Here is a 54000-nt window from a genome sequence, read left to right on the forward strand (position 1 = left end):
AGGGCCTTCTATTTCCAGCTAAGGAACATGGCCTTTTTCCAGAAAGCAATGGGATGGTTTTAAGCATGGGTGTGGCCAACATGGGTTTCTCTGGCTATGGTGAGGAGAAGAAACTAGAGGGGAGTTACCTTCCCCAGGTGGGGAAACAGACTAGAAGGTCATTATGACCAGATGAGAGATAGCAAGGCCTGATCCAGGGAAGTCTACAGAAGGAAGGGGGATTGGATCTCCCACACAAAGACTAGAAATCAGTAATTGATCCCCTGTGGGAGCCAGGGAGAGAAAGAGAAGTTGAAAACAGAGTTCTGAGAGCTGCAGGGAAGAAAACTTGATAAGAACTAAGAGATGGGAAGTCCTAGGGTTGGCTGGGGTCCCTGGGGTAAAGATGTGGTCAGAGCTGAAATTGGCATCTGTAGTGGAGAAGTGAGAAGAGGAGAGGATGACCTTGGCAGGGGCCAGAGCCTGTAATGGGGCCTTTTTGGGAAGAAAGATGAACTGTTGGCATCTGGCCTAGTAGCAGCCCAGGTGCAGCTCCCAGCACCCAAGCACACATATTCACAACTTAGCAGTATCTAACTTGATCTGCGACCTTGGACAAATCACTGCTCTCTGAGTCTCAGCTTCCCAATCCATAAAATGGAAATAATGAGCGCCACTCACAAAAAGTGTATAAGGATCAAATGAAGTCATATGGGGAAAAGACCCTGTAAATGGTAAAGCCCTCCATGAAACCGAGGCCCAGAATCAGGACACAGCAGATAGATGGGCAGTTCCCACTGACATCACGCACCACATAAATCACCCCCAAGCACATTGCCATTGTCATGCACGTTATTAAGACAATGCTCCAGGCCCAGAAGCAGCCTCCAATACACATACCAAGTCTGACTGAATCCCTCTATCTGGGGAGCCTGGAGCAAGGTGTCTGGGAAGGGATAAGTCAGGCCAGGTGAAGAGGGGAACACTAGCTGCTATCACAAACAGACTCAAATGTTTATAACAGCTCAAAGATTATTCCTCACTCATGTAATAGTGCAAAACTAGTGTTCCTGGTTGATGGGTGGGTTCCCTTTGTGCCCTAATACAAAGACGCTGTCTCCTTCCTCCTATGGCCCCACAATCCCTTAATCTCCTTCATCCAGCCAGCTAAAGATGAACGAGACCAGGTGGAGGGCACATATTACATAAAAATCTTGGTCCAGAAATAGCACCCATTGTTTCATTCACATTTACTTGGTGGGACTAGTCACAAGGCCACACCTGACTGCAAGTGAGCCTGGGAAATTAAAGTTTAACCATGTACCCAGAGGAAGAGGACATGAACTTGTAGTGAAGAGTCAGCCAGTTATACCACCGAAAGGTTCAAGTCACAGCCCTAGATGGGAACAGTAGGATAGAGGGTAAAAAACCGAAGAGGGGCCCAGACCAGAGTGGTGGGTGACTTGAGGGTGCTAAGCCCATATACAAGGTAAAATGCAAGCTCTTTTGGTGGGTGCATGTCTGTATAAACAGAGACCAACTAAGGACTCTAGCTAAGGGCCCAGAGTTCAGCTCGCCTTGGGCCGGGGCTGGGAGGGCAGGGTGTCACTCTTCAGCTGATGGTGCTACACCAAGGTGGGATTTTTGTATGAGTGAGAATGAACACATAGGCGTCACACATGGAGGCCACTGATGCACGTGTCACCGGGAGGGCTGAGGACTTGCATGTCTATGGGCAGTTGTACCTGTCACATGCCCCTGTCCAGGGGACTAGATACACAAATACAGGGGTTTCTTTTTTTTTTAATACAGGGGTTTTTTATGAAGGGCGAGCCTCTGTGTTTATGACACGCATGCCTGAATGGTCTGTGTGTACATGACCGTGCACGCAAGGTGTCCATCTGTCTGTACACTTGGGCACATATCTGGGTGGTGCCTGGGGGTAGTCACTCCGCATGAGCACAAGTGCCTGGGGGGACACTGGGTGTGCCCATGCACAGCACACACACAGCAGGTGGGAGCTAAGCGTGTGTTGAGTAAGGTACATGTGTACATACTCAGTGCGCATGTTCACATGGTGACGTGAGCCCCCGCCAGGGTGCAAAAGGTGACTAAGTGTGTGAGCACACACTTCTGTGTGCCCAGACATGAACTTGGAGCTCCCTGGACTGGGCCAGACCAGGCCGAGCTCCTTCCTGGGTGCACAAAGGTCTCTGCGATGTGCTGGTAATAGTGTGGGGCACTGCCAAGGGTGCACTGGTGGCATGTGTGTGTGCCTGTGAACGTGTGTGTGCGTGCGTACGTGTGTGTGTGTGTGTGTGTGTGTAGGAAGAGGCATTCGCTCTCTTAGACCTTGCTTCTTTCTGTGGTTCGGTTTCTATAGAGACACTTCCTGTGGCAGAGAAAAGAGGTAGTGAGCTGGTGTTTCAGGATGTGAGGGCCCGCAGGAGCGGAGCCGGGCTTTCTCTGTTGCCTGCCTGCCACTGTGCAAGCTCTGGCCGGGGCTGCCCACAGTCCCCATGGTGGGCTCTCCTCACAGCAGGGACCCGTGAATAGCGGCGGCATGCCAGGGAAGCCCAAGCACCTGGGTGTCCCCAACGGGCGCATGGTGAGTGTGGGCTCCAGGCCAGGGGGAAGGGGTGGGCACACCCAGGGTGGAGCCCAGGAGGCACGCCAGGCAGGACTGGGCAAGAGCCTGCATGCTGCTCACGGGCGGGAGAAGTTGGGTAAAAACAGGAGCAGGCAATGGGACCTGGGACTCTCATCCTAGGACCTTCTAGAGGGCCCTGCTGGGGATCTGGGGCAATCTTGGAGAGGAAAGCAGAGTACAGTGGGTATAGGCTTCTGGTCCCCACTGCTTCCTCTCCGGCCACTTTGGTCCCATCCGGGGCAGGGAGACCTGGCATGCCCTTTGACCCCTGCCTACCCCCATAAGGGCCCAGACCCCTACATCTGACTTAGCCTCATGTCCTGTCCCCTCACCCCATGTCCTAATGTCCAAGGTCAGGTAAGGGGAACCCTCAGTGGGTCACTGCCCTTCAGCTGGACCTGCTCCAGAGGCTTCCTGCCAGAACAAGTAGTCTTCGGGCAGCCTGGGATGGCTCAGCCAGGCCGGGCCAGCTTGGTGCAGCTTGTCTTTTCTATCCTGGGCTACGAGGAAGGGTGGGAGCAGCTGGGTGCTCGGATACCCTGGCTACTGCTGCTGCCCCACCCCCTAAACCCTCTCCCTGGCTGCTTCACCTGTAAATCATAGCTGTGCTCAGACAGTCCAGCTTCTTTATACATTCAGCCGATGGGGCAGACTGTGCTGGGCCTTTCTTCTCTCCCTAGGATACCAGCCCACTTGGCAGAGCCCAGCCCCTCCTTGCAACCCCAGGAAGGCCAGCCAGTGTCTTAACCTCCAACCTAGCCCCAGCTTAGGACTATGGAACAAAAGCAATGGGTCTAGAAAGAACCGGGTTCCAGTCTTGGCTCCCTTGTCCCTTACTAGGGGTCCTCTTTGACCCTCAGTTTCTTCACTTGTAAAACAAGGAAATTAGAGCAGTTCTCAAAGGCTTGTTGAGATGATTAAGTGGAATGATGAATATGAGGCCCTTGACCCACTGCGGGGGCTCCATAAATGTCAGCCCAATGCTTTCTTTCGTGCTCAGCCCCTCTTCAAGGATCCCCTCCTTCATTCAGAAACTGAGGTTGTACTCACACTCCTACCTCCTAATTACCGAGACCCTACTCCACCTCTCCTTCTTCCAGTGTCTATTGCCCAGCCCCAGGCTAGTTGGGTGGGAAAGAAGCAAACCCCACCAAGCTGGCCCAGTCCCCCACCTCACTGTCTTTACTATCAACCTAACTTTGAAAGTTCAAGAACCTAAGGTCCTTGCACTCCAGCCCCAGAAGCACGATACTCAGGTGTGCTGGCCAAGGAAGATCATGTCCACTCTCACGCCCACCCCAGAGGGCAGCTGGGTTGGTGCTTCTGAGCAGTGCCCAGAACTGGGAGGCGACTGAGGGTACCTGGAGACAGACCCAGCCTCTGTCCCTCCCATGTCAGCCCATGCTTTCTCTACCCCAAAGTCATTCAGAGAAGGGAGGGCGCCCATGTTCTGCTCCCAGCCTTGGCAAGCTCACAGATGCCCTGGTTCCCAGAAGCAAACTTCACACACAGGTTATCTTAGCTCTTCCTGGGTCTGTTCTGAACTCTCCATGTCACCTCTTGAAACCCTGAGGGTCACAGCTCAGCTGCTTGTGGGTCATCGGTCAGCTTTCTGAAACCATGCTCAGCTGAGTGGTGAGGGGTGGACAGGCAGGGGTGCACACAGGGGCAGCACACAGAGGCACCCCTGGAGCCGGTGGCGGGCTCCTTCTATGGGTTACCCCCAGAGGGAGGCTCAGAGGAGCAAGTGACATGCTGAAGGCGGCCAGCAAGTAGAAGGGCCTGTATCTGAGCTCAGCCTCTCTGACTTAATGCCATTGCTCCCCCACCTCCCAGAACTGCCTGGCTCCGTCCTCCCCCACCTCCCCCTGCCACCACCCCCACCCACGGCTGCCATCATTCCCTGCTGAGGCAGCTTCATTTGTCAGCCTCGTCTTTCTGCCACTCAGCTTGTCAGGCAGTTGCAATGAAACCTGTCACTTAGAGAGGCTCCCAGCCCCCTCTCAGGGACATCTCCACCCAAACCCTGCTGCCACTTCATTTGTTCATGCGGTCATTCAGTCAACGGCTCCTCTGTGGGTCTGCTCTGTCCTGGCCCTGTCCCAGGCACTGGAGACCCAAACCCATTGCCCTGGCCCCTCTCCTCAAGCAGCTTCCAGTCTGGCAAGGCACAAAAGGCACGGGGACAAATATCAGAATACTATTCAGATTTGGGTAAGAGCCACGAGCCCGGGGTAGAGAAAGCTTGAGGGGGACCTGGGGAGGGAGACCTGACTTGTCGGAACATTTTGTGCATTTTGTGGGATGAAGTTCTTGAAAGGCTACACAATATGGAAGAGAGGATGGCATGGGAAGGGTCTGGATGTGGGGAGACACAGGGTGTGTGTGGAGGGACGTGGCCTGAGGGGAAGCTGAGCCTCAAGCCTGGAGAGAGGTGGTTATCATATCCTGCCACTCTCAGGAGCCCCCCTTAGTCTTCCCACCTGGAGAGACCCACAAGGCAGAGCCTCCCGGAACTCTGCCTGCTTTCTTGGCATCCAGCTCGGGGCTAGGGGTCAGCTCCTCAGGGTTGGCTCAGGCTGAAGGGGTTCTCTGCGCATATACCCAGAGAGGATCTGGGGACCTCAGTTTCCCCAAACTAGGGTGAAATGAGATAATGGTACAGAGTGTCCAGCACAGAAGATGCTAAGTCAATTGGCCTTCCCTTTGAGACCTGACCTCTCCAGAGGGCAGAGTTCAAGAGGACCCTGCTGGCTCTTTAGCTCTCATTGACTTAGCTCACCTGTGTCCGAAGAGCTGAGGCTCTGGGCCTCCCAGCTCCCCTTGTACATCTCCTGTCGGCCCAGGGAGGCAGCTTAGTGGAGGGAAAGACCTCAGGCTCCAGCTGAGCGCACCTGGCTTTTAACTTCAGCTCAGCCACTTCTCTACTGTATGACTTCTTTGGGTCTAAGTTTTCTCATCCGTAAAATGGGGCTAAGAACACCTGCCACACAGGATAAAGATCTGAGGAGAGAGCAAGAACAAGGGTGTGTGCTGTCAGAGAGAACCTGTCACTCACCCGGAGCTCAGCAGTGCTGGGCCACCCCACTCTAGCCTTGATATCCTTGGACACCAGTGGCCCTTCCAGGGCCTAAGAAAAAAGTATGGCACACTGAGGCCTGACCATGGTCAGGGGAGTCACCTTCCACCACACCCTTCCTCATCCTTTCTTCCCCTTTTCTCCCATTCACTCACCACTTCTCCTCAAGCAAGCCCGGGTGGCGCAAGGCTGGTCCTGCTCAGCACAACTTCCCCAGGCCTGGGAGACTAGGCAGGCGGGAGCCCTGGGCAGAGGCATCAGCATGAGGTCAGCAGAGCCCCTGACGGCTGCATGCTTGCTGCATGTCCACTCACTCTTCCTCGCAGTCGCAAGAAATTGGGGATGCTGAGCCCTGTTCTACCCAGGGGGGAAACTGAGGCCCAGGGGAGGAAGTTACTTGCCCTCGAATGGTGGAACTGAAATTGGACTCCATCCTCACTCCCTCCCACCTCCGGATCTCTGTCCCTACCCCACCTCAGCCCCAACTCTGTGGATCAACTATCAGGGGGGCCAGAGGGACAGGCAGAGGTGAATTGCAGGCCACAGAGATAGGGCATTCAGAGGAGACGAATCCCTGGGAAGAAGGGTGCCAGGACCTCATGCGAGAGCAGAGGAGGACTGCTGGGACCCTGATGGCTGCTCATTAGCACCAGATCCAGGAGAGTGCTTCATGGGAGGGAGTGCAGGTTGGGTCCCTGTACAAACCAGGGTTACCCTCTGGGAGCTACCAAACTAGAAGGACAGAGAGGCCTAGACACGGGTGGGCATAAGTGTGGTGGGCAGGAGGGTTCAGGGCAACTGGTCATTGGAGGGGACTGATGTCAATGAGTAGAGATTGGAGAGCAGTAAGTTCAGTGAGGGGAGTGGGAGCAGATATTCCACAAGAAAAATCAGCAAAAGCAGGAAACAGGAGTGTGAAGGGGTGTTGGGGAACCTAGAAAATTTGATAAAATGTAGGGTGGAGTAAGGGGGAGGGAAATGGGGGAGGCTGATGGGGTTCATAAGTCAGGCCCAGGCTGAGCTTCAGCTGTGACCCAGCAACAGCTCCACCTCCCCAGGGCAGGGAGCTTGGCCATTCCCACGACCTGGGAGCCAGCCTAAAGACACGGACAGTCAAGTCAACGTAATGTCAAGAATGAAAGAAAACAGGAGTGTGGGCTGGCTTGGGCCGCAAGCTCCTGTGCCCTGCCAGTGGCTCCAGTCCTGCCCCAGCAGCCATGGGGACTCTGAGCTAAGGAGAGGCTGAGGGCAGGGATACAGGGCAGGTGGGAGAGAGGCCAGTATGGGGTGGGGGGCAGAGGACCAGGTGGCCACCACGGAGGGGGAGGCAGGATGGTTCCCGGAGCCTGGGGCAGAGGATGGTGTCAGCAGCCCTAAGGTTAGCAAAGATGCAGAGCAGGCAAGATAGGCAGGTGTGGCAGGAGCAGAGCTGCCAGGAACAGAAGGAGCAGGCTGGAAGGGACCTTGAGCTTCAATTCTCGTGCACCCCAGGAGTTGGGACTTTCTCTGGCAGCCAGCCACTGGAGCTGACTCGGAAGAAGGAAAGAAGCCATCAGATGGGGGGTGCAGAGGCAGGGGGGCAAAGGTTCCAGTGGTGGGAGTGGGGCACCTGCGGGTGGGCTCCACGCCCAGCCACATTCTGTGCAAACTTTCTTTCCTCTTCAGCAAACTCTTACCTCCACACTCCCAGTGGGAGATGAGGCTCAAGGAAGAGCCAGAGGGTGTGAATGGAAAAGGGCAGAGCTGGGATATGTCTCTGGGTCTGGCAGTCCCCAACACCTGTGTTCTTTCCTCTACAACAGAGCTAGCAAACTCGAAAGTGGAGCAGGGTCAGACCCCAATACTAATGCAGCAACAGCAATGAGAGTGACCTTCATGCCGGATCATGCAGATCATGTTCTGGGTTCCTTATCTATATATTTAACTTATTTAATCACAGCAGCCCTTTGAAGTCAGGGGAAGCATTTGCCCTATTTCTATAGAGAAAGAAATTGAGGCACAGAGAGGTATAGTGCCTTGTCCAAGATCACACAGCACAAATGGGGACTCAAGCAGTCTGGGACAGCACCTGTTTCCATAAGTAACATAAATGGCATCAAATTGGCCCCAGAGACCTCTGAAGAGAACGTGCGCCCCTTCCAGGGAAGCTAGTTGCTGCTCAGGGCCAGTCAAGGTTGTCATGCTGGGAAGAAGCTCCAGCTAGCTGAGGCATCACAGGAGTTTACGTGAAACTCCTGGTTTTTAAATGTGGGAAACACCTTTAAACTTACAATGAAAAAAAAAAAAAAGTCTTGGTCCTCTTGGGTGGCTCAATCAGGTAAGTCCACTTAAACAAAAATGAGGCCCAAGATATTAATAATGTCCTACATATTTCCAGGCCAGCTCTGGCCCACAGATGTGGGACCTGAGGTTCCTAGGGGAGTGTGGGGAGCAAGGAGGGAGATTCTAGCTAGGAGGGCTGGGAGACATGTTTGCAGACCTCTTTCCAGCGAGGATGTAACAAAGGGACAGATGGGAGCAACCACCGTGACAGCCTTAGTGAGAATATAGGATTCGAGAGAGGGGAAGGAATTGGGGATGACTGAACCCAGGTAGTGGGAAGAAAGACAGGAAGGATGTAGGGAAACTGTTCCATGTCCTGCTTTGGTGGTGGCAGCGGTGGCTCCCTTTGGGACCGGCTGAGTTGGAAGGGCCTGTGGGACATCTGGGCAGAGATGGTAGCAGGAAGTTGGCTATGTGGATTTGGAATTGGAGAGATGTGGGAGGAGGAAAGGGCCCAGGACAGAGTCAGGGAGGGGTAGAGGCCACCTTGCGTGGGTAGGAGATGAAGAGGAAGCTGGAGGAGCTGCTAGGAAGGTAGGAAGACCAAGGGAAACCACTGCAAGAGTCATTTTGAAAAGAGGGGTTTTTTTTTTTTTTTTTTTCTATTTCACTAATGGTTGGGATTCCCACAGAAGTCGGAGCTGTGCGTGGGGGAGGGGGAGGATGGAGTTGGTCTCTACAGCAATGCTATTCACAGTGGTCTACGGACTAGCGCATCAGCATTGCCTGAGAGCCTGTTAGAGACGGAGAGTCTCTGGACCCATCTGGACCTATTGAGTCTGAATCTCTGGACCTGGGCTCCTACAACTCATTTCAATGCACACGAGAGTCTGAGAATGACTGTTCTCAACTATAAAATAGCATCCTGGCACCAGCCTAAGGTTGGGGGGGGGCGGGCAGGGTCTCTCAGTCTCTCCCTCTCCAAGAGGACATAGTTGCAACAAAGAGATCACTGGCTATAGAGACACCAGCAAACACTGATACAGCACTTACCACATGCTGGCCACTGTTTCAGCTGCTGGAAATGTCTTAAACTGATCTGATCCTCACAATAGTCCGAGGAAGTAAGTTACTATTATTATCATCATCCCCTATTTGCAGAGGAAGACGAACAAATAACGAGTCACACAGCTAGTAAATGGCAGAGACAAGATTCAGAGTCTCTGCTGATAGCACCATGCTGCACACCTGGGCTTAGCCAGCAGGTGCTTCGGGAGGAGGGAACCAGGGGCAAATGGAAAGTAAGCTGGAATACTTCCCAGCCCACAGTGGTCCACACATGATGGAAGGGGAGCCAGGAAGAGCCTGAGCAAAATGCAGAGTAAGCAGTGACCAGGCTGGGAATGCCCAGCATGGTCCTCCAGGGAAAGGAGAACACAGCTCTAGTCCTGAGGCCTGAACCCAAAACTGTCCCTTGAGAGTCCACCCTGAGCTGTGCTCTGACTGCCTACCTTGGGTCTCTTGTAGGTTCTGGCTGTCTCAGATGGAGGTAAGTGACAGAGGGTATAGAGGAGGTTTGCCTGGGGTGGGGGAGGGTATGTGGAAACAGGGTGGGGACACCCCTGCCACTTGCTATCTTTCCAGGGAAAATATCTGCAGATGGGGTTGGGTCAGGGGCTGGGAAAGGCCACAGGGTTCACCACCACTTGTCCATCCACCTACAGAGCTGAGCAGCACGGCGGGGCCTCAGGGCCAGGGCGAGGGCCGAGGAAGCTCCCTCAGTATCCACAGCCTCCCTAGTGGCCCCAGCAGCCCCTTCCCCACCGAGGAGCAGCCTGTGGCCAGCTGGGGCCTGTCCTTCGAGCGGCTGCTGCAGGACCCGCTGGGGCTGGCTTATTTCACTGTAAGCCTTGGGGTAGGATTGGGAGGGCAGATGGCAGTGGTCACTATAGTGTGTGTGGGGGGGAGGGGGTTGGGCATGGGAGAGGACATGGATGGAGCTTCAGACTGGCCAGAGTGGGATTCCTCTGTCAGCTGTGTCCTTGAGCCTTTCTTTGGCACCTTCTTCCTGTTCTCTCAGCAGGGAACTTTCCTTGTCTCTGCCTCTCATTTTCTTTCTGTGCTTTCCAGTCTGGCCTCATCTGTCTGTCTGGCCCTATCTTCCTGACTTGGTCTCTTGGCCCTACCTCTATCCCAGGCTCTCTGACTGCACCCCCTGGCCGGGTCTCTTTGTCCCTAACTTCCTTCTCCTTCTCTGGGCTAGGAGTTCCTGAAAAAGGAGTTCAGCGCTGAGAATGTAACTTTCTGGAAGGCCTGCGAGCGCTTCCAGCAGATCCCAGCCAGCGACACCCAGCAGGTGGGGGAAAGGGGGGCTGGGACAGAGTGGTGGAACCAGAGCCTGGGCCATGTGCCTGAACTTCTCTGTCCCTCCTGCAACAGCTTGCTCAGGAAGCCCGCCATATCTACCAGGAATTCCTGTCCAGCCAGGCGCTGAGCCCAGTGAACATAGACCGGCAGGCCTGGCTAGGCGAGGAGGTGCTGGCAGAACCGCGACCGGACATGTTCCGCGCACAGCAGCTCCAGGTGAGCTGTTCCAAGGGTCTCTTGGGATTAGGGGGCGTGGCCTTGGAAGAAAGTGCAAGAGGCGGAGCCAGATCCAGGGGCGGGGGCCGATTGTAGCGGGTGGGATGTGGGTGGAGTGGGGTACGAAAAAGGGCAAATTTAGATGCCAGAGCCAAAGTAAAATGCAGTGTCAGGTTGTGGGTCAGAGGGCGGTACCAGAGGCTGCAGCGAACAGGGGCTAGAGGCGGAGCCTAGCTGAGGTAGAGGCGGAGCCAAGGGGGGCGGGGCTGGACCAAGGAGTTGGGTGGGAGGGGCTAGGGTCTTGCCAGCCAGGTCCGGGAGCAGCCCTCTCCCGCTCACCGCCCCGGAGCGGGTCCCGCAGATCTTCAACCTGATGAAGTTCGACAGCTACGCGCGCTTCGTCAAGTCTCCGCTATACCGCGAGTGTCTCCTGGCGGAGGCCGAGGGACGCCCCCTGCGGGAACCTGTCTCCTCCAGCCCGAGCAGCCCTGACTCCACGAGGAAGGTGCGGACGGGAGGCTGTGGGCAGCAGGGGGCCGGGTGCCGCTCTGTAGAGGTGTGCCCCTGGTCTGCACACGGGCTGGAACCCAGCCCGGTGCCAGCGCCTTTCCTGTACCCGCAGAAGCCGAAGCTGAAGCCCGGGAAGTCGCTCCCGCTGGGCGTGGAGGAGTTGGGGCACCTGCCGGCTACTGAGGGCTCTGGGGGTCGCCCCCTCCGCAAGTCTTTCCGCAGGGGTGAGGGTTGGAGGCCCCAGAGAAAAGTCTGGGTGGGAGTTTGGGCAAGCTTTGAGAACCCCCACTTCCTCCTACTTGTCTTCTAGTCTGTAAATCTGTGAAAACCGAAAGAGAGGTCCCGGTGACCACCACGTTTCCCCGCTGATTTGGTTTCTAGATTAGAGCAGAAGTTTGGGAAACCCCCTCAGTAGCAACACTTCCATGGTCCCAAGACGCCTTAGACCCCGCAGGAGAGCTCCAGCGGGGTCCCCCTGGTTGTGGAGAAGGGGGTGTAAGGAGCAGGGGCTGTTTTGTTCACTGCTCCCTCTCCCCTAGAACTGGCAGGCGGAGCCCCAAACTCAGCCTTACGCAGAGAGTCCCAGGGCTCCCTCAACTCCTCCGCCAGTCTGGACCTTGGTTTCCTTGCCTTTGTCAACAGCAAATCTGAGGTGAGCGGACTTCTGGGGGAGATGAGGCCTGGGCTAAAACCGCTACTCATGCACCTTTGGGGGGCCGCCATCACTCATAGTCACAGTCCTCGTCCCCAATTCCATCTCCTGTTGCCAACCCCTCATACTCCTTACTTTCTTCCTGTTCTCACCGCGCCTTGGACCCCTGCGTGCCATGGGTGTACATTCTCCTCGTGTGTGTGCACGTGTGGGTGCCCAGGTGTCCCCAGCAGGTGTATGTGGGTCAGCGGGAGGACCTGTCTCTAGGCGCCACTACATCTGGGTGAGCATATCTATGTTGTTGTAGGAGGAGTGCCTTTGCCTGCCTAGAAGTATGCCCTTAGGCGTGTGCAGGTGTGTGTGTGCCCCAGTGACCTTACCTGTCTGTGTACCTCCCTGCATGTCCCTGAATGTGTATACATGACCTTCCCTCTGCTCCTGCCCGGAAGCAGAGCCACCGGAAGAGCCTTGGGAGCACAGAAGGTGAGAGTGAGAGTCGGCCAGGGAAGTACTGCTGCGTGTACCTGCCTGATGGCACAGCATCCTTGGCCCTGGCACGACCTGGCCTCACCATCCGTGCCATGCTGGCGGGCATCTGTGAGAAACGAGGCCTCTCTCTACCTGACATCAAGGTCTATCTAGTCGGCAATGAGCAGGTGTGAATCTGGTCTGGTCCCCAGCTCTCACTCTCTTCCTGATCCTGACCCCAACCCCATTCCTATCTCTATTCAGCTAGGCCCTCCACCCCAGTTCTGTTCCTATCCTCACCCCCTTCCTAATACCAATCCCCAAAACAACCCTGCCCCTCCCCCTATGTCCAACTCCAAAGCAGCCTAGCACCAACTCCTCAAACTCAGGCCTCCACCCCCATCCTATGAGAGTCCCATCCTTACTCCCCTTCCAGCTTCCAGCTTCACCCATCATCTTCACCGGGGGGAGAAGCATGGCCAGAACTGTGTTTCCCCCCATGACTCCCAGAGTTCCTACTGGCCATCCTTGAAATGGCCATCAGGGACACCCAAATGCACTGAGCCCATGAAAAACTTTTCTTGAGCTGCAAATGAGCATTAAGTTTTAAAGAGGAGTCTAAGGAAAAACTCACTTTGGACTAAACCATCCCATAAGGGGGATCTAAAGAAAGAATGCTGCCTTCCAGGGAAACCCTGCAGGATTTCCTTCACTCAGGCAGGACCTAAGGCACTACCAGGTGGGTAGGCAGAGGGACCCGGGCCTGAGTTCTGACCTCCAGGTCCACAGGATGGAGGTGAGCCTGGCAGGATGTGATCAGGGAAGAGAAGCTGAAGCTTCAGAGAATTTCTGGGGAAAGGCAGGCTTTTCTGGGTGCTGCCAGGAAGCCTTCATGGAAGAGGCAGCTGTTGATGAGGAGAGAATAAGGATGGGGAGGAGTCTGCCTGGTAGAGCTGTCAGGAGAGGATATTCTAGGCAGATGGAGCAGCGTAAGAGAAGTCCTGGATGTGGGTAAGAAGTGCAGGGCAAGTTCCAGGGCCGGGAGAGTGGGACTGGGAGGGCAGTCGTGGGAGGAGCTCTGCCCACTCAGGCCACCCGTGCAGCCTCTGAAGCCCAGATGGGTATTCACGACTGCCAAATATAACTCCCCACCCACACTCCACCTGTCCCTGCAGCATAGCAGGGACCTATCCCTGGAAGAGGCTCCCTCCCTGCCCCGGGCTAGTGCAGACAGTGGGGACTAGAGGGGCAGTAGTCACTACACCTACTGTTTATATACCTACTGTGTGCCCGGCACTGTGCAGACACTATGTCCTTCTGGCCTCACCGCAGTCGTGGGGGCAGAGAGCTTGTTGCAGTGAGGAGACAGGAAGTGTCTTTGGTAGGTGGGGATGGAGAGAAGTAGACAAGTGTCAAAAAGGGGACAAGGCCTGGGTAGCTGATCAAAGGTGGGTGGTGAGGAAGGAAATGCATCCAGCTGGTCTAGCTGGGTTTCACATGCCTGAGAGACAAGGGGGCAGCTATCCAGGAGGCAGGGCCTGGCCTGGCCTGGCCTGGGAAGAGGCGGCCCCATGATCCAGGACCTAGGCCTGCTCCTTATCTAAGCAGCCTCATTGCCATTCTGTGCTTACCCCACTCCCATGATTCCTGTAACTCCACTTGGTTTCCGAAGCTGTCCAACCTTCTTGTCCCCTTCTCCCTGGCCTTGGCTGTATTAGGCTCCCAATCTGGCCAGGTGGCTTACTCCATCTACATCACTACACCTCACCAGCCCATTGGCCCTTGCCTCTGACCCTCAGGGGACCCCAGTGGGTGCCATCAGAGAAGTGAGGTGGTTCCCTCAGACCCTGGGGATGGTTGGGGCTGAGGAGAGAGGACTCTGAGACGTCCCTCTGGCATCTGCAGAAGGCCCTGGTCCTGGACCAGGACTGCTCGGTGCTGGCGGACCAGGAAGTGCGGCTGGAGAACAGGATCACCTTCGAGTGAGTGCCCCTCCTCCCAGGCCTGGGGCCTGGTCCCAACCCTTGTTTGGGTCCCAGTTCAGGTTCTCCCTCTCCTGTCCCAGCCTCTGGCTAACTGTGTCACCGGAACTAAGGGCCCACCCCCAACTTACCCCAACCCCCAGTTCAGGCTCCGCCCCCTCTTAGACCGGTTCCTGGTGGGTTGGGGGAGAGGCGGGGCCCGCTCTCCGCCCTGCAGCCCTGCCGCAGCGCGAGGGTCCCGTGCAGGGTCGAGTTGGTGGCTCTGGAGCGCGTGGTGCGGATCTCCGCCAAGCCCACCAAGCGGCTGCAGGAGGCGCTGCAGCCCATTCTGGCGAAGCACGGTCTAAGCCCGCAACAGGTGGTGCTGTGCCTGGTGAGCCGGGGCGGGGGCGGGGGGGGGGGGGGCGGACGGACAGCCGGGCGGGTCAGGGGCGGCCGGGAGCGGGCTGCCTGGCTCGCAGGCTGCTGACCTGTCCCCACAGCCAGGCGAGAAGCAGCCGCTGGATCTGGGGAAGCTAGTGAGCTCGGTGGCGGCCCAGAGACTGGTTTTGGACACTCACCCAGGTAGAGAAGCAAGGCTCTGGGGCTTGGTCCCTGGAGATGGCTTGGGCCCAGAAGGAAAGGGGGCCAGGTGGGAGGCAAACACTAACAGTGGTGCTCTCTGTCATAGGTGTGAAGATTTCCGGAGCTGGAGATATAGCCCAGTACTGCAGTCAGGTGAGAGAGGGAAAGGGGTCCCCGCTCTACCCACAGTGCCTCCCCTCCCAGTTGTGGCTCTGACTCCACATTCTTACAGGGTGGCCAGCCTAGAGCCCAGAACAAGGCTACCCATCCCCCTCCACTGTCCCTCAACTCGCTGGCCGAGGCGCCCAGTAGTATCCCTGGGAAGCGGCAGACCTGTGACATTGAAGGTACTTTGGGGATGGTGGGAGCTAGGGACTAGCAGCACTGGGACCATCGAAGGTGGGTGGTATCCAAGAGGCTTAAACTGAGGCATGGGAACTGCATGTCTGGAAGAGTGTCCACTGGGGCTAGGGGAACAGAGCGGCTGAGGATGGGAGGGCGTTGGGGAGGCTGTGGTCATAGGAAGGGCAGCGGGATGATGGTGGGCTAGCATAGGCAGGTCTGCACCAATGGGCCTCTTGACTCTATGTGCCGCCGCCCCCCAACCCCCACCTGCCCAGGCTTGGTGGAGCTGCTGAATCGAGTGCAGAGCAGTGGGGCCCATGACCAGAGGGGCCTTCTGCGCAAAGAGGACCTGGTGCTTCCAGAATTTCTGCAGCTGCCAACCCAAGGGCCCCATTCCCAGGAGGCCCCACCACAGACTGTATCAGAGGTCCAGCCCAAGGGGGACCCCTCGGACTCCACGGCCCACGCGGCCCTCTGACAGCCGCCCAGCAGTCCAGGCCAGCTGCACGGCACCTGGCGGGCCAAGCATGCTGTGGGCCCGCTCTGCATGCTCTGTCTGTGCCATGAGTGTCCTTGGCCCCTTCCTGCCACGGGCAGGCCCGCAGGAAGAGCTGGAAGGCAGTGGAGAGCGGGCTCAGAGGAGCCACACCCCACAGCTGCCACCACTTGCTCCCTCATCGGTTCACTCCCCCAACCCTTGCTGCCAGGCCACTGAGGGGAGGTGGGGCTGGCCTCCCCAGTACAGGCAGGCCCAGCACAGAGGGGCAGCGTTGGAGTGCGAGCCTCCCCACCCCGGGTAGAGCCTCGGCAGGGAGCAGGACGAGGGGCTGGCCCCTCGGCAGGGAGCTGGTATGAATAAGTCCTGGGGGTGCGGGTGGGCAGCCCCTCACTACTCACACAGGCGCTGCTGGACATATGGATTTTGAAGTTGGCCTGGGGCAGCTGGGTTTGTCCTGGATGTATGATATTGTTATTATAATAGTAATTATTATTCTCCCATGAAGTGTGTTCCTTGTGTGCCTGTCTACCCTGGGTACCCCCCCCCCCCCGAAACTGTATTGCCTCCGTCACCAAGGTTAATACCAGGAAGCCCTTGGGGACCTCAGGATGTGCCCCCTGACTTCCTGTTGTCAGAACTTCTCTTCCTGACTGCACAGAGTATTGAGGTGTGACTATGAGAGATAAGACAGAGACAGGAGGGACGGAGGAAAGGGAAGGAGGGGAAGACCCTTCGGGGGAGCCGTGCCTGTGTCCCCTGTCACCATGCTGTTCCTCAGTCTCTGGATCTGAGCAGAGTACAGTATCTGGATGTCGTCCTCTGCTTCTAGTGGGGCTCAAGTGTCTGCAGACATGGCTGTGGGCTCCTTTGGATGCATTAAGGGCCTTTTGGAAATACTGGTTGTTGCACTGGGGGCAGGTTTTGTCTCCTGTCTGCTTGGGCTGGGTGGTCATCCCTGTCTTTAGGCAGCCCACACATTGAGGGGGAGCAGGGAGGATCTCCCAGAAGGAGGGCCCAGTGTATGGGCAGAGAAGCCAGACTCAGGCCCCGTGCTGCTGAGCTAGAGGAAACCAGGGGACATGAGGACCTCGAGGGGACACCTGAGGAGTGAGGGGCCCTCCTGACCCTGAGGTGGTCAAGCTCTCATCCCCATTCCAGTTCTTTGTGCTTGTTGTCCCCTCTGCCAGGAATTGGTGCCCCCCCCCATCATGGCACCTCTTCCTTGAAATTCCTGAGATGGATCAGTTGGGTTTTCTGGCCCATCAGGCCTTTCTCCAGAAGTTGAACCCAAGCTTTTCTTGGGGGCTCTCAGCCTTTTGCTCCCTCTACCCATTTTGCTTGCTGGGTTGACCAGAACCCTTAGCTGCTGGGGGTGGAGGTGGGCTCATGACTCAGGCCTGGCCGATCAGAGTTTGGTGCAGGAACAATTCTCTGACCTCAGTTGTGGTCATCTACCATATCCCAGGGCTTTGAGCAGATTATGCAGGGAGAGAACCTGCATGTCAGTGAAGCCAACACAGGAGAGCTGGACTGAGAGATAGAAGGAGATTCCTGACCAAAGCTACCTGAACACCTAAATTCACCCAGGCTTGAAGTCACCCACCCCTAGACATCCTCATTTAGGCAAGGCAATACATTCTTTCTGCGTGCATGTGCCCGTAGCTCTGAGTAGGTTTTCTCAGACCAGCAACTGCAAAAGTCCTACTTCATTGTTCAGCTTGAACACCTCAGTGGAGCCTTCCCCGGTCACAGATGATGTGGTCTAAATACTTGTGTCCACCAGCACCCCCCAAATTCACATGTTGAAATCCTAGTCCCAAGGTGATGGTATTAAGAGGTGGAGACTTTGGGATGTGCTTGGTCATGAGGGTGGAGCCCTCGTGAGTGAGGTTAGTGCCCTTATAAAATAGAATCTCCACCTCTTCTACCCTGTGAGGACGGAGCAAAAAGTTGGCTGTCTACAACCTGGAAAAGGGCTGTCACAGACACCAGATGTGCTGACACCCTGATCTTGGACTTCCAGCATCTAGAACTGTGAGAAATAAATTTTGTTGTTTATACATCTCCCGGTCTCTGATATTTTTGTTACAGCAGTCCAAATGGACAGATACCAGATATGACATTCCCCATAACTTTGTTCTCTACCATGCTGTCCGGTTTCCTTCCGTCACAGTGCTCATCCCACTCTGTAGTGACCTTGTTTACTTTACACTTGTTCGCTGACAACACGATAAACATGCCCTGATGGCAGTGACCTTGTCCATCGTAGTCAGTGCTGTATCCCTTTGGCCTAGTGGGAAATGATTCTGCAGCCTCAGATAGACTCAGTGAAGGACACAGGGACAGCAAGGCAGTGGAGGTCCTGGGCAGGGGACTGCATAGCACCAGGATCATAGTCTGTGGCCAGAAGAAGGTGGAGAGACAAACCCCTGTCCCTTCTCCAATCAGCTGCAGAACCTCCTTATACTTCCTGGGCCCTGGGGGTTCTCCCTTGGGGGCAGAGACACTTTCCACGTGTGAAGATAAAGAGGTGGGGACACCAGCTGAAAGATGGGACCTTCCCAAAGTTGGCAGATCCTGAGGCAAGCGCACCCTTCACCCATCAGTAATAGCAGTGATGCCTACGACTCTAAAGGACCAACAGATGCGACTGCCCCATAACAGAGGAGGTCATGGGTCAGATAAAAGGGCCTCTAGAGATGTGAGCTCCTGCAGGGGGAGGAAAATTCACATCAGCTCAGGCCCCCAAGTTAGGCATGTCCCATCCTTTATCTCATCTTTGTCCTCAAGACAAAATAGCCTGATGGGGATGAAACCAAGGCTACAGGAGGGGAAGTGACGAGTCCAGGATCCTGCAAGGAATTTGTTGCTGGACACAATCAGACAACACATAGGCTGTCTGACTCAGGAACACACAACAGGGAGCAGGGAGGAAACCCTGATGGGAAGCTAGCACCCTCTCGGGTGAGGATACATTGATATGGCTGCTCTGGGGAGCAGCTTGGGAATTTCTGCTGAAAATTAAAAACACACAGCATGTGATCCCAGAAGTACCACCAGAGAATCACTCACTCCCAGGCACAGGGAGCCCCATCCCTGCTGGGCTGTGTATGACCCAAAAACTGGCAAACAGACAAATGTGTGTGGGGGTGGGGGGTGGGGAGTGGGATAACAAAAAGGTGGTGGTGTGTCTATGCCCTGCAATACCACACAGCAGATGAAGAATTAGGTAGAACATGTTCTGCTGTGGAAAGTTCTCCAAGATGTATTATTGTTCAGTAAAAGAAAGTAGAGCAATATGCATGACATGATACCTTTATATAAACCACAAACACAGAGACACACTTAAAAGGATACAGAAAGAACAGAGAATGTTCTAGAAGGATACATGTCAAATAGACAGGAAAATAGAGAGGGGACCAGGACTGGAGGTAGTAGTCAAAGGACACTTTAACTTTAGCTTTAATGCTTTTTAAATGATGCAATTAAAATAATTATAATAACAAAGAACTTCTCAAGGCCACTTCTTTGTCACTCTGACCCACCATCCCTTTCTCGAGAAGGATAATAAACTCTTCCTTTGTGGGGCTTCAGCCCACAGCCCACCTTGGCCCGCTTTGGCTGGCTGCTGTGTCCCTTGTCCTCAATTCCCCAATATGTCCCCTGAAGCTGTCCCAGGCTGAGGGAGACCTAGTTCCCTCCTCCCAGCTCTGCACACTCAGAATCCCTCAAGGTCCTGGGCCCTCACTGCAGCGATGGGGGTCCAGGCCCACAGACAGAAGGCACCAGCTGGCCAACCCCCAGGCCCTTTTCAAAGCCCCTGCATTGCACAGAGCTGGACTCCTGCGTGGTTGGGAAAAGTCATGAAAGCTGCTTCCCCTCACCCCACCAGATGGGAAGCCTGGAGGGGAGTCAGCCTATCCACCAAGCACCCAGTGTGAAGGAGGGGAGAGGACACATATTTGCTGACAGCTCTGCAGTCCCCAGCACCCCCATCTTGCGGAGGACACAGGCGGAGAGAGTGGGTGGGACTGCCATGAGAACGGCCATAGGACCCAAGCCTCTGAGAAAGAAACCTGCTGCCTATCTCTGGTCCCCTCACCCCTCTTGACAGTCATGGTGACAGTCAAGCAGATGGCATGGGGTGGCCACAGGGCAAGTGCAGAGCACACAGTGACCTTGGCTTTGGCGACCCCTCCAGGGTGGGGGCAGGCAGAGCCCCCAGCTGCTACCTGCCTGACAGGAAGTGCTGACACAGCCATGGACAGATGCTCCCTGGGGCAGCCATCCCTACCCCCAGGAGCGAGCACAAGGTGCACCCTGCAGGGGGCCTGGCCTGGTGGTCAGGTGACTCCAGTGTCTGGGGGATCAGTCGCTGGCACTCAGCTTTCGCAGGGAAAGAATAGCCGGATGGGGGAAACACACATAGTTGGTTATGTTGAATCAGATGCCACCTAGGCCCATTCACAAAAAGCAGGGGGCACCATTCCTGTCCCTGGTGGTCCTGGCAGGTCCAAGAAAAGCTGAAACATGAATACATGTGTGTCCTGGGACTCCTGCCTCGACTAGGCAAGGGGTGCTCTGTGACCATCTTAGCTCCTCTCTCCAGGAACTGGTCTGGGGGTTGAACAGAGTCAGAAAGCCAAGGAGAAGCGCCAAAGAAGCACCATCCCACTTCCAGGCCAGCCCAGCCCAGGATGCTGGTGGCCAGAATGAAGTCTCAGCCAGCTAAGAGGGGTGGGCACCAAAACCCCACTAGCCAAGTAGGCCATCATCTTCCAGCCTTATTGTTGAGGGGCTGGAGGAACCCAGAAGCCAGACCCAAAACCTGGAGCATACAGTATGCCTCTGGAACTTAGAGCCTGGAACCCAGACCAGAACCCAGACCAGAACCAAAACTGGACTCTGGGGGTGTCTGGGTGGCTTGGTTTTTAAGCATCTGCCCCTGGCTCAGGTCATGATCCCAGGGATCATGGGATCCCTGGAATGGAGCCCTGCATCAGGCTCCCTGCTCAGCAGGGAGCCAGCTTCTCCTTCTCCCACTCCCCCTATTTGTGTTCCCTCTCCCACTGTGTCTCTATCGAATAAATTAATTAAATCTTTAAAAAAATAAATAATAAAAATAAAAACTGGGGGCACCTGGGTGGCTCAGTGGGTTAAAGCCTCTGCCTTCGGCTCAGGTCATGATCCCAGGGTCCTGGGATCGAGCCCCACATCAGGTTCTCTGCTCAGCGGAGAGCCTGCTTCCTCCTCTCTCTCTGCCTGCCTCTCTGCCTACTTGTGATCTCTGTCTGTCAAAATAAATTAAAAAAAAAAAAAAAAGAATGTTTAAAAAAAATAAATAAAAATTAAAAAAAAAATAAAAATAAAAACTGGAGTCTGGAGGGGCACCTGTCTGGCTCAGTTGGTAAAGGATGAGACTCTTGATCTCGGGGTTGTAAGTTTGAGCCCCATATGGAGTCTGGGATCTGGGATTAGAGGTTGCAGCCCAGAATCTAGAGCCCAATGCCTAGAAGCAGAGCCCTTACTCGGCTGGACATCAGAAGCCTGAAATTGGAACCAGGGACTAGAGCTCAGATCCTGGAGCCCGGGACCCAGGGCTTGCCCCTGAGAATTTACGTATGGGGCCTAGAGCTCCAGGCCCAGAACATGGAGCTCAGGACCTGAAGCCTACAGCCAGAGCTCAGAGCTTCTGGTCTGGAACCTGGAGCATGGGACTGCCATGCTCACCCTTAGGTCTGGTCCCTGAGGCCGGCATGAAGGCAGAGAGCTGGAACCACACTAGGAAGGGAGCTGCAGGGGAAGAGATGATTTCTGAGAAAAGCCCAAAGCAAGCTCAGCTCTTTTGGCCACAGACTTTGGCCTTCTCCATCAATGAGTGACCGATGCCTGGGCTGTCAGGATTAAACATTACTCAGGGCACTTATCCCCCAAACAAGGATGGGGCATCCTCAGGTCAGCAGCCCCTGCCCTGGATCCATGGATCTAACATAGCCTGCAGCACCCAATCTGGAAAACGGGGCTCGGAGGGGAGAACACCACAGGACCCTGCCTGCTCTGTGCCAGGCAGCTCAGATGGAAGTCCAGATTGTCCAGGAGAGGACAAAGTCAAGGGGGCCAGGGGAGGAACTGCTCTGGTCCCTAAGGGGAGGTGGGAGGCGGCCCCTGCTATGTCACCCAGCCCATTGGTGAGAATGGCTGCTTCAGCCACAGATAAAGGACGCCCCCATGCGTGTACAATGCACACCCACGTTGCGTCTGTGTACCGGGGTGGAATGTTCATGGCTGTGTCCACCACATGCTGACTCACGGTGAGGCTTATTTGTTGGTTGGAGAAATAAACGCATTGTTTCAAGGAGACAGGAGAAGCCCTGTCGTGGGATGACACTGGTCATTAGTCAGTTCTCCCCCCAAAAAATCCAGTTCATGGAGGGACTGTCTGGCATGTTAATTTTTCTTCCCCTGATGGTCCTCCAACTTTAGGTCCTGCAGAAAACGTACAGGCAGCAAACTGTGTGTATTTAAAGGAGCCGCGGATTACAGAAACAGCTGGTTGTGCCAGCTTCCCCAGCTCGCTCTGTTCCTGGCCCAAGCTCTCGTTCTTGGGATCGTTCTCTACTCAGCTCAGCAGTCCTGCTGCTCCCGCGGAAACTGTTTTCATTGGCGTGACCAGATTCCTGATCTGTCAGTCTGTCACACTCGCGTTGGCCATGCTGTCTCGGCTCCCACCTCCTGCTCCTTCCCAACAAGCCCTCACAAGCTGCCCCCACCCCCAGGACCGCCCCAGGACAGCTTGCCTGGGTCACTAAATCTGCTCTGTCCTCACATTCCCCGACAGCTCTGTGGCATCTGACCTGGCTGATCAGGTTGTCTCTCTCAAGACAGGGGTGAACTTGGCTTCTGCGACATCTGTTTTTCTGCTCTTCCCAATCCTGTCATACCTGTCGGCTTCCCTCTTTTTTTTTTTTTTTTTCTTTTTTGCCCTCCCCCAAACATGGGTGCTCCTCCAGGCTCAGCCCCAGGCCTTCTCTCTATTCAATGTGCACATTCTCCCTTGGGGGAAGGGGAGGCATCTTCACAGGCTACACCTGAGGCCTTGAGGCAGGAGGGATGCCAAGTCACTCTGGGCACCAAGGCTGGGACAGGATGCTGGTCTTTGTACTGGCAGGGCCAGGTTTGAAAAGAGAGGGGTGACAGAGTCAGAATTACATTTTGAAAAGCTGGCCGGCTGCTATTTTGGAGACTGGATCGGGAGGCACAAGGCCAGAAGCAGGGAGAGCCTTCAGTGAGAGATGGTGGACCAGACCCGGGAGGTGGCGAAAGGCTGAGGGAGCTCCCGCTGATGGGAAACGGGGAGTGCTGGGTGACGGAGGAGAGATAAGGAGGTGGGAGAGAAGGACAGTCCAAGGAGCCTGCTCTGTTTCTGGCTCAGATCAGAGGACCACGCACTGCTCCCTGAGGCTGGGAACGTGCGGGAAGTGAGGAGCACGTTGTGTGCTTCAGACCCACAGAGCCAACTGCTCACACCAGAGGCCCCTCAGACACAGTCTGTCCAGACGGATCTTGGCATCTTCCCTTCCAAACTGCTCTTCCTCCCGGGTGTCATTTCTCAGGTGAGATACCGCCAACCCCCAGGCTCCAGGCTGAGAGGTCTAGGGGAAGCTGTGGCCAGAGTGCTGGTGAGCAGACAGGGCAGGAGTCAGTATTCGGGGGACACGCAGAGACTGTCACGGGCTGGGAGGAGGCAGCACGTGAGTGGAAGGAATTCCAGTGAACCAAGGGGCAAAGACATGGTCGCCTTCTCCATGCTCGCGGGAGTCCGGAAAACAGCTCCGGTCGGCTCCCTGGGGCTCCTGTGGCCACCCTCCCAAATTCCTTTGGTCATGGTCACTGCCGGTAGCATTTTATAATGATGTCTCTTGCAGGGCCTATGATGGAGAACTGCGTCCTTCCTTAAACCCAGAGCTCCGTGAAACCAGGGAAGGTAGACGGCAAAATTATCAAAGATCCTAACCTTATTAAAAAGAAGCACCCCAGGGGCGCCTGGGTGGCTCAGTGGGTTAAAGCCTCTGCCTCCGGTTCAGGTCATGATCCCAGGGTCCTGGGATCGAGCCCCGCCTTGGGCTTTCTGCTCATCGGGGAGCCTGCTTCCCTCTCTCTCTCTCTCTCTCTCTCTCTGCCTGCCTCTCTGCCTATTCATGATCTCTGTCTGTCAAATAAATAAATAAAATCTTAAAAAAAAAAAAAGAAAGAAAGAAAGAAGAAGAAGCAGCAGCACACCAGGGCGCCTGGGTGGCTCAGTGGGTTAAGCCTCTGCCTTCAGCTCAGGTCATGATATCAGGGTCCTGGGATCGAGTCCCACATCCAGCTCTCTGCTTGGCACGGAGCCTGCTTCCCTCTCTCTCTCTGCCTACTTGTGATCTTTCTCTCTCTCTCTCTCTCTCTCTGTCAAATAAATACATAAAATCTTAAAAAAAAAAAAAAGAAGCACCCCTAAGTTCATAAAGAGCACCTCAGAAAAGAGCACCTCAGATACAGTGGCTTCTGCTCTGGGTCTGACCAGAGCAGGGCAGGAGAGAGGAACATGGCCTGTGGTCGAGGTCCCTGGACCCAATGGGGATGGGAGCGCCAGGCACCCCTAGACAGCCTCTGAGCCCAGTATGACTTCACCAGCACTTGTGAGCCCGAGGACGATTCTGACACGAGAACTCAGCAATGACTACCTGCCCCTGGCTCAGCAACACCCCTCCCACCCATGCACCCCAATCTTTGCCAAATCACTCTGTCCAGTCTAGAGAGTTTCCGGGACACCCGAGGGATCGCTACATAATTAAGTTTCAGAACAGAACATGATGCAACCATTAAAAACAACATTGGTCCTGAGTGTAAATACACAGGGAAGGTAATATGCAATGGTAGGTGGAAAAGAGCAAGACGCAGTCTTTCATAAACAAAAAAATCCAAATAGGTGAGAGAGGTACAGAGAAAAGGCTGAGAGGCGGTGTTCTGTGACAACAACGGGTTGAAGAAGCAGGATTGTTTTAATTTTCTTTTTTCTGTGAATGGAAACCTTTCTAGGATGCCCCACGTGGCTGATTGCCTGCCTCAGTTCTTCAGAATCTCCCAGAACAGGTCATAAGGCTCTATGGCTGATTTTCCAAACCAGGGCATTTTTTAAGTGAAAGGGAACTGTGGGCCAACAGTCATCAGCCAGGACTTAGCCAGGCAAACCAGGACTTATGGTCACTCTACCCAAAACCGATCCAGTTGCCCCTCTGCCCACCCCTCCCTGGTCCCCTGGGGCTTCTGTGGCCTAAACTGACACAGCCACAATGTGGAGGGGCTGGGATCCAAACCCAGGCTGGCCTTGTTGTCTGCTCTTAGCCACTCCGACAGAAACTCCATTATGAACACTAGCCAGCGGACAACCCCACAGTGTCCTGCAAATTAAGTACAAACTAGCTGACTTTTGTCACGTTAGAGGGGAGCTGTGCAGAAACATCCATCCACCTTGATGAGAAAGGCTGGATTTGTGTCACCCCAAAATATGTGTAATATAATAAGCTGCAGCCCAGGGGGACCCTGAGCAATCAAAGGGCAACCGGTGAGCCCAGGCAAGTTGTTGACCTGAAATAGGGTTGCGAATCTAGAGGAAGTGGAGCCGTTCCCTTGGTGGGGACACTGCAGCCATCCCCGGGACAGTAAGAGGGGCACACAAGCGTGAAGAGAACGCACATGCTGAGAGACTCTTCTAGTCACTGAGATGGGTCAGCTAGCTCATTGAATTCAACCACTGCAAAAGAACTGCCGATTGCCATTTTATTATTATTTTTTTAAAGATCTATTTATTTGAGAGAGAGAGAGAATGAATGAGCAGGAGGTGCTGAGGGAAAGAGAATCCCAAGCAGATTCCCCACTAAGTGTAGAACCCGATGAGAGGCTCGATCTCACATCTCACAACCCTGAGATCATGACCTGAGCTGAAATCAAGAGTGAGACACTTAACCAACTGAGCCACCCAGGTGACCCTCTGATTGCCATCTTATACTCGAAGTGACTTGCCTCAGCACCCCAGGCTAACCCAGGGATTAGACAGGAGAGAGCTGACCTAGCCAATCTTGACTCAGCACAGAGTAGGAACTCAACTATTGTTCTTGGGAATGGAGGGACAGACACATGACTGGCTGGCTAGGTAGCTGGGGGTGGTGGTGGTAGATGGATGGGTGGGTGGTTGGACAGGTTACTCAGGCAGTTGTCCAAGCTAGATTTTGAGTGGAACCCACCCCTGCTGGATCTGTTGAATCTTTCTCCCTCAGAAGGGAATATCTCTTCTCATCTCTCTTGTACAGCTGGGCCCTAATTCAAGCTCCAGAGTCCTGTGAAAGGGAAACAAGCTTCCCAAAGCCTCCCTAAGAGTCCTCTCTGGGTTTCGGGAGTTTTGCAACAGACCCCATATCATCATCAGCATCTCAATCCAGCAACCCAACTGTCATATAGTTCATCTGTCTGCCATGCTCCCCTCCCCCATTCCACTACCCAAGTATCCCTGGGATGGATCTTCTCATCCCTCCTGTCCCACTTGATTCAGACCCCATCATCTCTTCTCTAGACCATCTCATCAGCCTCTTAGCTGGTCCCTATGCTTCCAGACTTTCCCCTTTGACGGACAACCTCCCACTAAAGAGACCATTCTAAAATGCAGACCAGGCCCTTCCTGAACCAGGCCCTTCCTGGAACCAGGGGTTCCACATTCTCTCAGACGAATCCTGGATCTGTGGTTGCAGGCTAGAGACTCTCCCTGACTCAGCACTATGCAGCCTTTCCGGGTTTCTCTCCTGTTACTTCTTCCATCGCATGCTCCCTTTCCTCTAAATGCCCCCCAAGACCCACAGACAGACCCACAGACATCCAGATACATGGCAAGGCTATTCCACGGGGAGTCGTGTTAGGCCAAGAATGAGGGGAAGGGGCTGGAGCCATGAAATTTCCTTGAGGACTATGGGAATAAGGTGCCTAAGTAGCATCAGGATCTCTGCTTGGGGGCAGAAGAGGTACCCTAGCTGGGTTTGGGTCTCTGTCAGGCTGAGTTTCTGTGTGGGGAAAGGGAAAGTTTGATCATGGACTCCCCCAGCAGAGCTGACGATTAGTAATTAACTGGGAGGAATCTCAGGGGGGGAGGTTAATCGGGGAACAGAGGGAGGGCAGCTAGGGTTTTAGGACTTTGCCCTTGACCCAAGGGTATAAAGAGGAGGGTCCCAGCCCTTCCTCAGGCCCCTGGGGCTTCCTTAAGCAGCTGAGCAGGAGCTGAAACACAGAACCCCAAGGTAAGCCCAGGGCTCCCCTCTCCCAAACCCATCCCCAAGTCTTAGTAGGCAATAGCCTATCGCCCCTGCTTCCTCTCCTCTGCCCTAATTCTGCTTCCCCTTCCTGCTCGGGCCCAGTCTAGTCTGGCTTACCCCCCACCCCAAAGGAACGAGGACTCATGCTCTTCCAACACTTGGAATTTAGCTCAGCACCCCCACTCCTCCAAACAGCCAAGGGCCCCTGGGACAATATAGGGGTGTGGGATTATGGGTAGCTGATAGAGTCTGGGGTACTCCCACCCCAACAACCAAGAACTCCTGGGACAGTTCAAGGGGCCCTGAAGCAAACCAACAGCTTCTCAGATTGGAGATAATACAGGGAAACCTCCTTATCTAAACCAGCCTTGGTCTGAAACTCATTCATGGGAGAAAGGCCATCAGTGTTTGTTTATTGCTAGGAGGCAGGGAGGCAAATGGGGAAGGAAATTCAGTTGTGAGGGTAACCCAGGAACTCAGGATTCTGGCCAGTAGACCCTTTCCTGAGTGCATGTCCAGCTGGTCCCAAGAGCCAACAGGTGTCCATGTCTCCTCATGGCTCTCAGAACGGTCAGAACTCCTCCTGCATGTGCAGCCTTGGCCCATATCCGCAAGCTCGGCTAACACACGTTCCCCAGCCCCCGCCGGCTGCAGGGCGCTCCCAGCTCCTTCCCCTCCAGGGGCCCCTGCACCCGCGCCCTTGTCCCTTGCCATCTGGCCCCTCCTACTCATGTTCATCTCAGCTTGATCATCTCTCCCCTCCACCCCCTGCCATGGGGCACACTGGTAGCACTTGTATCTGTCATTAGAACCCTTGGCCCTATTGCCACAAGGGATTATTTCATTGACATCTGTCTCCCCGTGAGACTTGGAGCTTTCTGGGGGCAGGAGCTGTCCTTGTATTTAGCCATTGCTCTACCCCAGCGTCTAGTCCAGTGCCTAGGCTACAGCAGATTCTTCATAAATACTCATTGCCTGATGAGTACAAGCATCTGGCCCGAGTACCTGAGCATCTCTGCTATTATGGGGTAGAGGGTATACTTCCACGGGTATGTGTGCATGTGAGTATGGGGGTATGGATGTGGACAGTGGGTGTGTGGGTATGTGTAAGTTTTCAGGACAGTAGCTGTCCCTCAGTGTTGCTGCCACCCCACAGTGTGTGCCCAGGATGATGTCCTATGGAGAGAGGCTGGGGGGCCCGGCTGTCTCCCCACTACCAGTCCGAGGGGGCCACATGATGCATGGGACAGCCTTTGCCTACGTGCCCAGCCCTCAGGGTGAGTGCTCCTCCCATCCGTGGACCCTGAATGCCCACAGTCGCTCACATCCCAGTGAGGTGTCCACCCCTCTGAGCCTATCCCGGGGCTTCTGGGAACTCCTAACCAGCCTCCCTCCCCAGTCCTGCACAGGATCCCAGGGACCTCCGCCTACGCCTTCCCCAGCCTGGGCCCTGTGGCCCTTACCGAGCACAGCTGCCCCTACGGGGAGGTTCTGGAGTGCCATGACCCCTTGCCTGCCAAGCTGGCCCTGGAGGAGGAGCAGAAGCCAGGTGGGTCCGGGCTGGGGGTGGACAGCAGGGGTGGCAACATTCAGTACCCTAGCCCCTGGCCCCAGTGCTCATGCCCAGCCCATCTCCAGAGTCTGGGCTGGCCCAGAAGCTTCGCCGGGCTGGCATGACCCTCGTCAAGGTGCCCTTGATGCTCGCCTTTCTCTACCTCTTCGTCTGCTCCCTGGACGTGCTCAGCTCTGCTTTCCAGCTGGCTGGAGGTAGGGCCAGGGGGAGGGGATTGGGACAGGGTTCCTGAAGGGCATCACGCAATGCTGGCTCTTGTTCCTCAGGGAAGGTGGCTGGTGATATCTTCAAGGACAACGCCATCCTGTCCAACCCAGTCGCGGGGCTGGTGGTGGGGATCCTAGTGACCGTGCTGGTCCAGAGCTCCAGCACCTCCACGTCCATCATCGTCAGCATGGTCTCCTCTGGCTGTAAGTAGGCCCGCTGCGGCTAGTGAAAGGGCGTGGGGGGCTGCGTGCCCTGGAGGGGGCTGATGCAGCATGTCAGGGCTGGGGCCAGGGGGAGAAGGGGGCCAGGGAGTTAAGAGCAAAGGGCAGGACTCCAGCTTCTCGCACTCCATTTTCCAAGCTGTGTCCAGGAATAGTCTCAGCCAGGAGGGGTGTCTGAAGATCTGGAAAGGGTGGCAGGTGGGGAGTCCTGCCCCAGGAAGGTTCAGCACCTTATCACCCATAGTCACTTATTCCACTGGCCAGGGAAACAGAACCTGCTGGAGCTATACATATGATTTACTGCAAGGAATTGGTTTACATGATTGTGGGGCTGGCTGAGGAAATCCAAAATCCATAGGGCAGGTTGTTAGGAAGGGTAGGCTGGAACTCTCGGGGGGAAGCCAATGCTGGATGGCCTCCATTTTGCTCTTAAGGCCTTTTATCTCGCTGGATGAGGCCCACTGAGATCACCAAGGGTGATCCCCTTCACTTAAAGTCAGCCGGTTGTAGAGGTGAATCACACCTGTGGAATACCTTCCAGCAGCAGCTAGATGAGCATCGGACTGAATGACTGAGTCTTGTAGCCTGGCTAAGCTGACTCATGAAACTAACCACCACGCTCGTGTACCGTGCACACATGGGTACAGATCTGTCTCCACGTGCCGGACATGGGCCCTCGGATCCACACGTGCACGCACAGTGCATGTGTCCACCGTGCTTGGTCACACACGTGTCCCTGGGACACCAAGACTGGGCAGTATCGTGGCAGGACTGCCCGGGGGGGTGGGGTGGGATGTGGGCAGGTGTTTCCGGGGCAGGAGCTGGTGGCCCTCACACAGTCAGTGAAGGGGTCTCCTCTTCTGCTAGTGCTGGAGGTGAGCTCTGCCATCCCCATCATCATGGGCTCCAACATCGGCACATCTGTCACCAACACCATCGTGGCCCTGATGCAGGCAGGGGACAGGACTGACTTCCGGCGGTGAGGGGGTAGAGTGGTGAGGGGCCTGTGTGTGTTGGGGGAGGGTGGTCCCCAGGGCCAGGAGCCGCCAGCCGAAGTGCATCCTGACCCCGGCCCGCCCTGTAATGCGGCCTCCCTGCTCAGGGCCTTTGCAGGGGCCACGGTGCACGACTGCTTTAACTGGCTGTCGGTTCTGGTCCTGCTGCCCCTGGAGGCCGCCACCGGGTACCTGTACCATGTCACTCGACTGGTGGTTGCCTCCTTCAACATCCATGGTGGCCGCGATGCCCCTGACCTGCTCAAGATCATCACAGAGCCCTTCACCAAGCTCATCATCCAGGTGGGGCAAGGCTGGCGTGGAGGGTGATGTGGGATAGTAAGGACCCCTCTCTCACACCCCCCACCCACATCTTGTGCACAGCTGGACAAATCTGTGATTACCAGCATTGCCACTGGCGACGAGTCCCTGAGAAACCACAGTCTGATACGGATCTGGTGCCACCCAGACCCCACAGGGGTAAGTCTCAGGTCTGGCCACAAGGAATATTGTACCAATCCCTTCCAGTCCCCCAGCGGCTTTGGGGAGTTATTACCAATCAACTTGAGTTGGCATGTCATTGATCTAGCCCAGTGGTTCTCAAACTGTGGACCAGAGGCACTTGTGCCACCTGGGAACCTATTAAAGCTACAAGATATTCAGCCTTTCCCTAGACCTAAGTAGGTCTAGGAAAAACTATCAGAAAAAACTTGAGGGGATGGGACAGAGCAGCCTATGTTTCAACAAGTCTTCTCAGTCAGCTCTGCGCTCAAGTTTGAGAACCACTAATCTGGCTCTACCTTCTGGCTTCACAGGGAGAGTATAGGTTCTGAAAGGCTGAGACACTTGCCCGAGCTTGTCCTACCATTTCAGGGCCCTGAGGACAGATCTAGCAGTTTAGGGCTCTCTTCTCCCCGCCAAGATGCCAGGGGCTCGTGACTCAGCTGTGCCACGTTTAGGGGCCCAGGTAACGTGGCAAGGGGGTGAAGGGGTTATGAGGGTGCCTGGGAAAGCTGGACAAACAGGAACAAGAAAAGGGGGCTGTGTGGAGACCTCCCTGGAGACACAACAGCGACTAGTACTCTTGTCGGGGCTCTTTCCCCTGGAGACTGCCACAGGCATGCATCCATGTGTCCTTCTGCACCATTTCTACTGCCCAGAATGGAGACCTGTTTGGATCAGTGGGACGCTTGTGCACCTGCCATGACACCAGGCTCACAAGAAAGCAGGCAATCGGCGCACTTTCTCACTCAGCCACGGAAAGGGAAGTGCTTCATCAAAATCCTGATCCACGGTATTTGCTTTACCTCAGTTGCCACTTCCAAGAAGCGACTCCATTCAGAACAGAGCGAAGGCAACCCAAAGCCCAGGGCTCAGCAGGCCCGGCCCCCTCCTCCTTCCTACTTGCTACTTGATATCACTGGCCCTTGATCCCAGCGTGAACACAGAGCAGCCTTTCAACCCGCCTTCTGCAGTGCCTTCCTTCACATCAGAGCCGTGCGCAGCTCTGGTCTGGCACTTCTGAGTGTTTCAGGCAGTCGGACATCAAAAAGCCCATGCGGGCAGCTCTCAGGCTGGCTTTGTGACCCCTCCAACATGGTGCTGCCTTCTCACCTGCCCCCTGGGCACTCTCTGAATTGCCCAAAACCTCTTCACTCCATAGCAGAATGGGGGCGACACAGACATCACACCGCTGGATCTTCACAGGAAACAAGCCACAGGAGGGAGCTCCTGGGCTGCGGAGTCCCTCCCTGGTGCCTGCCTGCAGCTGTGCTCAGCTGGCCTTCCTCCCTTCTGCTATGGAGTGAAGAGGTTTTGGGCAATTCAGAGAGTGCCCAGGGGGCAGGTGAGAAGGCAGCACCATGTTGGAGGGGTCACAAAGCCATGCAACAGGTGCACCAGACGCTGCCTGCCCCTGCTGGAATCCTCACAATGTAGGGCAAGGTGGACACGGACAACCCATCTTCCGCAGGAGAAACCCGGGCCTGCTTGCGTGAAGTCAGCCACCCGAGTTTACCTGCCCAGGGCGCTGTCCCCACTGCTCCCTACATCACTTCCCTGAGTGCTGGTCTCGCAGCCCGCTGTCCCAGAAGAATGGGTCCGCCGCAACAGTATCCATACGGGATTTCCCTGGCTTGAAGAGTAGCAGACAGGTGGCATTCGAGCTCCCTTTTCTCATCCTCTCTTGAGGTCAGTCCATGTGGAACATGGCTCCACAGCCCCGTGCCTGCTCTGGCCATGTGTGCTGGGGGCTCTTCCTGCACCAGACTCGAACTTTTCCTGTGACCACCATGTCTCCCTTCCAACCTGTCCTGGTGGCCTCCATTCCCCGCCCCCCAACTGGACCCAACCTCACCCAAGCCAGTCTCCAAGAAACCCAGTCACCAAAATCAGCATTGGGAATCTGAAGGTTTCCAGATGGTGGAAGAAAACCCAGAGGCAATTTTAACGTTCCAACACCTCTTGACACTCCAGGGGCCTACCCTTGTCCTGGGAATTACCTTCTGATGTACTCACACTATGGACTGCCAACCCTACTTGCCTGGTTTAAACAAGCATTCCTCAAGGACTTGCAGCCAGGGACACAGGATTTATCTCTGGTCCTTTTTTTTTTTTTTTTTTAAGATTTTATTTATTTATTTATTTGACAGAGTGAGATCACAAGTAGACAGACAGGCAGGCAGAGAGAGAGAGGAAAGCAGGCTCCCTGCTGAGCAGAGAGCCCGATGTGGGACTCGATTCCAGGACCCTGAGATCATGACCTGAGCCCAAGGCAGCCGCCCAACCCACTGAGCCACCCAGGTGCCCTATCTCTGGTCCATTTTATAGGCTCAGAGAGGCTTGCCCAAAACCATACCATGGAGATAAGATGAAAATCCTGGTGGAATCTGGAGCCCATGCTTCTGAATCTCCATCTCGCTGCCTCTTCCAGAAGTCAGTCTGGTGTCCTATCATGTGTGTCCATTTGCTACTCTGCCCATCCCGCCTGAATGCCACAGCTGACCACAGCCAGAGACTTCTCCAGCAGCAGTAGGTGCGGCTCTAAGGAGTTCTCCACTTTGCCACCAGATGGCGCAGCTGGCACGGTGATTTCTGCTTCCAGAAAAACAAAGACACTGAGCTCCCGTTCTGCTTCAGGCTGAACTACGGCTCGCATCCTGTGTCTTTCTCCCAGGGAGAGGATTCTTGGAGCCTCACAGTCTTTTGCGAGCTTAATCGTGTCCTGCACCTCCTACTGGCACTTAAATCCTAACTCTCTTCCAAGAATCCTCAAAACAAGCCCCTGGGAAGCGGTGGGCAGCGTTATAGACCTCATGCTGCAAGGCAAGGAAACTGGGGCCCAGAGAGGTTCGGTGTTTGGTCCAGTATCACAGAGCTGGGAGTGGCTCAGATGGAGTTGCAGCTTAGGACTCTTGGGGCTCATTTATTCTGTTCTTCCCACAGAACTCACCCCTCCTACCCAGGTCCAGGAAGGATAGGCACACCTAGGGGTATGTCCCAGACCCTGGGCTGCCCAGTTCTTTGTCAGGGCTAGAGGAGCTCCCCACCTTCTTGACAAGGAAGCCCTGGGCCTGCTCCCTTCCCTCACTCAGTACCCACTCCCAGCCTGACCATACAGCCTACACATTCTCTGGCATCCCCACTCCTACTCCTCTCTAGCCCTTTACAGTCTCTGCATTCTACCCCTCCCCCCACCACCACCACCAGCTCAGCCAGAGCCACATAACCCACACCAGAGGCACAAAACCCTGGCAGGAAGGTCAAGGGTCAAAACCCTAGACCTTAGCCCTCAGGTTTGCCCTGCCCACACACAGCCAGCCCTGAGTCAGATGATACCCCCTGAGTCAGATGATACCCCCCTCCCATGAAGTTCCTCCCCTAAGAGACCCTGGGCCCAGACAGGTCAGTGGGGCACAGGCTGATCAGGTACCCATTTGTCTCAGGGATCATCTGCCCAGGGCTCCAAGCTAGTCCATCACAGTGTTCCCCAACAGGGCCAGGACCCTGAGACACTGTCAGGAGCTATTGATCCTAACCTAGGACATCAATCTCACACAAACACATAAGCACATGCTCTTCCCACCATGTGGTCCTAGATGGGCCCGGCAATGGAGGGGGTCTAATCCTGATTAGGAGGCATGATGTCTTACTGAAGACTTAACATAAGTCTGCAGAGAGCACTTGGCACACATTTCCTCCCGTAACCTTTACAGCAGCTCTCTCTTTCTCTCTCTCTCTCTCTCTTTTGTTTTTAAAGATTTATTTATTTGAGAGAGAGAGAATAGGCAGGGGGAGCAGCAGGCAGAGGAAGAGGGAGGAAGCTCCCCGCTGAGCAAGGAGCCCAACGTGGGGCTCGATCTCAGGGCACCGGGACCATGATCTGAGCCGAAGGCAGATGCTTAACCGACAAGCCACCAAGGCACCCCTTTATAACAGCTCTTATGTCATCTGCTTTAAACAGGCTGAGAGGTGGCATGATTTGTCCCAGGTCGTTGGCACAAGAAACAGGACTTGCTCACATCCACTGGACAGCTGACACACGGCTTTCCCCCTTACACCCAGCTCTCGCCTACCCACACAGCAGTTACCATGGCCTCCCCAGCCTGCTTTTCCGGCGGAGCCCACCAGAGACTACTCTCTCCTAGTTTCTCAGCTTGCAGCGGCGGCCTGGGTTTTGAGGGTGCCCCAGGGCCCTTGTCTGGCCAGCTAGAACACATATGAGTATACTGCCTCACTCACAGCAGCTCAGGCCACTAAGAGAAACCAGACTTCAAGCCAGGTGCCAGAAATAGTTCCCATTTCTAGCATACATTTTATAAATGACATGATTTGGAATAAACCCTAAAGGAGCCATGACATTGAAGGGCCACGACCCCACCTGAGACATGACCCTCCACACAGGAAAGGTCTGGGGCTGTGCTGTGGAGGGCAGAACTCCTGGGACCAGTGCCCATATCAGCTCCCAGAGGTGGCAGAGGGTGAATAAGAAAAAGGCGTAGCTCTGGCGTTTTCTTGGGGCCCTAGGCATTCTTGTCCCTTTCTGGGGCTCAGTTCTTCCTTTGGGCTGGGATCCTGAGGGCAAGGAAAGGCTCCCCAATTACATTCAAGAAAAAATAATTCCTCAGTCCAACGAGGCTGCAAAGTAGTGGTCCAGACCAATGTGGCCCTCACATAATTGTAAAGAATGGGATTTCTCTTGCAGACTCGGGCCATTTGGCCATGCAGGGCTTCATCCCTGGATGGCGACAGTGGCCTGGAGCTGAGTGGCTGCTGCCCCTATAGGACCCAAACGCAGTCCTCCACCTCCTCCACGCTCAGCCTGAGCCCCTCAGTTAGGCTACCTGCCTGGCCCTGGGCCCTCTGAATTGGGGGGGGGGGTCTCTCCCCACTGAGTAGGTGGGTAAGAAGTAGGTGGGGACTGGACTTCTGCCCCCTGGTGGTCCTCCTTCCCCATACCCCAACCTTCCCCATAAAGATTTGAGCAAGAGGACAGTGAGCTTGGACTAATGGTGCCTCTGGCGAGAGGATGGGGGCACAGATGCTGGGGAAGGGGGCAGGGCAACACCAGGAGAGGGTTGGTAGTAAAGAATGGGGAAGGGAGAATTTTCATAAGGAGGGCCATGGTCAGAAGCACCCAAGGCCAAGGAGAGGTTGAGGAGAACAAGGACAAGAAGCCACAGGATTGGGGCGTCTGGGCGGCTCAGTTGGTTAAGCGACTGCCTTAGGCTCAGGTCATGATCCTGGAGTCTCGGGATAGAGTCCCACATTGCTTCCCAGCTCAGCAGGGAGTTTGCTTCTCCCTCTGACTCACCCCTCTCTCTTCGTGCTCTCTCTTTCTCAAATAAATAAATAAAATCCCTGTGGGCCCCAGTGAGAGCCAGATGGGTAGATAGGATAGAATGAATATTCAGAGGGCTGACCGTGGCCAGATTCTTGTGTGGCAGGTATTTCCACCCTCAACTCTCCAGCAGAAGAGACAGGCCAACTGTCCAAGGGCATGTAGTCAGGAGGACCACCTCCATCCCCCACCCCCACCCCCCGCCTCTCCCTAACCTTCCCCCTTATCTCCAACCCCAGGCTACATTTTCCTAAATTCTAAGTCAATCTCCTCTTAATCCAGGTTCCCACCCCCCTGCCCAGGGCAGAGGCCAACACCAGCTGGACTCTTGGAAATGTCACCATGGAGAAATGTGAGTGTCTGCATCACAGATGTCTGGCATGGCAGGGGCACAGCTGGGCAGAGGAAGGGCTGCACCCACCCCTGCCCCCTGCCACTGCTGCTATCAGTCCCAGGAAAACCAGCTATCAACCAGCTCAGGTCTGGGGCTTGGGCTAATCCCTGCTGTTGAGGCTAAAGGAGCCTGGGGTGGGACTTTAGGCTCCAATCCTAAGAAGGCATCAAAAGTGGGGGGCTGGGAACCAGCTGTGGGGGTTCAGCTCTCAGCTGCTTGACACTTCCCCCCCGCCAGGCAACCACATCTTTGTGGACACAGGGCTGCCTGACTTGGCCGTGGGGCTCATTCTGCTGGCCGGCTCCCTGGTGCTCCTGTGCACCTGCCTCATTCTCCTTGTCAAGATGCTCAACTCTCTGTTGAAGGGCCAGGTGGCTAAGGTCATTCAGAAGGTTATCAACACAGGTGAGTCCCCAAGAACTGCATGTGTGCACCCCAGGACGGGACCTTTCACATCTTACTAAGTCCCACTGCTGCTTTGCTGTGTGATCTGGGCAAAGCCCTGCCGTCTTGAGCCTGTTTGTCCCTGTGAACAAAGAGGGGGCAGAGTCAGGTGATTTCTGAGGCTCCCGAGGTGCTGGCAGCTGGTCATCTGTGGCTGCCCCTGACTGTGGTTCCATTCCAGTAGGTGGCTCGAAACAGATTCTCAGTGGCCACGGACGCATTCAACAAATACTCCCTACACCCTTGGCACTCCCTACACTCTGGTGCCAAGGGTCCAGAGCTGAGCCCCAGAGACGGTCCCACCCTCAGGGAATTCCCAACCCAGAGGAGGAGACAGATGTGTAATGAAAAATAAATGATCGAGGGGGGATACATTCATATTGGGGGTGATTCCCAAGGAGAAAGCAAAAATGACAGAGTATGGAAAAAGTTGCTTTCAGTGGGCAGTCAGCAGCCTATGTGAAGAGGCCAAAATGAGGAATAGCAGTCAGATGTGGCTGAAGAGTGTTCTGCGCAGAGGGAACAGTCAGTGCAAAGGCAAAGAGGCGGGAACAGGCTGGGCAGAAAGATGGCCAGCAGTGTGGGGGGAACTCAGTGATCGAGGTGGGGAGAGGTCAACAAGATCACAGGGAGGGAGCCCACCCTGGGGGCCCCCACAGGCTGTGATCAGAGCCTGGACTTTAGTAAGGGTAACGTGGGCCCTTGAAGGGTTGGGGTAGGGGGGTGACATGGTCTGATTTTCATCGGAAGCTTCATTTCAGGCTCTGGGGACGGTGCCTGGCACTGGCAGAGGTTGCATAATGAATGCTGGGGTCAGGTGCATTCGTGGATCTCTGGGAGCTTAGGGATGGGAGATACAAAGTCTGCCAGAGGGCCAAAGGTCAGGGAGGGCTTTTCCGCAGCCTTGTATCTACACGAAGCCCTGAGGAGGAACATGAAGTAAGAATGATATTCGGGCAGAGGGGACAGTCTGATGCAACCAGGCTGAGAAGGGCCTTTAATCCAAGACCAGGGAGGGCGAGTAGAAGCCCCCGCAGTTGAGCAGGGGACTGGACAGACAAGGCCCTACCTGAAAGCTGGTACCCAATACCTCCTCCCTAAGGTAGGTCCTGGCTCCTCTGCCCATGCATGCCCTCCTCCTGACCCTGCTGGGACGGGGGTGTCCTCGTAGACTTCCCCGCCCCCTTCACCTGGGCCACAGGCTACTTTGCCATGGTGGTGGGCGCCGGCATGACCTTCGTTGTTCAAAGCAGTTCTGTGTTCACCTCAGCCATCACCCCACTCATCGGTGAGTGTCCCTGGCATGGTGGGGCAGGGGGAGGGGCAGGCTGGCAGGGAAAGGGCCAAAGGAGGTGCCTGGAGGTGAACCTAGCCTCTCTGTCTACCCCCAGGCCTGGGTGTGATCAGCATTGAGAGAGCCTACCCCCTCACGCTGGGCTCCAACATTGGCACTACCACCACAGCCATCCTGGCTGCACTGGCCAGCCCCCGGGAGAAGCTGTCCAGCTCCTTCCAGGTACTCTGGGAGGGTGCCTGCCGGGGGTGAGACAGGGCTGGGACTGAGGTGTGGCACCTGACACAGGGTAGGACACCACATATGAAAGTTTCTGACTGCCTACTAAGGCCCACCCACTATCCCAGGCTCTGTGGAAACCGAACGGGGCAAAGTCGGCCTGGTGCCAGCCCCAAGACCTTAGCATCTACCAGGCAGGATTTACCTAGATAATCAAGCAAACAGCAGCTAGTGGGATCTGAGCTCTGAGGAAGGGGTGCAGCAGGACGGGGGGGCTGGGCCATTCTCGGGGATCAAGAACAAGTAGGGGGGCAGATGGCAAAGGGTTTGCTGTCCTAGGAGCAAAGGAGTGAGGACAAGCCTAGGGCTGGGGCCAAGGAGCCATGGAGCCAGAAACTAGTATGCATCTCTTTGCTGCTGGGTTCAGGAGGATCTGCTGGGGAATTTGCAAGAGGGGTCAGTGGGAGGAAATGTGTAGTGTTAGGGCAGAAGTGTCTCAGTATTTTCCTAGGAGCACATCAGCCCTGATTTTGCTGCTGCCCAGGCTGGGCCAGACTCCCGTTATCCAGCCGTACAGGCAGGACAGGGAGCGGGGGCCCACGCGTATCTCAGCCCTCTGCCTTCTCCTCTACAGATCGCCCTCTGCCACTTCTTCTTTAACATCTCGGGCATCCTGCTCTGGTACCCGGTGCCCTGCACGCGCCTGCCCATCCGCATGGCCAAGGCGCTGGGCAAACGCACGGCCAAGTACCGCTGGTTTGCCGTCCTCTACCTCCTCCTGTGCTTCCTGCTGCTACCCTCGCTGGTGTTCGGCGTCTCCATGGCTGGCTGGCAGGCCATGGTGGGTGTGGGAGCACCCTTCGGGGCCCTGCTGGCCTTCGTGGTGCTCGTCAGCGTCTTGCAGAACCGCAGCCCTGGACACCTGCCCAAGTGGCTGCAGACGTGGGACTTTCTGCCCCGCTGGATGCACTCGCTGCAGCCCCTGGACCGCCTCATCACCCGTGCCACGCTGTGCTGCACCAGGCCTGAGCCCCGTTCCCCACCGCTGCCTGCCAGGGTCTTCCTGGAGGAGCTGCCCCCTGCCACCCCCTCCCCCCGCCTGGCACAACCTACTCGACACAACGCCACCCGCCTCTAGCCTGAAGTGCTGCCGGGGGGGCAGAGAAGGGCCTGCACTGGGTGTCCGCTGTGGACGGGTGGAAGGGTGTTTCCGAGCATACTGGGCATGGGCCTGTCCTTGGGTGGGTCCACAGAGGTCTGGGCTTGTGGGACTGAGAGTCTGTGACATCCTGCATGTGTGGACTGATGCACCCGTGGGGGGCTGTGAGCAGGCTGCAGGGTACCTGGCTATGACTGTGAGTCCTTGGCCCCCAGGGGGGTCTTGTTTGGAGGCCTGTGCTTGGCTCTCCTGTACACACAAGTCCAACTCGGCAGAGCGGGGAGTAAGGGTGGGTCCGGAACGGGACTTGCAGCTGTTTGCTTGCGCAGAGATGCGGGTGCCTGAGTCACTGGCTGAGTTCTCACCCCTCCCCGTCACCTTCCTCCCTCCATTATACCACCCTCCTCATCCTCACCCCGATGTTCTGCAGTACCGCCACAACCCCCTTTCCCGATATTGTGTGATGAAAAAGGAATTAAATCCTCATTATGCATTTACAATTCTGTGTGTTCTCCATCTGGGGAGGGAGGGAGACCATGGCTTGGGGTTCAGCAGCACTATTACCTGCAAGCTCACCAGTCCACCTAACCCTGCCTTAATGAGTCCAACTCCTGATTCAGACTTCCTGGGAGTCCTTCCTAGGGGCCGGGGCCACCCCCAAGGCAAGTATAAGGAGGGCATTCTGTGCCAACTCCCTCCCCCTTTCTAGGATAACATTAGTGTTCCAGAAAACAAGTGACAGGTGGGGGCTTGTCAGGAGAGATGGGGTGGGGGGGACAGGAAAGGTGAAAATAGGCAAGAGAGGCCATGCCCTGGGCCCTGGAGCATAGTGGACAGGGACCAGCTACCCTCCCTCCCATCTTTGTCCTTTCCCTTTGGGCAATAAACCAAGCCTCACTTAAACCCATCCAAGATTTTCAATTCCTCCTTTTCCATGGGGGCCCTGGAGCTGAGGCCTGCAGAGTGAGGGTCAAGGGGTGGGCAATACCTAAGTTCTTCCTTCTAGTCCAGAGAGTCCTCTGGGGTCTTTGGACCCCAAGAGGGAAGGAAGGCCCTAGGGCCCCAGATCTCACTGTGATGGTCTTGGACATGTGCTCTCCTTCCGCTCCCTTTGGGGTATGTGGAAGGAGACCCAAGAACTCGAGAGCCCTAGAGGTGCTCTCCAAGCTACCAGCCCTATTCCATCACCCACTCACAACACTTGCAAAGGCTTCCTCCTGCCAAGTGAAGGGGGTAAGAAGTGCACCGCCCTCCAGCCTTCCTCCTGACTCCCTGACACCCCATAGTGCCAGGCTGGGGTGCACCTGCAGAGGGATGTGGGAGGGGCTCCCTTTATAGTGTGTCTTGCACACAGGTGTGGAAAGTTATTTTGGGAAAGGACTCTGGGAAATCAGGCCAGAGGTTTCTACGGGGCACTCATGGGTACGAGGGCCGGGTCTAGAGTACGGGAGGCTGGGAAGCCTCTGGACTCAGAATCCCAGCCCATCACGTAACCCTGCCTGCAAGAATCTTCCAGGGAAACTGGTCTCATCTGCAACTGCCCTGTGCACAAATACAGGATGAGCTAGCCACGTCCAGCATTTATTTTGCCCGTGCCGCCCCGCTGCCTAGCTGTCCCGCTAGGTGCCCTGCTTGCGCAGACCCTTGATCAGTTCATGCACCGTCTTATTGAGGATGCCCCCGTGCACGCCGCGCCTGCCCATGAGCACGAGGAGCACGCGCGGGGTGTGGCCGACGCAGACCGCGCGCCCATCCAGCCCCTTGGTGCGCGCGTCCAGAACTCCATCGCCCTCAGACAGCAAGTGGTCGCGGATGACGCAGCAGCGGCGGCCCGCCACGCTGAGGCCCGACAACAGGAAGGTGCGCCGGTCATGCCCTGTGAGCACACCCACCTCCTGCGGCGATATGGCAGCCAGAAGGCCTCCGGGGCGCGATGCCCACACGCAGCGATTGTCTGAGTGACCCACGATGGCCACGTCGTCAATGCGCTGGTCACGCAACACCGCACTGATATAGCCCTTCCAGTCTCCCATTCCGGCTCAGAGTGCGCCCCCCACCCCGCGTCTGGCCGCACTTTCCCGGGCTATCCGGCTGTTCCCGGTGCCTGGAACCCCAGGCACTGTGACGCTCGTTGGGGGGTGGGGGGTTGTGACACTGAGGCATGGCCATGTCACAGAGAGGCTGCATGCACTGGAGAATGTATACGTGGAGCGAGGGGAAGGCGTGGTGAGGTTGGAAAGTTAGCCTAAAAGAGGAAATCGCGTCCTCCATATAACCCTTGAAAAGCTAACTTAATTGGCTCACCACGCACAAAGTACACATGGGTTTAAGAACAAAAAGAGCAAGTCTGGACAGCTAGACCTCGCAGCCTGGTAACCATTCAAACCCCAGAATCCCCAGTTTGGTTTAACGTTAAGGAAAATCAGACTCTCCTGGAAATCTGTTAAACAGATTGCTGGGTCCCAACTCAAGAGTTTCTGATTCAGTAGTATGGGAGGCAGCCAGAGAAAAATGCGTTTCTAACAAGTTCCCCATTGATGCTGCGACTGGTGGTCCAGGCACACTTTGAGCCCCACTGCCCTAGTGCAAGTTGGTGGGGGAAAGGGGTATCTTCCACATTGCCAGCTCTGAGTCCACACCCGTGGTTTTTTTTTTTTTTTTTTAAGATTTTTTCTTTATTTATCTGACAGTGATCACAAGTAGGCAGAGAGACAGGCAGAGAGAGAGGAGGAAGCAGGCTCCCTGTAGAGCAGAGAGCCCGATGTGGGGCTCGATCCCAGGACCCTGGGATCATGACCTGAGCCGAAGGCAGAGGCTTAACCCACTGAGCCACCCAGGTGCCCCCACACCCGTATTTTAATGTTAAGCCTTTCTGGCCCTGGTTCTCCTCTTCCACTGCATATGGAATCATCCAGAGAGATAGAGAGATACTGATTTAATTGATCCGAGGTAGATCTCAGGCATAGGTTCAAAAAGCTCCCCAGATGATTCTGGTGTACAGTAGAGGTTGAGAACCTTTGTTCTAGAAACTTCCAATGTTAATATTAGTTTCAAACAAAGAGTAAATAATATGGAGTCAGCTTGCTCAGGGCTTGGTACACAGTACCACTTAGTAAAAATCCACTGGACATGAATCTCTAATATCTTGTTTAAGATCTCAATAGATCCTGTTCCCTGAGGGGTGTGGAGAACTGCACGGGTTTACTGTCTTGGCGTCTCCCATCGGGGCCCCTGCAGAGCTGTGCCTCTCAAGCATTTTCAAAAGTACTTTATTGAGTGCCTACTCCAGGCCTGGGGCTAAGAGGAATGGAACACAATCCCTGCCATCCATAATCATGGGCCAGCCACCCTTCCGTTCCAGAATTGCTCAGGAGGGAACGACGAGTCCCTGGACGAGTCTCAGGAGTTGATGTGCTCCTGGATCCAGGTCAGGTAGCTGGCCACGTCGGTGTACACACCTGGCTTGTAGCGGTCACCACAACCCGAACCCCAGCTGATGATACCTCGCAGGATGAGCTGGCTCTCTGTGGCATCGTCTTCACACACTAGCGGGCCCCCAGAATCACCCTGGGTTGGGGACACGCGCCTCAGCACCCTTGGTCTGGGGTCTGCACTTGACCAGGTGGAGGAGGGCGCCAAGCCCAAGCCCGCTCAGGGACTCACCTGGCAGGCGTCCGTGCCGCCCTCGAGGAAGCCAGCGCAGAGCATGCCGGGGGTAAAAGAGGATCCGTGCACTTCAGGGGCGGAGCAGCGCTCCGAAGAGATGAGCGGCACCTGCGCTTCCTGCAGGAAACTGGAATATTCCCCCGCCCCTGCGAACCAAGAGCGCGTTCCTCACACCCAGTGCGACTCTGCTTGCCGCCCACTAATTGGCCTCTATAGCAGCAAGCTCGTGAAAAAGAGAGTTGCTCTTAACACCATTTTATAGACAAGAAAACTGAGACCAGAGAGGACTCGGGATTTGAATGCACGGGGCGGAGCAGGATTGCTTTGGAACACCACCCCCCTCCCCCCCCCCCCCCCAATGTCTCAGAACAATGCTCGCCAACTAGCGAACCGACTGCCCCAGCGAGGCCGCATTCTGGGTAGCTCTTGCATCGCAGTGCCCAGAAAGAACCAAGAGAAAGTGTGATTCTCTCTGTACCCCTTAGGAGACGCCCCCACCAAGCAGTGAAGCCCAGGCCCTGGCAGGAGGGGAATGACTGCAGAGACAGGGGCCCTACGAGTCCTCCCAACCCACCAGGTCAGCCCACCTGTCCCTGCTGGTTTCTCTCGCCTACCCCAGTGGCCAGAGGTGTCCCTACCAACCCCAGACGTTCTGCCTACCCTCGAACTGGTGGCCCCAGCCGGCCACCTCGCAGAGCGCGGCCTCGGGCTCGGCTGGGCTGGCAGCGCCGCTCGGCAGGCACACCGGCTGAACGAAAGGCGACGGGAGCGCGCAGTGGCCGTCCGCTGTCTCCTGCAGGCGCAGCAGCGCTAACCCAAGCGGGGAGGAGGGTGAGACCCCGACGCCAGGACTCAGAGCCCTCCCCCACACTTTTCCCCTGGTCGCCGCCGGGGCGCCCCCACGCACCCAGGTCGTGCTGGTAGGTGATGGGCGAGAAGGCCTCGTGCAGGCTGTACGCGCGCACGGCCAGCGTCTGGCACTGCTCACAGCTCTGGTTATGGCGGTCCTGGCCGAGCACCACCGTCAGCTCCTCAGGCGCCGGCCTGCAGGCGGAGGGGGTGCGGGGGGGTGGGGAGCGTTCTCAGGGCAGGCCATTGACCTTCTGCTCCTGAGCCCTTTGCTGGGTTTCAGCTTCCTTCTGGGGGGCTGGGGAAGAGTGCGGGGAGGTAGGGCAAGGGTTGGGGCGGGGGGCGCGCGATAGCCGGGCACGTAGGAGCCAGGAGCTGAGGGTCCGGGCGGGGACTTGCCGGTTCTGCAGGCAGTGAGCTGCCGTCAGCACCCAGCAGGAGGCGATGAGGCTTCCCGCGCAGAAATTGTGGCGCCAGTACAGCGCGGCGATGTAGGGGTGAGCCCCAGGCAGGGCCACTAGGCCCCCGACGACGCGGCTCAGAGAGGACAGCCGTTTCCGGAGCCGCTGTCCGCAGCCCGAACTGGGCACAGAAATGGGCTGCTCCGGCGTGGCGCCCGAGGCTGTGGGAGCAGCTCAGGCTGAGTGCTGGGAGACCCACCAACGGCTGGAAGGTAGCTCACCGTGCACCCTCCGATTTCCCGCCCCTTCCCAACTACCTGGGGTCGGGGACTGAGGCTTCTGCAGTGCCAAAAGCGAGGGCAAGGGAAGGTCCGGGTGCCCAGAGGGGACCCGGCTTGGAGACAGGTTCTGAGGAGCCGCCAGGTTTGGGGCCCGGCACCGTGCCAGGCGGCAATATTCCCAGCTCAGCCGGTCGCCACTCCACACGAAGCACCACGGGCGGGTGTCATTGTCCGGGTTCCTACAACCGCGGTAGGGGGCGCTGTTAAAGCGCGAGGAGCCGCAGAGGGCCCTGGGGCAGAGGGGGACGCCCTACCCGCCCCATCCAGAGCACCGGCAGAAGGCATGGTTGCCCAATCCCCAGTTAAGCTCTTGCTCTGCAGTCACTTTCTGATAGGTGGCCTCGGAGGCCCACGGTCGACACCGGGCACCCGAGAGCGCAGTCGCGGCTCTACCGCGGTAGTCCTGCCCGCGGCCTTCGTAGCAGTGCGCCTCAGTGTCTGGGGAGAGAGGAGGCTCCTTGCAGTCGGGAGGCGGTATGGCTTCCCACCACCCTCTCAGCCCCTTTCCCCCACTCACCCGACTCCCGCTCCCGGAGCCCTTCCTACCTGGGGGCGGAGCTTCTGCGTCCCCCAAGATCCCGACTCACCCACGACTCACCCACGTCGCACATGCGTCCAGCGTAGCCAGCGGGGCAACGGCACAAGAGGTGGCCCTCCGCTTCTAAGCAGCTGCCCCCGTTGAGGCACGGGTTGGTGCGGCAGACTGGCAGATGGAGGGCACTGAGCCACCTCTGGGCCCAAAGACCCCACAGAGAATTTCCCTTTCCTTGGACATGCCACCCCATTTCCTAACAGCTGCTCCTCCCGACCTTCAGCTTTCCTCCCAGGCCAGTTCTCGACCCATCCACTCACCCTGGGTGGCCAGCAGCTTGCAGTGGGCCTCAGGACCCTTGCACTGGCACTTGGCCACACCTGCTGGCTCGAGCCTATGCCATATTTCTTTCTCGTGGAAGAATTGAAGAAGCTGAGGCTCAAAACACTTCTCTGGGGACAGAGGAGCGGGAGCAGTGGTCTCAGGAGAGGCTGGGATCTTGCCCAGTCCCTGGGGATCCAGAAACCAGTAGGCCCAGGACTGCCCTATTTCCCCAGGATCCTCTCCCCTGACTTCACCATCTCCTTACCTCTCTCGCAGTGCTTCCCAGTGAAGTGTTCTGGACAGATACAGTGTGGGCCATGGGGCATGTTCACACAGGTCCCTCCCTTCTGGCAGGGGCTGTGTTTGCTGCAGTGGTCTGAGAGATGGACACAGTGAAAGGAAGAGTGGAGAGCCTGAGTCAGACAGCTGGGGTCTGGGGGGCCAAGTCCCTACCCAAACCTGCTTGTCTTGTGACCTTGGCACTCCCAACACTTTCCATGCTTTAGTTTACCTACCTGCAAAATGGGGCTACCTTCTCCTAGAACCTTCCCCTCCAGAGGGAGGGACGGGTCTGGATGGGACCAAAATACCAGGTGTATAGGTGCTAATGACACCCAGGAGAGTAACTAGTGGGGAGGAGAGGGCCCCGGGCCACCCCAAAGGCTGTGTGTAGCACCTTGCACTTTCTTGGGCTCCAGGCAGTATCCCCATTGCTGGTCCTGCTCGAAGTTGGGGGTGGTAGCACACCTGTAGAAAGAGATGAAGCTTCCCTCCTCTGCCTTCCCCTGTCAGAGCCCCTCTCTCCAAGCAGGCTTCCGGGGGCAGAAGGATGGGCAGGCTCCATCTTCCACAGGCCCCGGCTCCCACCCTTTCTGGGTAGTCTTACCAGGGCCGGGGGCCGGGCCGGCCCCTGTGGATACATTTATGGTACAGCTGCCGGTTGTACTGGAAGGGGAAGTAGCAGGGTTCCCCAGTGACCGTGAGAACTGCAGAGATAACACAAGCCCTGATGATGTTCCCCCTTCCCCACACTGCCCAGGTGCCACCCCTCCAGGTCTGGTTGGAAAACAGGACCCTTGAGAAGATCTCTGTGCCTTCAAGACTGCATTGTGCACAAGAGCTTCAGCTCTGCAGTCAGACAGCTGGAGTGGACTCCAATTTCACCACCTACTCGCTGTGTAACCTTGGGTAAGTCTGCAGCCCCAGGTCTAGAAGAGTGCTTGCCACCCAGTAGGCACTTAATAAATACTAGTCGACTGCAGAAGTCGCTTGACTGCTCTGAGCCTTAGTTTCCTCCTGTGTAAAGTGGCAACGATAATAATATAGTTGACCCTTGAAAAACCCAAGTTTGAACCACACAGGTCTGCTTATAAGTGGACTTTTTGCAATAAATACAGTACTACAGATGTGTTCTCCTTATGATTTTCTTAATATTTTCTTTTCTCTAGCTTACTTTATTGCAAATATATATTTTTTAATACATTTAATATACAAACTATGTGTTAATTGACTGTTTACATTATCAGTAAGGCTTCCTGTCGGTAGGCTACAGTAGGCTATTAGTAGTTAAGTTTGGGGGAGTCAAAAGTTCTACATGTATTTTCTACTGCACAGGAGGGAGGGCATCAGCTCTGCTAAGCTTGTGGTTCAAGGGTCAACCATACGGTTGAAGAGCTTCAGTTTTGCAAGATGAAAAAATTTTCTGGAAATGGAGGGTGGTGATGTTTGCAGGCCAATAGAATGTGCTTAATACCACTGAACTGTATACTTAAAAACGATTGTGATGGTAAATTTTATGTAATGCATATTTTATAATAAAAATAACTTTTAATAATGCAGATATCCTAGTACAGAAAACATAATTTTAAATGAAGACCAAGTTAAAAACAGCATGTCAAATGTGAACCTATTTTTGTACAAATATATTTACATATGCATTAAAAAGAAATCTGGAAGGACATGCTCCAAAGTTTGTAGGAGTGGTTTTTTAAGAAGATAGTGGATTACAGAGGAATTTTTTCTTCCTTTGCATTTCTGTAATTTCTAAAGTTTTTACAATGAAAATATTGCTATTATTATTTTCTAAAACTGTACCCTCAAACCTCTCTATTTGCCATATTTGCAAACCTGCCTTCTTGCACAAATTTATATGTATTCCCAAAACCAATTCTCAAGATGCTTTTCTGGTCATTCATAGACATGCACAGAACAGTGAAAAATGTGAGGTGGCTGAAACACATTCCTAGCTGAGGGGAAACAAGGTAACGCTCTGCCTACTGTTTCAGCTCTTCTCCTGTAAAGAAGTGTCCTTTAGGAGTGCCTGGGTGGCTCAGTGGGTTAAAGCCTCTGCCTTTGTCTGCCTCTGCCTCAGAGTCCTTCGATTGAGCCCTGCATCGCATGGGGCTCTCTGCTCAGCAGGGAGCCTGCTTCCTCCTCTCTCTCTCTCTCTGCCTGCTTCCCTGCCTACTTATGATCTCTGCCTGTCAAGTAAATAAATACAATCTTAAAAAAAAAAAAAAAGTGTCCTTTGGGACTCCTGGGTGGCTCAGTCATTAAGCGTCTGCCTTTGGCTCAAGTCCTGATCCCAGGGTCCTGGGATTGAACCCTGCTTCACTCTAGGCTCCCTGCTCAGTGGGGAGCCTGCTTCTCCCTCTCCCACTCTGCCTGCTTATGTTCCCTCTCTCGCTCTTTCTCTCTCTGTGTCAAATAAATGAATAAAATCTTAAAAACAAAACAAAACAAAAAACCAAAGAAGTGTCCTTTTATGGCCTACTTAGAGCCACATTTCTGAAATCTTGTACTTCTGGTAGATGCTTTTACTGTTGAAAATGGCCCGCAAATATAGTGTTGAATTTCCTAAGTGCAAGCAGGTCGTGATAGGTCCTACGGAGAGTGTTTCTGGGTGAGATAAGCTTTGTCCAGGCATGAGTTACAGTGCTGCTGGCCACGGCTTCTGTATCAATGATGTAACAATAGATTAAGGAAAGCGTCTTGAAAGAGAAGCACACATAAAACGAGATTTTCTATCGACAATTGATGAAAATGCCGTGACTGGAGCTCACAGGAACCTCATCTTATGTTTCCTTTAGGAACAGCCATTCAGTATTTGGTAATTCAGTGGTCTTGGTGACTTTACCTAACATGACAACCAGGAATGACAGGACTTGAAGATCTACTTCAGAGAAGGGTTGTGAAGCTTACATGAGATAATATCTATTGAGCACTTAGCATAAGGTCTGGCCCATAGTATGTGTTGAATAAGCATCAGCTGCTATTTTGTTTCTAAAGGCACAGTGGCACCTGCTGAGGGCCAAACCAGGAATAGGAGTAAAGGAGAAAGTTTTAGATGGACCTTTAAGATGCCAATGGGATGGACAGAGAGGAGGAGGACCTCAGGTAGGTGGTTAGGCAAGGGCAGGGCACCTAGGTTGGCTCAGGCAAGAGAGAAGGAAGCAGTTCAGCGGGTTGCAAAAGGATGAGGAAAGGAGGCAGAGGCAGGCAGTGTTGGGTGTGGGGGGCCCTAGTGCCACACTGAGGAGCTGGGCCTGGCCTCACTACACAAGGGTTACCAGGGCAGGGTCCACGGGATTTCACAATTCTAGGCAAATATTGAGAGCCAGGAAGAATGAAGGCAATGGAGAGTCGTGGCCTGGCTTGAAGGGGAGAGATGCAGACATCCCCCTTTAAAAGAGAGCTTGGTAAGGGGCGCCTGGGTGGCTCAGTGGGTTAAAGCCTCTGCCTTCTGCTCAGGTCATGATCCTAGGGTTCTGGGATCAAGTCCCACATCGGGCTCTCTGCTCATCAGGGAACCTGCTTCCTCCTCTTTCTCTGCCTGCCTCTCTGCCTACTTGTGATCTCTGTCAAATAAATAAATAAAATATTAAAAAAAAAAAAAAGAGAGAGCTTGGTAAGTAAAAGCTAATAGAGTTTAATCATTAACCAGGCCGCAATCTGTGGGCCAAGTGCTTCACAGGGATTAACGACTCGTTTCTCGTCCACAACCCTAAGAGGTTTTACTATTACCAGCCTTTATGGCTGAGGAAACTGAAGCTTGAAGAGGTCAAGTCACTTGCCCAGAGTCACCCAGCACATAAGAGATGAAGCCAGGGTTAAGAGGCATTTAGGTTCCGGAGCCCTGCTCTGATCCTTCCTTGTTCATCAAGCCCCCCAGCCTCTGTGTGGCATGACTGATGCCCGTGAAATGTACAGAGGGAAGGGGAGGAAGAGGAGAGGCTAGGGAAATGAAAGACGATGGGAAGGCACTGGACTGGGCACTCAGACACAGCTCAAGGCCTGCCCTCAAGGAGCGCACAGTTCACTGGGGGTCCCCAGTGCCCATGGGCACGAGCCCTGGTGCACAGTAGACACACTGGTTTGAATGCCAGCCAAAGTGGAGACAAAGTGAAGAGTGCCGGGATCCCTCCCCTTGCTCCAAGGGCCCAAAACTGTTCCCCAACATGCTCATTCCCACCCAAGAGTCTCTTAGGAAGTGCAACCAGGGTACTTACCCACTGTGTGCTCATCCTTTCTGTGCTTATGCTCCTTGGGGGTTTTCCAAGGTGGAATCTATAAGGGAGAGAAGAGGGCAGAGAATTTTCCCAGAAAGTCATAGCCTGCCTCTGATCCCATGCCAGTTCTCAGCTTCCTCTCACGTCTCAGAAATGCAGAAATTTCCTCAAAAGACCTGGACCCTTCCTCTCCCCCTTGTCTCCTCAAGGTCCCTTCCCCCAGAAATGAAGTCCATGTCTTCATATCCACCAGCTCTGGCTGTCTCTCTCTCTTTCTTCCATCTGGGCCTTATGGGTTATTCTCACCTTTCCAAACAGGCCTGCCAGTCACCTGGACCAAAAGGACATGAGCAGAGGCCAAGGCTATGATAGGAACCCCCAGGGCTATCCCAGCACAATCCTCCTGGTTCCCAAAGCCCTCACCAAAAGCGCTGACTCCAGGCTTCCCAGCAGGGACCCCAGAAACAGCAGAGCCCTCATGGTGTCTGTCTGTTAGTCCAGCTGCTTGCCCAGGAGTCCAGGTCAGCAGAATTGGTCAAAGGTTCCTGAGTCCTGGGACGTGGAGATCGGCCAAGCCGCCCTCCTGGGCCTTGCAGGGCACAGGCTGTTTGTGGAAAGCCAAGCAGAGCAGCTTTCTCACTAGGCTCCCAAGGACGGAAGAGCTGGGATTTGCAGTGTGTGGATAGAACGATGAGGAGCTGGTCTCCCCATCTATTTCACAGATAGTGGGAAGCAGGAAGAGGAACTTTATGTTTCAGGTCCTCCTGAGGGGAAGTTAAAGAGATCGAGGAGAGGTTTCCTATTTCAGTGATCTTAGAGTCCATGGCAAGTAAATTCATATTCTATTGCTGCCAAAAATTAACAACAAACTTTGCAGCTTAAAACAATACCCATGTAGGGCGCCTGGATTGCTCAGTGGGTTAAGCCTCTGCTTTAGGCTCAGGTCATGATCTCAGGGTCCTGGGATGGAGCCCCACAACAGGCTCTCAGCTAGCAGGGAGCCTGTTTCCACCCCCCTCTCTCTGCCTGCTTCTCTGCCTACTTGTGATCTCTGTCAAATAAATAAATAAAATCTAAACAAAACAAAAAACAAAACAAAAACCAATACCCATTTGTTCACAAATCTGTAGGTCGAAAGTCTGGCACTGTGTGCCTGGGCTTTCTGCTCAGGGAATCACGAACCTGATCAAGGCCGAGTTCTCTGGGAGGTGTGGGGTAAAATCCACTTCCAAGGTCATTCAGATGGTTGGCAGAATTCAGTTCCTTGCATTTGTAGGACTGAAATTCCAGTTTCTTTGCTGACTGTAAGCCAGGAGCCAGCCTCAGGTCCTAGAAGCTTCTTGTATTTTTGCCATGTGTCCTCTTCCATCTTTCAAGTTAGCAACAGATAACCTCCACCATGTTGATTCTCTCTCACACTTTGAATCTCCCTTGCCAGTTAGAACCCCATTCCATTTAAGGGCTCACCTGATTGGGCCAGGCCCACCAAGGATAATCTCATTTTAAGGTCAGTTTATTTGGTACCCTAATTACATTTGCAGCATTCTTCTACACAACATCTAGATTTGTGTTGGGTTGAATAACGAGGAGAAGGTATGTATTCACCATGGATCCTCGGGACCATCTTAGAATTCTACCTACCACAGAAAGGGAGCCAAGAAATTAAATAATCCCATGAGAAAAATGCCAAACCAAGAGCTACTACTAAGAAGTGCAGTTGGAGCTCAAGGAAGGGAGATAGGGTGGTATTATTGTTTCTCCTGCTCAAAAACCATTTACTGTGGTTTAGGAGTGACACCTGAATTTTCCTTTGGGAACCAATCTGCCTTCATCCTCAGTTCTAGGGTTTCCAGCTCTACCCTCAGTTCTAGGGCTGGCCAGTCAGACAGCATGGTAACTCCAGATCACAGCCATTAGTTCAGGGATAAGCATATACATGCTTGGCCAATCAGACTCTGCCTTGGGACTTTTGCCAGAACTTTTGGGAAAGAGACCCTTTCTTCCCACTGGTGTCACCAGGAATGCAAGTCCAGAGATGTTGTTGGCCATCTTTGTCACTGCTTGAGGAGAGTCTGCCTGACAACGAAGGCTACGCACAGGAAAAGTGAAACAAACAGGGAAGGAAGGAGGGAGGGATGCTGCAGGGGTCAGATATTCCCTGTCGAGCCTCACCTCCTGGTATGCATGCTTTGTATAGTCTCTTCCCACACCAAGTCAGAGTCAGAGCTGTTCTTTGTGTCCAAGAGAATATGGCGGAAGCCCAGGTCATAAAAAGGATTGCGGTTTCTGCCTTGGTTTCCTGGATTGCTCCCTTTAGGAAAAGCAACTACCATGTTGTGAGGTCACTCAAGCAAGCCTACAGAGAGGCCCATGTGAAGAGAAAGTAAAATCACCTGCCAACAACCAAAGCCAGTCTGAATGGGCCACTTTGGAAGTAGACACTGCAGCCCCAAATGACATCTGGTCTGCAGCGTCATGGCAGACCTTAAGCCAGAACCATTCAGCTCAGTTGTTCTGACTTCTTTTTTTTTTTTAAGGTGTAATTGATTCTTGAACTTCAGAAACAGTGAGAAATGATAATTGGTTGTTGTTTTAAGCCATAAATATTTGGATGATTTGTTACCCAGCAATTGATAACTAATACAGATGGACTGATTCCTAATGACTCACCCCATCCCTCAGCTGAGGCGGGAGTGGGAATGTGATCCATATCTAGCCAATCAGAACACTGCCTCTCTCTGCCCTCAGTGATTGGCTCAAAATGAGCACCTGACCCAAATCAGACCAGTCAGAGGCAACCCCAGGATTTTTGCTGGAATCTTCAAGGTAAAGGCTTTCTCTTCCCATAGAAGTTGCCTCATTGGGGTGCGTGGGTGGCTCAGTGTTTGGCTCAGGTCATGATCCCAGGGTACTGGGTTGAGCCCCACATCAGGCTCCCCGCTCAGCAGGAAGCCTGCCTCTCCATCTCCCACTCACCCTGCGTGTGCTCCCTCTCTCGCTGTGTCTCTTTCTGTCAAATAAATAAATAAAATCTGAAAAAAGAAAGTTGCCTCATTCATAAAAAGTGAGCATGGGGCTGCTGGTAGCCATCTTTAACATCTTAGAGAGTAAACTTGAGAATAAAGACAATGCAGATTGAAAGCAGAGTAAAAGTCAGAATATGGGAAAGACAAATTTTAAGTGACACTATTTGAGACCTGGGATCCAAAGACACATAAAATCAGAACTACAACCTCTTCTTTTCAGTTACTTGAACCAATAAATTCCCTTTTTTTGCCTAAGCCAGTTTTAGTCATAACCAGAAGTCCTAACTGTTGCAAGACTTCATGTATTGTTACCAGGAAGTTCCTAAAACAAAACAAAACAAAACAAAACCTCTCACAATAAATCTGTAAGTCAGTAGTTTTAAGTAGGGAAATAATGACCATAGAAGAAGGGACTGGAAGAAAAAAACCAGTAGTGAACTTGAATCAGAAAACCTTCAGTTCCACCTTGGCCACTGATACCCACCCCACAGTGTGACTGTGGGTCAGGGGCTCAGCTTCTATTAAGCTTTTTCAATTTTTAAAAAATTTTTTTTAAAAGATTTTATTTATTTATTTGACACACAGAGAGAGAGGAGGAAGTAGGCTCCCTGCCTAGCAGAGAGCCCGATGCGGGGCTCGATCCCAGGACCCTGGGATCATGACCTGAGCCGAAGGCAGAGGCTTTAACCCCCTGCCCCAAAACGTTTTTTATTTTTTAAATTCAAGTTAGTTAACATATAGTATAGTATTGATTTTTGGAGTAGAATTTAGTGATTCATCACTTATGTATAACACCCAGTGCTCATCAGAACAAATGGCCTAGAGTCCATCACTCATTTAGCCCATCACACCACCAACTTTCCTTCTAGCAGCTCTCAATTTGTTCTCTATTGTTAGGAGTCTCTTATGGTTTGCCTCCCTCTCTGTTTTTTTTTTTTTAATGATTTTATTTATTTATTTGAGAAGGATACAGAGAGAAAGAGAGAGAGAGAGAGAAAATATGAATGGGGGGAAGGGGCAGAGGCAGGGGGAGAAGCAGAATTCCCGCTGAGCAAGGAGCCTCATGCGGGACTCAAACCCAGGACTCCAGGATCCT

The 54000-nt window shown here is 54.6% G+C and overlaps 4 protein-coding genes across 11 annotated transcripts; 2 read left to right on the forward strand and 2 right to left on the reverse strand.

The window, feature by feature from the left end:
• Nucleotides 1-1451: 1451 nt before the first annotated feature.
• On the forward strand, nt 1452-17636 carry RGS14 (regulator of G protein signaling 14). Its single transcript, XM_059417456.1, is given in 17 exon segments — nt 1452-1468; nt 2363-2587; nt 9498-9519; nt 9695-9873; nt 10234-10326; nt 10410-10553; nt 10915-11058; nt 11176-11287; nt 11603-11715; nt 12168-12371; nt 14089-14165; nt 14412-14538; nt 14648-14729; nt 14836-14882; nt 14962-15076; nt 15350-15462; nt 15465-17636. Coding segments are annotated over 16 exon segments (1794 nt in total). The 5' UTR covers nt 1452-1468; nt 2363-2542; the 3' UTR covers nt 15642-17636.
• A 9155-nt stretch (nt 17637-26791) lies between these two features.
• On the forward strand, nt 26792-39757 carry SLC34A1 (solute carrier family 34 member 1). 8 transcript variants are annotated; one of them, XM_059417457.1, is made up of 13 exons: nt 26794-26897; nt 28069-28189; nt 28312-28461; nt 28551-28679; nt 28752-28895; nt 29781-29892; nt 30016-30211; nt 30293-30388; nt 36030-36099; nt 36379-36546; nt 37757-37873; nt 37977-38101; nt 38733-39757. In XM_059417457.1, exons 2-13 carry the CDS (start codon nt 28081-28083, stop codon nt 39234-39236), a joined length of 1920 nt encoding a protein of 639 aa, XP_059273440.1. In that variant the 5' UTR covers nt 26794-26897; nt 28069-28080; the 3' UTR covers nt 39237-39757. The 8 variants fall into 8 exon arrangements, with proteins under 8 accessions (XP_059273446.1, XP_059273445.1, XP_059273444.1 ...); XM_059417461.1 differs by lacking the exons at nt 37757-37873; nt 37977-38101; nt 38733-39757 and adding exons at nt 37488-37524; nt 37688-37706 and having other exon boundaries at nt 26793-26897; XM_059417458.1 differs by lacking the exon at nt 28551-28679.
• Nucleotides 39758-40876: 1119 nt separating this feature from the next.
• Nucleotides 40877-41290, reverse strand: PFN3 (profilin 3). The gene has a single exon (XM_059416570.1). It carries the CDS (start codon nt 41288-41290, stop codon nt 40877-40879), a length of 414 nt encoding a protein of 137 aa, XP_059272553.1.
• A 1220-nt stretch (nt 41291-42510) lies between these two features.
• Nucleotides 42511-50409, reverse strand: F12 (coagulation factor XII). The gene is made up of 14 exons (XM_059417466.1): nt 50302-50409; nt 49879-49936; nt 46257-46356; nt 46047-46117; nt 45636-45746; nt 45367-45498; nt 45113-45217; nt 44787-44952; nt 44491-44693; nt 44172-44394; nt 43831-43967; nt 43584-43733; nt 42921-43069; nt 42511-42824 (listed from the first exon to the last, which is right to left on the reverse strand). Exons 1-14 carry the CDS (start codon nt 50356-50358, stop codon nt 42657-42659), a joined length of 1830 nt encoding a protein of 609 aa, XP_059273449.1. The 5' UTR covers nt 50359-50409; the 3' UTR covers nt 42511-42656.
• Between the last annotated feature and the right edge of the window lie 3591 nt (nt 50410-54000).

The sequence above is a fragment of the Mustela nigripes genome, chromosome 12 (assembly GCF_022355385.1).
Source record: "Mustela nigripes isolate SB6536 chromosome 12, MUSNIG.SB6536, whole genome shotgun sequence".
Lineage (NCBI taxonomy): Eukaryota > Metazoa > Chordata > Mammalia > Carnivora > Mustelidae > Mustela > Mustela nigripes.

Bases quoted from the DNA above. Each gene is read 5' to 3' on its own strand.
- SLC34A1 (XM_059417457.1), top strand. From the start codon at position 28,081: ATGATGTCCTATGGAGAGAGGCTGGGGGGCCCGGCTGTCTCCCCACTA. The intron at 30,212-30,292 runs GTGGGGCAAGGC...TCTTGTGCACAG, and splicing joins TCACCAAGCTCATCATCCAG to CTGGACAAATCTGTGATTAC. The intron at 36,547-37,756 runs GTGAGTCCCCAA...GTGTCCTCGTAG, and splicing joins TCAGAAGGTTATCAACACAG to ACTTCCCCGCCCCCTTCACC.
- F12 (XM_059417466.1), bottom strand. From the start codon at position 50,358: ATGAGGGCTCTGCTGTTTCTGGGGTCCCTGCTGGGAAGCCTGGAGTCA. The intron at 44,395-44,490 runs GTAGTTGGGAAG...CTGCTCCCACAG, and splicing joins GCCTCAGTCCCCGACCCCAG to CCTCGGGCGCCACGCCGGAG. The intron at 43,968-44,171 runs GCAAGTCCCCGC...CTCCGCCTGCAG, and splicing joins GCTCACTGCCTGCAGAACCG to GCCGGCGCCTGAGGAGCTGA.
- PFN3 (XM_059416570.1), bottom strand. From the start codon at position 41,290: ATGGGAGACTGGAAGGGCTATATCAGTGCGGTGTTGCGTGACCAGCGC.